Source organism: Nicotiana tomentosiformis, chromosome 2 (assembly GCF_000390325.3).
Source record: "Nicotiana tomentosiformis chromosome 2, ASM39032v3, whole genome shotgun sequence".
NCBI classification, from domain to species: Eukaryota; Viridiplantae; Streptophyta; class Magnoliopsida; order Solanales; family Solanaceae; genus Nicotiana; species Nicotiana tomentosiformis.
In genome coordinates, this window is record NC_090813.1 from 68,100,886 (window position 1) to 68,172,974 (window position 72,089).

The 72,089-nt window shown below is 37.6% G+C and overlaps 3 protein-coding genes and 1 long non-coding RNA gene across 4 annotated transcripts; 3 read left to right on the forward strand and 1 right to left on the reverse strand.

Annotated features, from left to right (window-relative positions):
• Window positions 1-16,714: 16,714 nt before the first annotated feature.
• Window positions 16,715-21,606, forward strand: LOC138906526 (uncharacterized). The gene is made up of 2 exons (XR_011413953.1): window positions 16,715-17,482; window positions 20,808-21,606. It is a non-coding gene; the product is annotated as an uncharacterized lncRNA (long non-coding RNA).
• Window positions 21,607-27,422: 5,816 nt separating this feature from the next.
• On the reverse strand, window positions 27,423-28,709 carry LOC138904982 (uncharacterized). The gene is made up of 3 exons (XM_070193476.1): window positions 28,491-28,709; window positions 28,366-28,394; window positions 27,423-28,272 (listed from the first exon to the last, which is right to left on the reverse strand). Exons 1-3 carry the CDS (start codon window positions 28,707-28,709, stop codon window positions 27,423-27,425), a joined length of 1,098 nt encoding a protein of 365 aa, XP_070049577.1.
• Window positions 28,710-58,257: 29,548 nt separating this feature from the next.
• Window positions 58,258-62,522, forward strand: LOC104102529 (protein LIGHT-DEPENDENT SHORT HYPOCOTYLS 10-like). Its single transcript, XM_009610260.4, has 2 exons — window positions 58,258-58,941; window positions 62,178-62,522. Exon 1 carries the CDS (start codon window positions 58,345-58,347, stop codon window positions 58,906-58,908), a length of 564 nt encoding a protein of 187 aa, XP_009608555.1. The 5' UTR covers window positions 58,258-58,344; the 3' UTR covers window positions 58,909-58,941; window positions 62,178-62,522.
• A 7,388-nt stretch (window positions 62,523-69,910) lies between these two features.
• LOC138904984 (uncharacterized) lies at window positions 69,911-71,092 on the forward strand. Its single transcript, XM_070193477.1, has 2 exons — window positions 69,911-70,315; window positions 70,814-71,092. Exons 1-2 carry the CDS (start codon window positions 69,911-69,913, stop codon window positions 71,090-71,092), a joined length of 684 nt encoding a protein of 227 aa, XP_070049578.1.
• The last annotated feature ends 997 nt before the right edge of the window (window positions 71,093-72,089 follow it).

The following is a 72,089-nucleotide window of genomic DNA, read 5'->3' on the forward strand; positions in this document are numbered from 1 at the left end:
TCAACACAAGATTCACAAGGTCACTAACTAGAGCTATTTATTTTCAAAAACCTTATTTTTAACAATAAGCACATAGTTAAGTGTGTTGGTACCAAGTGAAGCATGTTTGACTCTTCGAGCATGACTTAGTTAGGTCTTTTTATTCATTACTACTACTATTGTTACCTAAATACCAAAAACGGACTCAATCCCTTAAGAAGGTTGTCACGCCATCCATTGTTGGGAAGAGTCACCCGGTTCACACAAAAACTACCTTTGGAAAGAATCATGGCATTAAGAAAACCAAAAGCTTATTAACCACTAAAACATAAAAAGAAGCTATTAAATAAAAAAGAAGCTACTAATTCAAAAAGAAAACAAACATAAAGATAAAGAAGCTATAAAGAAAAAAACTCCAATTGCCTTGGCTGTTATTATTATTCCAATTGCTTTGATTGTTTCCATCACTCCAATTACCTTGGTTGTGAGAATTCCAATTGCCTTGATTATTTTGAGGTATCCATTGTTGTTGGATAGGGCCTTGGTAGTTGTTTCTTTGCCCTTGAAAGTTGTTCACATATTGGGCCTCACCTTCTTGGTCATTGTAAGATTCATCTTGATCAAATCCACTATTATCTTGCATAAAATTGTCCACTCTTTGTTGCACTTATGGACTTCTTGTTCTTCGCTTGTTCACCATCATACCTACTCCCTCAATTGCATTGACTTGCCTCGGGTTTTGCACTTGTTGAAGTTGAGCCTTTGCCAATTGGTTCATGGTGGCAGTCAACTCGGCTATGGCTTGTCGATGATCATGCAACTCTTTGTGAAGGTGAATCATATTGGGGTCACCTTGTGGAACATTAGCCCGAGATTTCCACATCGATGAAGTATCCGCCACCTCATCCAGGATATCACATGCCTTCGCATAAGATGTAGTCATGAAGTTCCCACTGGCAAGTTGATTCACTACACATTGGTTGGTTGTATTGATCCCCCGATAGAAAGTTTGTTGAATCATGTTCTCCGCCATATCATTGTTGGGGCATTCTTTCACCATTGTTCTATACCTTTCCCATATCTCGTGTAGTGGTTCATTGGGCTCTTGCTTGAATTCTAGAATTTCATCCCGAAGAATAGCCATGTGCCCGGGAGAGAAGTACTTAGAAATAAATTTCTCTGCTAATTCATCCGAAGTATGAATGGAATGATTTGGCAAATGTTCTGTCACGACCCAAACTCCCTTCGTATAACGTCGTGACGACACCTAGTCTCTACAACTAGGTAAGCCTAACAAATTACGGAAAATAACAAAATGAAAGTAAAACTTGGCCACTAAGAGAAGTTGATAACTGAATAACTAGTAACAAAGCCTCTCGGCATGTACAATAACTAATATTCTATAAATACACAGTCTTCCCAAAACCCGAAACATTGTAAGTCACAAGCTACAGAAGGAAAATAGCATCTCTATACACCAGAGTCTAATAAAAGGAATACAGGAAGTGTTTGACATAGAGGAGGATAGAGGGGGACTCCTAGGTTTGCGGACGCGAGCAGATGTACCTTGAAGTCTCCGGAATAGCAACAAATGCACAACTAATAGCGAGGCTGGTATGATGAACCTGGATCTGCACACGAAAACATGTGCAGAAGAGTAGCATGAGTACACCACAATGGTACCCAGTAAGTGCCAAGCCTAACCTCGGTCGAGTAGTGACGAGGTCAGGTCAGGCCCACTGGTAAATAATAAATAAGGCAGGAGAATATACAGTATAATAAGAGACTAGAATTTAACAAAAGGAAATGTAGCAAGGCAAAAGTACAACACACATGGGTAAACAACAGGGAATCTCCCGAGATACCGTCTCATAGTCCCAAAATAAATATACAGGGAGAACTCCCGAGGTACCGCCTCGTAGTCTCAAAAGTAAATATACAGGGAGAACTCCCGAGGTACCGCCTCTTAGTCTCAAAAGTAAATGTGCATGGAGAACTCCCGAGGTACCGCCTCGTAGTCTCAAAAGTAAATGTACAGGGAGGACTCCTGAGGAACCGCCTCGTAGTCTCAGGGAGGACTCCTGAGGAACCGCCTCGTAGTCTCAAAAGTAAATGTACATGGAGAACTTTCAAGGAACCGCCTCGTAGTCTCAAAAGTAAACACACAGCTCAAACCGATAAATACAACAGTTAACAGCAAGATTTCTACAGCTATACTGATAAAGAACAAGGAAAAGCAGAAAATCAACTAGGCATGCTTCACAGAGTTCAAATAAGAAGTTAAAGCACGTAGACATGCGATATTAGACTAAACAGGATAACTACACATATTGGAATAGCTCAATTAAGAATGAAAATAGACTAATACTCATTTAAACGGTATAACTAAAATTAAAGGAGAAACAAGTTACTACTCAGTAAAATAAATCGGGTTTTAGAACAAATAGCCCGTGTACGTACTCGTGACCTCACGTACACGGTGCTCACATATCACAACAGTACCAAATCCTAAGAGAATTTCCCCCACATAAGGTTAGGCAAGCCACTTACCTCGAACAAAGCTCAATCAATCGGTAACAATGCCTTTTCCATGAATATCCGACTCTGAATGGCCCAAATCTAGTCAGAATCGATTACATACCATAAATACAACTATAAGAAACTAATCTAATTAATGAAATCAAAGCTAAAGCAAGAAATCAGAAAATCACCCCAAAAAGCCTCCCCAGGCCCACGTCTCGGAATCGGGTAAAAGTTACAAAATATAAACACCCATTCACTCACGAGCCCGGTTATGTAATTTGATTTGGAATCCGACCTCAATTTGAGGTCTAAATCCCCATTTTACAAAAATCCCTAATTCTACCTAAAACCCCCAATCTCCACCATGAAAACACAAGATTTTTGGTTGAAATCTTAGGAAATATAGTGAAAGATTGAAAGAAACTAGTTTAGAATCACTTACCAATGATTTGGGGAAGAAAGGTTCTTTGAAAAATCGCCTCTAGGGTTTCTTGTTTTGAAAATTTGAGAGAATGAACCAAAATCCCATCTAAGTCCCATTTTGATCAATTGCTGATGTCGCATTTGAGAACTGGGAGTTCGCATTTACGAACTGGGGGTTCGCAAATGTGAACTCCGCAAATGCGAAGAATCAATCGCAAACGCGAAGATCTTCACATCTCTGCTTCCATTGCTAATGCGATAAATTGTTCGCAAATGCAAACTGGCCTGATCGCAAATGCGACCCATTGATCGCAAATGCGAAGTAGCTCTCCCCCTCCTAGTCCCCATCGCAAAAGCGAAGACCTGGTCGCAATTGCGCAACTGGGTCTCTTGGCAAATGCAAAGCTTATGTTCGCAAATGCGAAACTGACAGGTTTGCTGCCATATCGCAAATGCGAGGCCTGACCTCGCAAATGTGAGATCAGAGGCTTGCACCAGAACTGGGACACACCAGCAATACTTTCTAAGTCCAATCCACTCCGTAGCCTATCCGAAACTCGCCCGAGCCCTCAGGGCTCTAAACCAATTATGCACACATGTCTAAAAATATCATATGAACTTGCTCGCATGATCAAATCACCAAAATAATACCTAGAAATACGAATTTAGCATCAAATCAAAGGAAATTTTCAAAAAAACTTTGAAACTTCTATTTTCACAACAGGACGTCCGAATCACGTCAAACCAACTTTGCTTCTCGCCAAATTTGACAGACAAGTCATAAATAATTGGACCTATACCGGGCTCCGGAACCAAAATACGAACCCGATATCCAAAAAGTCAAACATTGGTCAAACATTTCAATGTCATTAAGCCTTTAACTTTTAAATTTCAACAAAGTGCGATAACGTAAGCTAGGGACTTTCGAATTTGATTTCGGGAATACGCCAAAGTTTCAAATCACGATACAGACCCACCGGGACCGTCAAAACATGAATCAGAGTCCGTTTGCTCAAAAAGTTGACCAAAGTCATCTCAAATAGATTTTAAGGCAAAAATTTCATATTTTCTCAGTTTTTAACATAAAAGCTTTTTGAAAAAATACCCGGACTGCGCACGCAAATCGAGAAAAGCTAAAATGAGGTATTTAAGGTTTCAAAGAGCAGAATTAGGTTCTAAAATATAATATGACCTATCGGGTCATCACATTCTCCACCTCTAAAACAACCGTTCGTCCTCGAACGAACATAGAAAAGTACCTAGGCTGGTGAAAAAGTGGGGATTTCTACTCCGCATGTCCGACTCAGACTCCCAAGTAGCTGCCTCGATGGGCTGACCTCTCAACTGCACTCAGACTGAAGGATAACTCTTCGACCTTAACTGATGAACCTTCCGGGCTAGAATAGCCACCGGCTCCTCCTCGTAAGTCAAATCCTTGTCCAACTGGACAGAGCTGAAATCTAACACGTGAGACGGATCTCCGTGATACTTCCGGAGCATCGAAACATGGAATACTGGATGAAATCTTGCTAGGCTGGGAGGCAAGGCAAGCTCATAAGCAACCTCCCCAACATGTCGCAACACCTTAAATGGGCCGATAAACCTTGGGCTCAATTTTCCCTTCTTTCCGAACCTCATAACACCCATCATAGGTGACACCCAGAGCTAGATGCATTCCCCAACCATGAATGCAACATTGCGAACCTTCCAATCCGCATAACTCTTCTGTCTGGACTGGCTGTGCGAAGTCGATCCTGAATCACCTTAACCTTTCCAATGCATCCTGAACCAAGTCTATACCCAATAATCTAGCCTTGCCCGGCTCGAACCAACCCACTAGAGACCGACACCGCCTACCATACAGAGCCTCATGCGGTGCCATATGGATGCTTGACTGATAACTGTTGTTGTAGGCAAACTCCGCAAGTGGTAATAACTGATCCCAAGAACCTCCAAAATCTATCACACACGCACGGAGCATATCCTCTAATATCTGAATAGTGCGCTCGGACTGTCCGTCTATCTGACGGTGAAATGTTGTGCTCAGCTCCACTCGAGTACCCAACTCATGTTGTATGGCCTTCCAGAACCATGATGTAAACTGCGTACTCTATTCAGAGATGATAGATACCGGTACGCCATGAAGCCTGACGATCTCGCGGATATAAATTCGAGCCAACTGCTCGGATGGATAGGTAGTCATCACAGGAAGAAAATGAGCTGACTTGGTCAGCCTATCCACAATTATCCAAACTACATCAAACTTCTACTGGGTCCGTGGAAGTCCAACCACGAAATCCATAGTGATTCGTTCCTATTTCCACTCTGGAATCTCTAACTTCTGAAGCAATCCGCCTGGCCGCTGATGCTCATACTTTACCTGTTGGCAATTCAGATACCGAGCTACATATTCCACTATGTCCTTCTTCATTCTTCTCCACCAGTAATGCTGCCTCAAGTTCTGGTACATCTTCACGGCACCCGGATGAATGGAGTACCGCGAGCTGTGAGCCTCATGGAGAATCAACTCACACAACCCATCTATATTGGCCACACGCAGCCTGCCCTACTTCCTCAATGCACCATCATCCCCAATAGTGACCTCCTTAGCATCACTGTACTGAACCGTGTCCCTAAGGACAAGCAAACTGGGGTTATCATACTGACGCTTCCTGATACGATCATAAAGAGAAGACCTTAAGACCACACAAGCCAATACTCGACTCGGCTCAGAAATATCCAATCTCACCAATTGGCTGGCTAAGGCCTGAACATCCAACGCCAATGGCCTCTCGCTGTTGGTACATATGCAAAACTTCCCAAACTCTCTGCCCGGTGACTCAAAGCATCGTCCACCACATTGTCCTTCCCCGGATGGTACAAAATGATAATATTATAGTCCTTAAGTAGCTCTAACCACCTCCGCTGATGCAAGTTAATATCCTTTTGCTTGAACAAATGCTGCAAACTTCGATGATGGGTGTAAATCTCACAAGTGACACCGTACAAATAGTGCCGCCAAATCTTCAAGGCATGAACAATAGCTGCTAACTCCAAGTCATGGACATGATAGTTCTTTTCATGGACCTTCAGTTGTCTGGACGCGTAGGCGATCACCCTACCGTTATGCATTAACACCGCGCCGAGACCAATCCGCGACGCATCATAATATATAGTATAAGATCCTGAACATATAGGCAATACCAATACCGGGGCTGTAGTCAAAGCTGTCTTGAGCTTCTGAAAGCTCTACTCACACTCCTATGTCCATTTGAACGGAGCACCCCTCTGGGTTAGCCTGGTCATAGGTGCTGCAATATTTGAGAATCCCTCTACAAAATGATGGTAATACCCCGCCAAACCAAGAAAACTCCGGATCTCCGTAGCTGATAACGGTCTAGGCCAACTCTGCACTGCTTCCACCTTCTTCGGATCTACCTTGATCCCATCACTCGATACTACATGACCCAAGAATGCTATTGAGTCTAGCCAAAACTCACACTTTGAAAATTTTGCATATAACTTCTTTTCTCTCAAGGTCTGAAGCACAGTCCTTAGGTGCTACTCATGATCCTCCAGAGTCCGGGAGTACACCAGAATGTCGTCAATAAACACAATGACGAAAGAGTCAAGATAAGGCCAGAACACACTGTGCATCAAGTGCATAAAAGTTGATGGGGCATTGGTCAGCCCAAATGACATCACAAGGAACTCGTAGTGACCATACCTAGTCCTAAAAGCAGTCTTAGGGATATCTGCCTCCCGAATCTTCAACTGATGATAGCCAAAACGTAAATAAATCTTGGAAAACACTCTAGCACCCTGTAGCTGATCAAATAAATCATCAATACGAGGCAATGGATACCTGTTATTCACTGTAACATTATTCAGTTGGTGATAATCAATGCACATACATATAGAACCATCCTTTTTCTTGATAAACAAGATAGAAGCACCCCAAGGTGACACACTGGGCCGAATGAACCCTTATCAAGCAACTCATGTAACTGCTCTTTCAATTCCTTCAACTCAGGAGGAGCCATATGATACGGAGGAATAGAGATGGGCTGAGTACTTGGCAACAAATCAATGCCAAAATCAATATCTCTGTCGGGCGGCATGCCCGAAAGATCAGCTGGAAACACATCTGGAAAGTCCTTCACTACTGGGACTGACTCAACTGTAGGGGAATCAATACTGACATCTCTCACATAAGCTAGATATGTGTCACACCCCTTCTCAACCATTCATTGAGCTTTAAGAAATGAAATAACTCTGCTGGGAGTATACTCTAAGGTACATCTCCACTCTAAAAGCGGTAATCCTGGCATAGCCAGTGTCACGGTCTTAGCGTGACAATCAAGAATAGCATAATAGGGCGACAACCGGTCCATGCCCAAGATAACATCAAAGTATACCATACTGAGCAATAATAAACCGGCTCTGGTCTCAAAACCACTAAGAGCAATCAAACACGACCGATACACGCGGTCCACAATAAGAGAATCTCCCACAGGAGTAGATACATAAACATGGGAACTCAAAGAATCACGAGATACGCCCAAAAAAGTGGAGCCTGGATCAAATAAAACCGACACATCTCTATGACAGACCGGAACAATACCTGTAATGACAGAGTCTGAAGTAGCAGCCTATGTACGAGTCAGAAGAGCATAATACCTGGCCTGGCCTCCCCCTCTAGGGAGACCTAGACTCCCTGACCTCCACCTCGAGCTGGCTGAGCAGGTGGGGAGGTAGCTAGTACTGGAATCATAGCCTGAGGACCCGGTGGAGCACGCGGTGGCTGAGAAGTCTTTGGAGGTGCACCCCTCCTAAGTCTGGGGCAATCCCTCACCATATGGCGGGTGTCGCCACACTCAAAACAAGATCTCAGAGAGCGTGGCAGTTGTGACAGGCTCGGGCCAAGTCTGCTGGACTGACCGCTAAAAGCACCCCGTGCAGGAGGCACACTAGACACTGGCGGTACATAATAAGGCTCATGGGGCCTAGAAGGGGCCGAAATACCATTGGCGGCTGGAAGAGCTGAATGAACAACGCGACTCACATAACCCCTACCATGTCGAACTCTAGTTGGGGCACGAGTACCACTGTAAGTGCCAGACTCTCGAGACCTCTTGGCCTGCCCCTTCTCTCTATCCTGCATGCCCTCCAATCTTCTAGCAATACTCACAACCCGCTGGTAAGGAATATCCATCTCTAGCTCACTGACCATACTAATCCTGATACTTGGGTGAAGTCCCTCAATAAACCGACGAACCCTCTCTCGAACTATAGCAACCAAGGCCGGTGTATGTCGGGCTAAATCACTGAAGCGAACTGCATACTCTGACACAGTCATAGCACCCTAATGCAACTGCTCAAACTCCACGCGCCATACGTCTTTGAGACTCTGGGGAACATACTCCCTCAAGAACATGTCCGAGAACTGAGTCCATGTAAGTGAAGCTGCCTCAGCCGGACTACTCAACTCATAAGCACGCCACCACTGATAGGTTGTTCCTCTAAGCTGGAATACAGTAAAAGAAACCCCACTCGACTACGCTACACCCATAGTGCAGAGAATACGGTGACACTCCTCCAGAAAACCCTGGGCATCCTCTGACGCTAATCTACTGAAGGTAGGAGGGTGGTACTTCTTGTACCTCTCAAGTCTGAGCTACTCCGCCTCAGAAACTGCTACCCTAACCTCGGGCTGAGCTGGAGCTACTGGCTGCATTGGTAAAATCTTCGAAACCTGGTCGACCTGAACCCGCTGCTCTGGAGTACCAGCGGCGGGAGTCTGTGCTCCTCCCCCGGCCTGAGATGTGGCATGTGCAAGTGGAATCAATCCAGCCTGAGCTAAGGTGCTGAACATGCTCATGAACTGGGCTAGAGTCTTCTGGAGGGCTAGTGCAGCAACAGGAACTTTAGGTGCCTGCCCTCTAGCTGGAGCTACTGGGGGATCCTCTGTTGCAGCTCATGTGTGTGCTCTGGCTGCACCGCATGGACGTCCTCGGCCTCTACCCCGGCCGCGGCCCCAGCCCCGGCCTCTCGCGACTCTAGCAGGGGGTGCCGGTGCCTGGTCATCAGATCTGCATGTACGTGTCCTCACCATCTGTGAGAGAATAGAATACAAAAGTTTAGAATTTTGAAGTCAACAATTTTCACACAACAAGGAATCAAGGAGCGTAATTTTTCCTAACAGTTCCATAGCCTCCCGAAGATAAGTACAAACATCTCCATACCGATCCGCAAGACTCTAATAAACCGGCTTGTGAATCACGATAGCTATGAACCTAGATCTCTGATGCCAACTTATCACGACCCAAACTCCCTCCGTATAACGTCGTGACGGCACCTAGTCTCTACGACTAGGTAAGCTTAACAAATTGCTGAAAATAACAAAACGAAAGTAAAACTTGGCAACTAACAGGAGTGGATAACTGAATAACTAGTAATAATGCCTCTTGGCATGTACAATAACCAATATTCTATAAATACACAGTCTTCCCAAAACCCGGAATATCGTAAGTCACAAGCTACAGAAGCCAGGACCGTCAAAATACGAATCCGGGTCTGTTTGCTCAAAACGTTGACCGAAGTCAACTCAAATAAATTTTAAGGCAAAAATTTCATATTTTCTCAGTTTTTAACATAGAATCTTTCCGAAAAAATACCCGAACTGTGCACGCAAATCGAGGAAAGCTAAAATGAGGTATTTAAGGTTTCAAAGCACAGAATTAGGTTCTAAAACATAAGATGATCTATCGGGTCATCACACGTTCCAACCAATCTAAAGCTTTCCCCCGTAGAGAGAAGGGGAAAATCCTTAGCCTCAAAGCATCCTCGGAGATTTGTTTGTTTACTCCCCCGACACGTATCTACCAACCCCTTCAAGTGTTTGTATGTATTTTAACCCGGTGCACCCGTGAAGAACCCTCATTGCTCGATAAAAGTGAGCATCATGTTGGTTATTTGAAAGTTGCCTGCCCTAATACGGGGAGGGACCACAGCACTTGCATACCCTTCATTCGGCAATACCCGGTGTGGAGTCGCTCGTGGTAGAGGTGGGGGTGGAACGGGTACATTGTCATGAGGCGGTCGGCCTCGTCTATTGGCTTGAGGTTTAAGAGGGACCTCATCCATTTGATCATCCTCAATGTCAACATCCCCCAAAGGTAAGTTTCCGAGCTCATTGTTTGCCATGATTGCACCTACGATTTCTCAACACGTTAGGAAAAGAAGATATTTCCTAAAACATACCTAAATATATAGCTAACACCGTTTTTAGCTCCCCGACAACGATGCCAAAATTGATCTCGTCCAATTTTACACCTCAATTCAAGGTCATGAAACGGTCGAATGCAATGATAGTACCCAACAAGAGCCGCGGTCGATTTTTACAGGGAGCTATATATGGGAGTTAGGAGTATATATTATAGTATGTGAATTTGACTATATCAATTTACACTTCCACAAATTGGAGTTATTTTTAAGTCTAATTTAAAACTAAGAGTGCAAGTTGAGAAATAAAACTAAGAAATTATTTTTGTTTTTTTTCAAGTTTTGTAAAAAGCCCAGGGCTATGACCATCGCCTAGGTGTTTGCCTAATGGGATATAAACCTTAATGCTTATTTTATTGATCGGGGTGTATTATAGCTATCAACACCCAATTACCACTCAATACCTCTCGATCAGAGAGTGATTTTTGCCCAATTTGGCTTTCTCAAGTCCAAATGGGTATTGCACAAAACGGTTGATAAAAGCTCAAGTCGGGTTATTATTATCTCTAGGCTGAGCCCTTTAATTGGGATTATCAATCTCTCTATTGACCCAATTTCTTGCTAACCAAGTTTTACTAGACTAAGTCTCCCTTTCTCAAGTAGAGACTATGTCAAATAGGCAAACCATAATATCAATCTCTCGATTGAACTAATGTTTGCAATCATTAATTCTACAAATTAAAACATGAAAAAGGCTAAATAATAAATACTCAACCATAAATAAGTATTAAATTAAACACCCATAAGGTTTACACACTAGTGTTGGGTCACAACCCTAGTGAAAATCTAGCTACTCATGCTTGAAATTGAAGAAAAAAAAAACGATAATTAAACTCATATTGCAAGATTAAAATGATAAAATCTATGTTAAAATAGCTCAAAATATGATAAACTACTAAAAGAAGTAAAGAGAAACGGCTACTGTAGCTGCTGATGTCAAAAGTTAACCTAATATTGTTAAGCTCGTCTATTTATACAGGGTTGGAAATTTCGGACAAAAATGCCCTTCGGGAGGTTCTGCGGCTGCACAATTCCATGTGTGGTCCGCACTTTTTCTTCGACTTGTCAGGACTGGAAGTCTACGGCCGCATAATTCTGATCTGCGGCCGCATGGCACTCTTTCTTCAGTCTGCACTTTTACATGTGCGGCCGCACTTGATCTTCTGCGTTCCGCGCTTTTAACATCTGCGACTGCATTCCAAGTCCGCCCTTTTGATGGACTTGGAATGAACATTCTCTGAACTTTGCTCCCTGCCCAGCTATTGCGACCGCACAATTCATGTGCGAACCGCACTTTGCACCAAACTCTGCTAACTTTTCCTTCATAATCTGCGGACGCAGAGGATATTCTGCAGTCTGCACTTCTGAGCTTCTGTGCCTTTTATGTCCTTAAGTTTAGATTACTCCTTTTTGAGTTGGATTTCATCTCGGGAGTTCATATTCCAATATTCCTGTGATTAAGCACATTTTATTATTTTTCGAGAACACAATTAAACGCTTTTGGACTAAAACAAAAGCTAAAAAGCGCTAATAGGTAGTCAAAATCCCCACTTATCAATGAGCGCTATGGAGGATAGCACAACAGGTGGTTCGCAGTCTAGTAGATCGGGGCAGGTGCATAGATTGGTAGATGAGGACTCAAACGGAGAGGGCTCCAACTACGACCCGAATGGGTCCGCTTAGCCAGGGAGTTCCTTCTATCCACCCCACTGCTTTATATTTTTGTTGTAGGTGCATTGGGGACACTGCATTTCTTTTTAAGTGTGGGGGTGAGGAATTTCCTTTGATGAGTAGTAGTATTATGTCGGTACCTAGTTGTAACTTCTTCTTTTTTTAGATTCTAGTTTCTTTTTAAATTCTAGCTTATTGATTTTAATTGCGTAGTTAATAGAAGCAGTAATGTAGTATAGTAGAATTAGTTTGGTAGTTTAATTCAAAAACAAAAATTTGGACTTTTTCCGACGATGGATCTCTTGGACAGCTTTCTTGAGGGATTAAGGTTCAATAAAAAAAATTTAAAAATATTTTTTTAATTTATTTTTAGTTGGTCGTAGGTAGATAATAATCCCCCTTGATTTTTCTTGTGGTATCGGTTCTTTTTCAAGGGATGTAACTTGAACCAGGTTGTTTTGTATTTTTTATTTTTTAGGAAACTGAGGGAAGAAAACTTGAGTGTCCTATAGGACTTTTGACCGGTTTGATGCTAACATAGTTAGGCCGTAGCATTCAAATTACCTTCCTAACATGTCTGTGACGCTTTCTCTCAGTTACTTGACTCATTGTTCATGTAGTGCTTTATATCTTAATACTTTTTGACCTTGTGATTAATTGCCTAAACTTGAGAGTTGGAATAGAACCGTACCGATTGGTGTCATGTGCATTGTGTGATGTGAGATGTGATTATATTCTGTGCTATCATGTGTTTGTATAGTACTTGCCTTGTGTGTTAGACGAAGCGAAATAAGTAAGCTTTGTGAGTCTAAGAGATGATGTAGCCGTTTCTTTGATTGTCCATTGAGCTATTATGCCACCATAAATAAAATTATCCTTAGATAGCCCATTTGAGCCTATAAGCTTTTTCTTTGGCACCCATATTACAAGCCGATTCCCATTTTGTTCTTAATTAAATCTTTCCGGACCTTTACCTCCGAAAACGCTTAAGTCGCTAGAAGAGTAAGGTGAGAGTTGGGGTAGCTTTTGAGTGGAACCATAGAAAAAGCCAAAAGGTACATGTATGTTTTAGAAGATCATTAGCCGGACATACTAATCTTATGGAGAGTGTCACAAAAAAAAAAGTGAAGAAAAAGAAAAGCAAAGAACATACAAAATGACCAAAAAGAGAAAATGCACCTCCTAGTCCTCTCAATCCGGGCTAGTTTTGCTTAAAGAAGAAGGGCCAAGTGTATATGGTTTCGTGGCATTGCTTGAATTGGTCATGAAGAGTGTGTATTTAAAAGTAAAGTATAGTGTATTAAAGTGTTTAGGAGGGTTAATTACTACACCCAAAATATATCCTACCCGTCCCTTAGTCTACATTATAACCCGTAAAGACCTAATTGATCTTAGATTTTGCGAGCTTAGATTACTGGATATATACACTACGGGCAAGCATATGGTACAACCACGGAGTGCACATGAATTTCTTTGTGAGAGTGAGTGGTTCGTTGTTCATATATGTGATGTCCTTAAATTATATTCGAATGCATATTTGAATGTGTGGACAAAATACTCTCTTATTCTTTGGTGCGACACATGATTCCATGACGGATATGTGACGTTATTAAATATCTCTTGTTGGGTGAATGCACAAGTTGAGAGTTCTTATTGGCGACGAGTCGGTCTTTGAGGTTGGGTGGTTATGGCAGGTTGTTTGAGTGTTTTTAATTGGTCACTAATCTTCCGGCATGTAAAAGTTGGGAAAGATATGAATGCGTATGCAAGAGCTCAATTGTTAATATCATCCATGGTCATAGGTGTAGTGTGTTGAATTGTCAATTGTTCCTCCATTGTATGATGTCTTGCGTGCATTGTTTGAATAGCAAGGTTTTAGGTTGCTCGAGGACGAGCAAGAGCTTAAGTGTGGGGTGGTGACGTTAGGCTAAAAATCCATATTTTCGCATGTAATTTTTCTTGCATTATACTTCCATCTTATTAACTTTAGTGTAAATATTTGTGACTTGAGCTTAATAATGGTGTTTATATGTGTAGGAGTCAATCTGAAGTGATTTGGCAAGCTTGCATGCGAAGTGAAGTAAGAAGAATTTGGAGGGGGTATGACTTTGGTGCCCAGGTTGGTGCCAAGCACCAACCAAAATGCCAAAGGCAGAATAGTGAAAGATTTCAGCGTCCTGATTGGCGCCAGGCGCCAAGCGAGACGGCTAAGGACAGATTTCATCCTATTTCGGCTAGGACTTGGTAGTTTCGACCCTACACGCCCCCAACATGTATAAAATGGGTTCTAAACCTATTTCTTAGGGGGGAGACATTATTAGAGAGGAAAAAGGCTACTGGAACACTTAGAAGCAACGAATCACAAGAGTTTCTCTTCCATTTTTCCTTAATCTGTATTTTAATGCTTTCAATTATTATCATGATTGTTAGTATGATTATGAGTAGCTAAACCTTCCCATCTAGGGTTTGATGGAACCTATTGGAGGAAAATTTGTTCACTACGTTTAATATAAATTTGCCGTTGATCTTTCTCTACTTGTTCAGCTATACTTTTGTTGTTATTAATTGAAGAACTCTCAATTAACTGTGCATATTTACTGTGTATTACTCGAGAGAGAGTACTCATTTAGGTAGTCGTTGAACAACACCACTCCTAACGTATTTGAGAGATCAATATGGAGGGTTTAAAGGCGGGACTAGAGATAACGAAACCTTGGTGCGATTGTAGTGAGCGGTGAATTAGTGCCAACTAGCATAGTTCGAGAGAATATGTCTAGTAAATTGTGGTAGTTGCTCTCTCTCTCTCTCTCTCTCTCTCTCTCGAGAGAGAGCTACGACACCCAAAGTACTCACGATCGATAGAGAATACTTAGGCGAATTTATAGGAAACGTAGCGGGGGAGATTTCGACAATAGGGAAAATCATAACCCTAGACTTTTCCAAATCATGTCCACAACGTTTGCTCTACTAGTATAAATTACTGTATTTTAATTACTCTTATCTTAGTTAATAAATACTCAACTCGATATTTAGTATTTTTGAAGGTTGATTACTTGAATTCTTGCGAAACTAGTGGTTGTGATTAATAGGTTAATTCCCTATGCGATTCGACTCCGGACTTGTAAACCTGATTATATTTGCAACGACCGTTAGACCTCTTAGGAGGCATAGTTGGGCGTGATCATGTCCCGTCTTATTTTTCTTTTTATTATTGTGGTGCTTATGATTTCCTGAGCCGGGGGTTTATTGGAAACAGTTTCTCTACCTTCACAAGATAGGGGTAATGTTGCGTACTGACTACTCTTCCCAAATCTCACTATGTGAGATTATACTGGGTATGTTGTTGTTGTTGTTGTTGTTAAGGATAATAAATATACAGTGCTAAGTTCTATTTTTCTTGTTTCTAAAAAAAGCCAGCATCTTTAATGAATTGAGAAAAAATTGAATGTTTATTGTAAAGCAATTAATGAGACCAAAAATTCGACAGCACGAGTCACTATAGTTATCTCTATTGTCTTAAAATAGAGTGCCAAAAACTTCATTTTTAAATTGAATGTTGTCAGTCGACTAATAACAATTATTTTTATCCCGCTACGACGTAATGCACACAGCCATCACTAGTATATTTAAATTGGTTTTGCATATAATAAAAATAGCAGATTTATTTGGCAAAGTTTTGATCACCCAACTGATTCACTTTCTGGGTCAAGCTTTAACAGCTAAAAGCGTATCTAGGCTAGTTAGCAGAAAGCCCAATAAAGAACCTGTTGACGGGCCTTATAGTTTTGTCCTGGAAGGGAGACATTGGGCCATCTTCTTTCACATTTGGGTCCAAGAGGTGCACAAAATATTTCATACGAAGAAGGCCAGGAAATTTTCACAAGAAAAACAGATATTTTATTTGCCACAAGATTGGATATTTCGCGAGAAATTGCCCCCAATCGATAAGATCTGTCAAACTCCTTAAAGAGATTGAAGATTAACTGGCATACATCTCGAAAAAGAGGAGTCCACCCTGAAGAAAGACCCAAAACGGAATTTTGCATCCCCGATCATCACTTCCAATGGAAAGTCACGCCCTTCGGATTAAAAATTGCACCCTCCTTATTTCAAAAAGCCATGATAAAAGTATTCCAACCCATCCTCCATACGTGAAGGACAGAGCAACTAAAGCTCCTGAAAACATGTAAAAGAGGTGAAATATACATGTTTTAGCATGTGAAAGGGATCTTTACACAAATAGGCAGTTGGAATCACAATTTATTACTATTTTGATTGGTATATGTAAGCACGTAATTTTTGACACATCTATTGTTCAAGCTACTCCAGTATTTTATACATATCTATTTGATTTCATATTAATTTTCTAGATTTTAATATACTCCAGTATTTTATACATATCTATTTGATTTCATATTGATTTTCTAGGATTTTAATATATATAGTATTTTATTTTGTTGTATTAGTATTTTAAAAATCAAAAACATAAAAATAGTTTCACTTTTGATAGTTGATTTTATTTTAGTAGTTTACCTAGTTAATTAAGAGTAATTTTGTATTTTATAAAAGTATTTTATATTTATATTATAGTAGAAGGAAAAATTAGTATTTTTTATGGCCAATTTATAAGCAATTTCGATCCCAATATCCCCATCTGCCAGGCCCAAATTGGCAGCCCCACCCTTGAGCCCAATCCCACTAACCCATCAGCCCTTTAAAATAAGGATTTAATCTCAGCCTTTGATCCAATTAAATCCAACGATCCCTATTCCTTCCCTACTCCATATAAAAGTCTAATTATAACACCCCTATCCTAACCCTAATCCCTCTCCAAATGGCGCCCAGCCCTCTACACGCCTCTGCCGCCCTTTCCCCACCCCAACCCCGCCGGAAATCATCCAAAATCCGGCAGTCCACGTAAGCCATGGTCCCACCCCTATCTCCTTCCTTTTCTTCCATGTGGTCTGACACCTAACAAACTCGGAATATTCTCCAAATTTTCCTCACCCTAATGGAACATTCAAGAATACTCTCACATACTCACACTCTTATGGATGGGTTTTGATTAATGGGAGCTGTAAGATTGAGAGAAAAGGACTCAATCTTAGCCTTCCATTTTTCATAGACCAACCTATATAAGAGGAGTTATTTTTTTAGATTGGGAGGATTTTTTTTTCCTGAAATATTTCGGATAGAGAGGAGGAGGCAGAAAAGGTTCTAGGGTTCTTGAGGTTATATTCTGATTTTCATCATCTCTATTTTGTTGGGAAACATGGAAAAATATACAAATCCAAAAAATAGTTTGAGCTTAGTTCGTTATAAGTTTTATTTCCATTTCGAAATCACAAAACAAAAAAAATACAAAACATTTCCAGCTTCTTCGTCTAAATTTTTATTTCTAAGCTATGGAATTCGATGGAGTTTGAAGCTATTTTGAGTTCGTCACAGTTGATTGTTGCCGCTCGAGTTCGAGTTCAAAATTTTCGATCGCGGTTCTGATCTTACGAATTTCAACAGAGGCTCTTTGTATTTGGAATTCACTGTCACGCTTTCCTTCTGCTTGTATTCATTTCGAGAATTAATCAAAGCTTCACATAATCAGGTCCAATCTCCTTCTCTTTTCTTATATCTGTTTGGGTGTCAATTGAAAATGTGATAAGAGTCGCAGTATTCGGGTTGGGATTTATTAGCATCTCTAATAGGGTACGAATATGTAGGTTCTTGACAGTTAGTTTTAAAAGGGATTGTGTTTGAATGTTGTCTCAAATTTTGTTTTACACTCGACCAAGCTTTCGTGTTTTGCTGCTGTCGTTTTCACTATTCAAGTAGGAAATTCGACATTTATATCATAGGTGCCTCTGTTTAACGCTAAAATTCAGATTCAGACCTCTGTTCTGGTTCTGTTTACTTTAAGCTTTTGTGTGGATCGATGCACGTTTGTTGTATTGAGTAAGCGTAGGGTATCCATGCTAGAATGCTAAATGGCTGTTATGTTGAAATTTTCTTAAGCATTCTGCCTCCATTTTGTTGTTACCTGTTGGGGTTTGAGCTAATGCCTTTGGGTCGGTATGTTATCGCAAAGTCGTAGTTCAAGTATATGAAGTTTGAAGTTGTTTGTTCACTCGCCCAGTTCTGTTTGAAAACATACAACATCTTGCGCTTTGTTCCTTTTATTGATTAAAAGATCAACCATGGCTAAGGTTTAAAGCAACTGATTTCTTGCTTTCGGTTTTATGAGCTCGTCTTGCTGGCATAATTGAACCTGAACATGAGTAATTGATAAAATTGGGATGTCTACGGTTATGGCTTAATGTCGAGTTGAATTGCATTCAGGTGGCTAGCATTTAGATCCATTTGTCTATGTTGATTTCTTTTGAGCGGGTGACTTGATGTGCATTTAGTTTCAGTACAGTTATTGTTCATGTTTACAAAGATCATGTTTTAAAATTGAAGAATTGCAAGTTCTGTTGGACTACTCTAGTAGCTAAATCACATTCTCATGTTGTGTTGTTGAGTTCATACCATGTGAGGTGTTGAAAGTTTTTCTTTAATTGATTTTTGAAAAAGGATTTTTATTTAAAGAGTGGTAGTTCTTCGACTTTGGGAGATGTCGTGAATAAGACTGATTGGGCTAGCCGAGTAATATGAGGCTCTTATTATATTTTGAATCCACCATTTTTCTTTATTTGGTTTCTTTATTGTCCTTATTTTATTTTTCGTATGTTTGATTTACTTGTTCGAATGTTTGCTTATTTGGAATATTACGCTGATGGCACCTCAAATACTTGTTGGATCGTGGGAGTGGCCGAGTGGGGAACGACCAAAGTCCTTTAGTAATTAATCGTTCTCATGCTTTAGGATCGGGCTTGGTCGAATGCATGAAATAAGAAGTTTCAAGGAAATAAGCATGAAATTAATTTTTATTTCTTTTAGTTTTATTTATTTTACTTTTATTACATTGTCCGCTATGAGCATGCGTAGGCCGACAATATTTGGGTAGGTAAACCTTTAGGTCGTTCGTGTTTTAGTTTCTTTTGAGGTGAGAGGTCGTCCCCTTAGTTAAATTGATCCAGGGAATGCCCCGAAGAACTTTGTAAATATTTTGGAGGCCTTGACGAGCATCAGAAGTCATAGCATAGGTTAGTTTAGGATTTTTCTTTTCTTTTTCTTTTCTTTTTCTCTTATTAGGTGGGGAAGGCCTCGAGGCTCTTTTGTGTTTATTTTTCTTTTATGTTTTTTTACCTCAATTTGAATATTTTAAAAGCCAACTTGATCATATACGCAATCGTGACCTTCACGGGACTCGGGGAATGCCTAACATCTTCTCCCCGAATCAAATGAACCACATTATCTAGAATCTCTAGTGCAAACTAGTTTAGAGTCAAATAAGTTTTTAAGGAAAAATTACTTTTAAATGGTGACTTGGCACAACGAGGTTATATGCCAAGTGGCGACTCTGAGAAAATCCCTTTTAAACAATCAATTTTGTCACTTTCAAAATGAAAACCCTTTTGAGCTTTTAAACCATTTTTATCTATTTTAAAGAGGGTTAGTGAGGTGAAAAAAGGGATGTGACAGCTCTGGCGACTCTGCTGGGAAGTTGCAGGTTCGAGTTGATACTTTACCTTGTTGGCTTTTTAGAATATTCGATTGAGGTTTTTATGCTTTTTATTTGCTTTATTTGATTTTTATTTTTGTTTATGTCGTTTTATTATTTGCTAGTTGTTTATATGTTTATAGTTTTTTCTTTATGTATTGCTGCTTTATAACTATCATCATATGCATTACCCGATCAATTCTTTCTGCAATAAGTCTCGTAGTACGCGTCGCGTACACGAACTCTTTGTTGATTCACCCTTATTTTAGGAGGGGGGCCGTCGGACGTATGGAGTGGATGGAAAGCTTGAGCAGCCACCATCGACCATACGCCCCCCGAATTGCCTTGTTAGTGAACCCCAAACGTAGGTCAGCCTTTAAGTCATTTTTATGTGCATCATATCATTATGACCTAGCAGGGCCCGGTCCTAGGTATCGTGACCTTTGTAGGAAACCTATCCAAATTGTGTCAAATGGGGCCATCGGCCCAAAAAGACATTCAATCATCCTACGTGCTAAATGTTGCATATTTGAGGGTAGAAAGGTCATTTGGCGGACTGATGTTTGGAAATAAGGGTGAAAAATGAAGCAAGAAAGAATATTGAGGGTTTTGTCACTTTTAGTTTCTTGCCCCGTTTTCTAAAAGAAAAAAATAACAAAAAGATTTTACACTTTCTTATCATTTTCAAAAAGACAAAAAATAGTTTTTTCAAATTAGTTGCATTTTTCAAAGCTTTCTCCCATATCCAATCTTCCCGAACTACGCATACCTGATTCTCGTCTTTCGGGACGGGATACGTAGGCAGCCCACACTGGGTCCCGTCTTCCTAGTGAGTCTCAAATTCTTGGATTCGGGAGTCGTAGCTAAATTTTGCATGTCTAGCCACTTTTGGCCACGTCGGCCATTTTTACAAAATGGGGTTATTTTCGCAAAAGTGATTCAGTGATCCTCATATTAGATCCTTGAAGCCACAATCATGTGTCTCTTCACTTTAAGGTTGGTCTCTATTGAATTTGCATTTCTAGCCACTTCTGGCCACACCGACCATTTTACAAATTGGGTCATTTTCGCAAAAGTAATTTAGTAACCCGTGTCTTAAAATCTTGAGTACACAAATAAGTGTCCCACTACCTTAGGTTCCGTCCTTTTGAGTTTGTATATTTAGCCACTTCTGGCCATATCGTCCGTTTTCGCAAAATGGGTCATTTCTGCAAAGTAATTTTGGACCATGATTTTTGGGAGTTTTGAAGTCGTATAAGTCTTAGTGGGGTATTTCCATGTCTTAGAGGTCACCTTTGTTGAGTTTGCACTAATAGCCACCCTTGGCCAGGTATGGACCCGCTAATTCGATCCAAAGTGTTGATGGTAGTAAAGATTCCTAGGAAGTTGGTCAAGTGGTGGAAAATGTTTTCACTGTTAGAGCAACATGAGCTGATGGAAAAGTTAGGCACCCTCACTTCGCTTCTTGATATCACACCCCGCCCAGACTTAGTGGAGGAAATGTTGACCTACTGGGACCCGCAAAATATGGTTTTCAGATTTGGAGAGTGTGAAATGACTCCTACCTTGTCAGAAATATCCGGTCTCACTCGTCTAAGTTACATAGGCAAAGACATGATACTTTCCCGAGATCACTCTAGGACGAGATTCCTTAGCGACCTGGGTCTGAAAGACAATAAGCATTTAGGATGCCTCAAGCAGTCTTGGATATCTTTGGATTATTTTTTTGCTAGATTTGGACCCCATGATAGTTTTGATGTCTTTTGGGATGAGTTTTGCACAACCAAGGCAAAATGGCAAAGACGCCGCCTTGAAGCCTTCAACCTTGCTTTGCTGGGAATATTGGTATTTCCTTTAGATGAGAGGCACATTTGCACCCGTCTGTAATCAGTAGTAATGGCGCTATTTCATGAGAAGCAACGCAAAGCCGTTACCATTGTACCGATGATCTTGATAGAGTTGTTTTGGATCCCTAAGTGAGGTTAGGGGAGGTGTTAGGTTTTTTGAAGGGAGCAACCTTTTGCTACAATTGTGGATGATGGAGCACTTACACACCGCTTCCTTACTTTGCCCCATCGATCGTGCCTTGCGGGATCGAGTGGTATGCATTGAGCGTAGGATGAAGTATCCTAAGTTTACATACCTAGTAGGCACCATGGCTTGGATTGAGTTCCTAGGTTTGAGGACAAATGGGAATTTTTTGTGGGCCTACCTTTGGCTACCTTTAGATGAGATCTTGGTAGAATCTCGCATGTAGCCTTTCTTGATGTTGATAGGGTGATACGATAGTTGGGCAGGAGGCAGGAAGATCCGCCAATTTTGAATCTTCGGAGGCACATCATGAATTTTAGCAAAAAAGCGGCTGATGAGATCAAGTACTTGCAATACTGGAACAATGCAAAGAGGATGAAGAAGAATACATTAGTAGAGGACATTGGCAGGCCCGAGTGTATTCAAGAGTACTTGATTTGGTTGCAGTCTATTCCACTATGGGTCAACACCCCATTACCAGCACAGCTTAGGGGTCGGGCAGTTCAGACAGATGATTTTGATGAGGCTTTGGATCCAGATCCTTGGGGTAAGCTTGAGTTGATAAGGTCTCAGTTAGCAGGATTGGCAACAAATGTGGAGCAACATGGTCAATATTTGTTAAGGGTCGGCCTTCAGGAGGCGGGGCACATGCCAAGACCTTTTTCCCCAGCATTGATGCATCTCTATGAGACATGTTATAGAGCTTGAGCATGGCGGACGCCCCAGGACCATCCCAGCCGGGAGCACCGCACTCAGGAGCAGCTTGAGAAGGCTTTTTTATTTATATGTTTTGAGTCTGTTTTATTTTGTCATTTACTTTCTAGTCTTGTCCAGTAGTATTGAGTCTGTTAGGCGGTGTCAGAGTTTGTTGTAGTATAGTTGAGTTTGTCGAGTCTTTCGTTATCATATTCCCTGTTTTGTATTTGAAATAATTTGTTTTTTTATAAATGAAAAATCCAAAAAGATTTTTATTTTCCACCACTTTTTCAGAACTACTATTGGACTGATTCCTTTTAAGGATACGTAGGCAACCTACATCGGGTTCGATCGAATCTTTTTAAAAAAGATTAAAGAAAAAAAATGGAATTGTGGGGTGTGAGAAATGAGAGAAAAGGAAAGAGTGATAAGCGAAGAGAAAAAGAGTGGAAAGAAAATGATGTAAGTCAAGAAGTGCTAGAAAAAAAAGAAAGGAGAAGATTGAAATGAGCAAATTGGGATAATGCCATATGACCATGCAACCCTCAAAGTCATTTTAGAACTGTTGATTGTTGCTAGGTGCATTGCACGTAATGTGATATTATTCTGATAAATGCCCTAACGCTAACATGTCCGCTTTGTTTTGTTCTTCTCTGTTATCTTTATTATAATATTATCAGGAAAGTGGTTATTTTGTTGGCATTCTGGCGAGTCATCCATACAACACTAGATCAAAGTGTAAGGCAGTCATGGCTAGCAAAGAATTGGACACAGGAGTTGTTGACCCATCGAGGGAGATTGTGGAGTCGGAATCTGAATTGAAAGAGGAGGTCCAAAGGTTGAAACAACAAATGTCAGAAATGTATCAGGCTTGGATCAGGGGGCATCCTCCTCCCTCACTCCCCACTAACTATACAGAAAACCCTGCTTCCATCCCACCACTGTCACAAGCCCATGTTCCCACTACCGTCGATCTTTCCCCTCAACATGCACCAGGCTTTACCCCTTACCACAACTACCCTGGCACCTCGTTCCAAACTTTCCATGCACCACCAGCCAAAACAACTTCATATCCCGCTCCAACATCCACTCCTATTTTTGTAGCCCTTCCACAAGTTATCCTCCACCGATCTTCTAGTGAACCTGTGTTCAAGGTTCCAGATGCCCAGTACTATGCTCCAGAACCAACTTTCAAGGTCCCGGATCCTTATTATTACACCCCTCACTTTGAGCTTCCTGTTGAAACCGAGAAGCCACCTAAGAACGTGGAGCAAGATGAGATATTCATGAAATTGAAAAGTTTGGAACAATCTTTGAGGAACATGTAAGGGATAGGAAGTCAAGTAAGTGTGGCTTACAAGGACTTGTGCTTATTTCCTGACGTCCAATTTCCCGCCGGGATTAAGATGCCAAAGTTTGATCTATACGACGGACATGGGGATCTCGTAGTCCACTTGAGAGGTAATTGCAGTAAGATGAGAGGCGGCAGTGGGAAAGATGAATTATTGATGGCCTATTTCAGTCAGAGTCTGACTGGGGCAGCTCTAGAATGGTACACCCGCCAAGTTGCTAGCAGGTGGTACACATGGGACGATATGGATAAGGCCTTTGCCCGGCACTTTTAGTACAATATAGACATTGTCCCAGATCACCTATCCCTGACAAAGGTAGAAAAGAAACCCAGTGAAAGCTTTAGGGAATACGGGTTCAGATAGAGAGAGCAAGCTGCACGAGTCAATCCTCCGATGGAAGAAGACGAGATGGTCTTTTACTTTATTCAAGCCCTGGAGCCTACTTACTTTGGCCATTTGATCTCAGTCATAGGTAAACCCTTTAACGATGTTGTAAAGATGGGAGAAATGGTGGAAGATGGAATCAAGTCAAGAAAGATCATGAGCTACTCCACCATAAAAGCAATCACACAAGCAATCCAGAGAGGCACATGAAGTTTGTTAGGAAAAAAGAAGAAGGATGATGTTGCCATGGTTGTTTATGGACCATGGCGTGGCCCAAGGGGTTCATCTCACCAGTACACTCACCCTCGACCCCAACCCCAAGCCTACACCCAAGCTCCATATAATCCACCCCAATATTATTTCCCACCATAAAACCCTCAATACTCAGTTATACCACCCCAATACTATGTTCACCACGCACAGCCATATGTTCAACCCCCTTCTTACTCACAATGGCGTGCTCCAGCTCCACAAAATACTTATCCACCCCCACAACCCTACCGAAACCCTATTGGTCCAAACTTTCGACCAAGGCCGGAGTATAAGAGAGAAAGGAAACAACGGAAAGAAACCTTCACCCCTCTTGGAGAGTCCTATGCTAGTTTGTTTCAAAGGTTGAGGCAATTGGACGTGTTGAGGCCGATTGAGGCGAAGATACCAAATCCACCCCCCAAAACCTTGATTATTCTCTGAGGTGCGCATGTTGTTCTGATGCCCCAGGGCACGACACAAAGAAGTATTGGCATTTGAAGAGGGAAATCCAAGAGCTTATTGATACAAATCAGATTGTAGTCCAGAGCTCGGATGCTCCAAACATCAACCAAAATCCTTTTCCATCCCATGCAGAGACACATATGATTGAAATAGTTTGTAAGGATGTGGAGTTCAGGAATCCTTCCAAGTCCGTCATGATGATTCGTGCCAGTGAAGATAATTCGGTTAAGGCTTTAGACTCTACCAAAGTAATGCCCTTGACAATTGAAGGGGTGACAAAGAAACCAAGCATGCTCGACGTGAAGCCACCTGTGTTGGTCGTGAAAGGGCCATCGAAGGATATGGAGACAAGTCAGGAAAAGTCGAAAGTAGTCGTGCCAAGGATCTCGAACAAGCCTGTCGTAGTCATGGAAGGAGCTCGTATTACCCCTGTTATTATTAAATCTAATTCTGAAATGAATTCCCTCGTTCTCCAGGTGGGCGCCTACTGCTGACTTGAACTTGAAATGAATCTGAAATGAATTCCCTCGTTCTCCAGGTGGGCGCCTGTTATTGACTTGAAAATTAAAATAATTCTGAAATAAATTCCCTCGTTCTCCAGGTGGGCGCCTGTTGCTGACTGTAAATTTGAAATAACTCTGAAATGAATTCCCTCATTTTCCAGGTGGATGCCTGTTACTGACTTGAAAATTGAAATAATTCTGAAATGAATTCCCTCGTTCTCCAGGTGGGCGCTTGCTACTGACTTGAAAATTGAAATAAATCTGAAATGAATTCCCTCGTTCTCCAGGTGGGCGCCTGCTGCTGACTTGAACTTGAAATGAATCTGAAATGAATTCCCTCGTTCTCCAGGTGGGCGCCTGTTATTGACTTGAAACTTGAATTAAATCTAAAATGAATTCCCTCGTTCTCCAGGTGGGTACCTGCAAACATAACAAAACAGACAAAATAAAGAAAGTTTTCTGCCCCAGTTTGTACCAGGAACATTTGTGAGTGTTAGTTGAATCCCATTATCCAGGAGGGTCCTAAAAACTTAAAATTAAATCCCATTATCCAGGAGGATCCTGAAAACTTAAAATTAAATCCCATTATCCAGGAGGGTCCTGAAAAGTCGAGAACGAACTTACCTGAACTATGCTTCCCTTTTGGAGGATCCCTGCAGACTGAACAAAAATTTCTTGCCCTTGAACCATGATTTCCTCATGGAGGATCCATGCGAGTGAGCAAATTTCTCTGCCCCTGTTTCAATCAAAGGAAATTTTGTGAGTTTGAAAATGCGGTGGTTAGTTTGTGGCATCGTTGTTGAAGGTGTCCGCTTCTGCCACTGCCATGTTTCATTCTGATTAGTTGCTTCGGGCTAACAGTGAATTGTTTGACCTCCTGGTCGAACCTTGACCACAAAAACCTCTGAATGACCCGAATTCCTTACACTCACTTGTTGTATGGCTTTTCATTCTGACAATTGTTGAACCTTTGCATTTCCTCAAAATTCAAGATTCACTTGATCACCTGAACTTCAGTCACCACCACATTTCTCCTTCCAAATCATGTCACTTGCGATGTGCTTGGCCTAACTTTGCCTTGTGCAATCAAGAAGTCGGTAGTAGGCTTTGAAGTCATTTTTGACTTGTTTAACAAAGACTAACTTGAAAGAGACTCAGAAAAATAGACCCAAAAGAAAACAAAGCGAGGTGACTTTGAGAATTAGGAATAAAAAGGAAAATTTTGAACAAAAATGACTAATTGAAGAAGAATGGAAAAGAGACTTATCTGAGTAAAGGAGCTGGCTCCAATGATCATGACATGCATTTCAGATTGATCAGCCTAACCCATCCAACCAATCACATTTTCAGTTCATGTCATGTCTCCATACTTCAAAAATCGGGCTTTCAATGATCCACTTTCTTTATAAAGTCACAAACCTCTTTCGACTTGTAGTGCCCCGAAGGGTTTTCACCAACAAGCCTCTCTCATTTGTTCATCTCTCAACTCACCGTCGCCTTACGGTGCCCGCGAGGGTTTTCACCAATAAGACTCTCTCATTTTAAATTTTCTCTTAGCTCACCATTGCCTTACGGTGACCGTGAGGGTTTTCACCAATAAGACTCTCTCATTTATTCATTTTCCTTGTGCCCATGAACAAAGTGTTACCCATGATGTAAATCATACCTCTATCTTGCTTGACTTGGCATCCTCAAAGATTGATCGGAATGTCTTTCTTTGGACCGTAGTGTAGGCTTTTGGACAGGGTTAGAAAGAAAGGGTGGCATGAAGGCTCAAGATAATTTAAGATGAAAGGGTTCAAAATTACAACTTTTGGAATCATATCTTTTGCAAAACTAAAACTTCTTCCCTAGTTTCTTTGAGTTTGGGGAATGTTGAATTTTTATTTTGATGGGACCGAACCTCAGAGTAGGTCTTCCTACGTATCCTTAAAAGGAATCAGGTCGAACGTAGTTCCAACATAAAAGTTGTTATGTTTTTGTTGCCTTTTTTCTTTTCTTCTTCTTCTTCTTCTTCTTCTTCTTCTTCTTCTTCTTCTTCTTCTTTTTTTTATTTTTTTTTCTTTTCTTTTTTTTTTCTATTCCTTTTTCCCCCTATTTTCTAACTCTACTCCTGATTCCAAAAGAGGGGTATGAAAGAAAATAAATAAGGCTCTAAAGGGGTAACAAAGGATAAAAATGTTTGGGGTAGCAGAATAAAATGACTTCGTCATTCCAACTTTGAGCATGCCAAGTACAAAATGCAATTGAAGATAAACAAAGAAATCATATATAATATCTCTTCTTTATGTTCTTTTTAGCAACTTCAACAGCTCCATTTGCCTTGGGACGATACGAAGTGGAATTTCGATGCATAAGTTTGAACTGTTGGCATACCTCTTTCATCAAATGACTGTTGAGATTAGCAGCATTGTCTGTGATGATTACCTTAGGGATTCTGAACCGGCAAATGATATTTGAATGAACAAAATCTACCACCGCCTTCTTGGTCACGGACTTGAAAGTTACAGCTTCGACCCACTTGGTAAAGTAATCAATGGCCACCAGAATAAACCTATGCCCGTTTGATGCTGCAGGCTCAATTGGTCCAGTGACATCTATTCCCCAAGCAACAAAGGGCCAAGGTGCAAACATTGTGTGTAACCTGATGCAATCTCGTTCCATGGTCATCCAATAATAACGTGCTCGAAGTATCTTTTTTGCCAAGACATACCTGTTCATATGTGGCCCACAAACTCCAGAATGCACTTCGGTCATGAGAGTTGAAGCTTCTTTAGCATCTATGCACCTCAGCAGTCCTAAGTCTGGAGTCCTCTTGTACAAGATTCCCCCGCTTAAGAAAAATCCACTAGCCAGACGTCGAATGGTTCTCTTTTGATCACCTGTGGCATGTACCGGATATACCACCGACTTGATGTATTCCTTAATATCATAAAACCAAGGTTCACCATCAAGTTCCTCTTCAACCACATTACAATAGGCATACTGATCACGAACTTGGATATGCAGAGGGTCGACGTAAGTCTTGTCCGGATTGTGTAACATGGAAGCCAGAGTAGCCAAGGCGTCATCAATCTCATTATGAATCCTGGGAATATATCTGAATTCTACCGACCTGAATCATTAACAAAGATCATGCAAACACTGTCGATACAGTATGAGCTTTAAGTCCCGAGTTTCCCATTCTCCCTGAATCTGGTGAACCAACAAATCTGAATCTCCCACAACCAGTATTTCCTGGACTCCCGTGTCTACAGCTAACCTCAAACCCAAAATGCATGCTTCATACTCATCCGTGTTGTTAGTGCAATAAAATCAAAGTTGGGCTATTACAGGGTAGTGTTGTCCTGTTTCAGAAATGAGTACATCCCTTATTTCGACATCTTTCATGTTAGCAGCTCCATCAAAGAAGAGTTTCCAACCTAGCTTCTCATTAAGATCAACCTGATCAACATACATCACTTCTTCATCAGGAAAATAAGTCTTCAATGGCTCATATTCTTCATCCACTAGGTTCTCGGCCAAGTGGTCGGCCAAAGCTTGGGCTTTCATCGCGGTTCGGGTCACATAGATAATATCAAACTCTGTGAGTAAAATCTTCCACTTTGCAAGTATTCCTGTGGGCATAGGTTTCTAAAAGATATACTTTAAAGGATCCATGCGAGAAATGAGGTAAGTAGTGTAGGACGAAAGATAATGCTTCAACGTTTGTGCCACCCAAGTCAAGGCGCAACATGTACTCTCAAGAAGAGTATACTTAACCTCATAAGGAGTGAACTTCTTGCTGAGATAATAAATGGCTTGCTCTTTCTTGCCCGTGATGTCGTGTTGACCCAGTACACAGCCAAAAGAATTATCCAGGACCGTCAAATAGAGAATTAACGGTCTCCCAGGCTCCGGCGGGACCAACACAGGTGGGTTTGACAGGTATCTCTTAATCTTATCGAATGCTTCCTGACACTCGTCAATCCATTGACCGCAGCATTCTTCTTCAGCAACTTAAAGATGGGCTCACAGGTCGTTGTGAGTTGATAAATAAACTTGCTGATGTAATTTAACCTTCTGAGCAAGCTCATCACCTCAGTTTTATTCTTGGGCGGTGGTAACTCTTGGATGGCTTTGATCTTTGACGGATCTAGCTCTATACCGCATCGACTAACCACGAATCCCAACAGTTTCCTGGACGGGACACCAAATGCACATTTTGCTGGATAGAGCTTGAGTTTATACCTGCGGAGCCTTTGGAAAAACTTTCTCAAATACCTGACATGGTTGGACTGCTTCTTTGACTTTATGATCACATCATCTACATAAACCTCAATTTCCCTGTGTATCATGTCATGAAATATGGTAGTCATCGCCCTCATATAAGTCTGCATCTTCCTCATTCATCAGGATCTGGTGATATCCCGCATAGCAATCCACAAAAGACCCAATCTCATGCTTGGCACAATTATCAATCAGAATGTGGATGTTCGGCAATGGAAAATCATCCTTTGGGCTAGCTTTGTTAAGATCACGATAATCAACACATACCCTGGTCTTACTATCCTTCTTTAGTACTGGCACAACATTAGCTAACCAAGTGGGATATCGAGTGACTCGAATGACCTTTGCATCGAGCTGCTTTATGATTTCTTCTTTGATTTTCACACTCATGTCAGTCTTGAACTTTCATAACTTTTGCTTGACAGGAGAGAATGCAGGATCAATTGGCAATTTATGAACTACCAAATCAGTGCTTAAGCCTGGCATATCGTCATACGACCATGCAAAGACATCTTTGTACTCAAATAGTACTTTGATTATTTCTTCCCTAACTTGCGGCTCCAGATGCACACTTATCTTGGTTTCCCTGACATTATCCTGATCGTCTAAATTGATTGCTTCAGTTTAATTCAAATTAGGCTTTGGTTTTTCTTCAAAATGCTTTAGTTCTTTACTTATTTCCTCAAATACTACTTCTTCATCATATTCTACTTCTTGGATCATTATTTCAGGATTAGACTGGCTTTTAAGACTTGGCTGAAAATTCTTCATGCATGTCATGTCATTAGAACCAGCATATAAAGAACTGTACAAAAGAAAAACAAAATGAAACACTATTAGGAATAATAGAAAACGAGAAATTTCATTTCATTGAAAATAAAAGGATAGAAGGGTTTGAATATCAAAACAAGCAAAAATAAAAATCTGGATTACAACCCTCGAATAACCCAGATAACAAAAAGGAAAACAAAGCAAACTACCAAAACTCCTTCGGGTGGGGAGAGGAGTAGCTTCCTAATTGCTAAGCTTCACATTTGGCCCAACAAGCTGCACATCTGCGTTACTAGAACCTTCCCCAACTTCCACCATGTTAACCTCATCAAACATACTTTGGAACCTCTTGATCAGCTCTTCATCAACATTGACCACAGGTTTCGGGACTGATGATATTGATCGTTTTGTTGCGCCTGGCTTGACAAAAGACTTGGAAATGTGTGGAATAGGCTTGGGGAGTGACCATACCTTCTGTCTTAAATTTTTAGCCCTTTTTACGTCCTTCTCTATGGGCGCGAATCCCAAACCAAATGTACCAAGATTTTCACGTGGGCACACAGGATGCACAATACCCTGTAGAGATGAACCTAGACCTTTACCCGGCACAAAATCATTCTTCAACATTTCATTTGCTACCATGACAGACGCGGAGGATAGCTTCGGTCCTGGAATGCATTCTCCCTCGGAAATCTTCTCAACAAACACAATTTCAAAAGTTTGGTAGACCCAAGGCCCTTTATCATCTTCAGCTTCAATAAATGGAACTGACGGGTCATAAGCAGATATGTCCTCATCACCGTGCACAACTATTTCCTACCTATCCCATTCGAATTTTACCATTTGGTGTAGAGAAGACGGGACTGTCTTAGCCGTATGTATCCAAGGCCTTCCCAATAACAGATTGTAGGAGACAGAAACTCCATAGTGAACTCAACTGGCCCTATCGATAATTCGAGCATTATATCACCAACAGAATCTTTACCTCCCCCATCAAAGCCTCGAACACATACACTGTTCATGTGGATTTTTTCAGTGCCGATATTCAACTTTTGCAAAGTGGACAGAGGGAAAATATTTGCACTAGAGCCGTTGTCAACAAGTACCCTTGAGACAACAAAATCTTCGCACTTCACCATGAGATAAAGAGCTCGATTGTGTTCTGTACCCTCCATAGGAAGTTCATCATCTGAGAAAGTGATCATGTTTTCTTCGAAGATCTTGTTGGCAATATTCTCCAAGTGATTCGCCGTGATCTTATCAAGAACATGTTCCTCATTCAAAATCTTCATCAAGGCTCTGCGGTGGTCATCTGAATGTATCAACAAAGATAAAAGAGAGATCTGAGCCAGTGTTTTCCTTAACTGCTCCACAATGGAATAGTCTTGCACTTTCATCTTTTTCAGGAACTCTTCAGCCTTTTCTTCGGTGACCGGCTTCTTTACTGGCATTTGGCTATCCTTGAATATCTTGTCCTTCCTCAATTTTTCTGGGGTAAAACATCTCCCAGAATGAGTCAGTCCTCCAGTTTCATTTACTTCTTCCTCCACTTCTTTCCCTTTGTATGTCACTATCACTCGTTTGTAATTCCACGGAACAGCCTTTGTATCAACCACCGGCAACTGAGTCACTTCAAGTGAGTAGTAGGAACCCACCTGGAGAACGAGGGAATTCATTTCAGAGTTATTTTAAATTTAAAGTCAGCAGCAGGCGCCCACCTGGAGAACGAAGGAATTCATTTCATAATTATTTCAATTTTCAAGTCAGTAGCACGCGTCCACCTGGAGAACGAGGGAATTCATTTCAGATTCATTTTAAGTCAGCAGCAGGCGCCCACCTGGAGAACGAGGAAATTCTTTTCAGAGTCATTTCAAGTTTCAAGCCCCACCTGGAGAATGAGTGAATTCTTTTCAGAGTCATTTCAAATTTAAAGTCAGCAACAGGCGCCCACCTGGAGAGCGAGGGAATTCATTTCAGAGTTATTTCAAATTTAAAGTCAACAGCAGGCTCCCACCTGGAGAACGAGGGAATTCATTCATAGTTATTTCAAGTTTCAAGTCGGTAGTAGGCGCCCACCTGGAGAATGAGGGTATTCACTTTAGAGTTAAATTCAAATCCAAATCAACATCCGGAACTCGCCTGAAGAATATGGTCAATTCAAGTTAGAAGTAGCCTCGCCTCGCCTCTCCTCAAAAATACAAATCAACAATACGAGATGCACAACAAGACTGTAAAAGATTCAAGACAGAACAGTAGATAGGATTTTGTAGCTTTCTTGTAAATTTTTATTTTTTATTTTATTTTATTTTACATTTTTTGATGTAGCGACAGGAACCACAGACCGGAACCTCGACGGCACTTCACTCGACTCTCCACCTCAGTACCCTTCTTTATCTTTCCTACTTCTGAACTACACATGGCCTGATTCTTTTATAGCCAAGGATATGTAGGCAGCTCAAATACCACGGCTTGGTCACAATCTTTTTAATCCATCCTTATTTGCTTTGAATAAGTGTCGGGTCAGAAGCCAATTACGTTGCTTACCTAATTCTTTGCTCAAAAATTCTTCGAGTTTCCAAGCAAAGAGGGGCAGCTGTAAGCACATAATTTTTGACCCGTCTATTGTTCAAGCTACTCCAGTATTTTATACATATCTATTTGATTTCATATTGATTTTCTAGGATTTTAATATATATAGTATTTTATTTTGTTGTATTAGTATTTTAAAAATCAAAAACATAAAAATAGTTTCACTTTTGATAGTTGATTTTATTTTAGTAGTTTACCTAGTTAATTAAGAGTAATATTGCATTTTATAAAAGTATTTTATATTTATATTATACTAGAAGGGAAAATTAGTATTTTTTATGGCCAATTTATAAGTAATTTCGAGCCCAATATCCCCATCTGCCAGGCCCAAATCAGCAGCCCCACCCTTGAGCCCAATCCCACTAACCCATCAGCCCTTTAAAATAAGGATTTAATCTCAGCCTTTGATCCAATTAAATCCAACGATCCCTATTCCTTCCCTACTCCATATAAAAGTCTAATTATAACACCCCTATCCTAACCCCCTAATCCCTCTCCAAATGGCGCCCGCCCCTCTACACGCCTCTACCGCTGTTTCCCCACCCCAAACCCGCCGAAAATCACCCAAAATCCTACAGTCCACGTAAGCCATGGTCCCCTCACCTCTCTCCTCTCTTTTCTCTCTTCTTCCACGTGGTTTGACACCTAACAAACTCGAAATATTCTCCAAATTTTCCTCACCCTAATGGAACATTCAAGCACACTCTCACATGCTCACACTCTTATGTATGGGTTTTGATTAATGGGAGCCGTAAGATTGAGAGAAAAGGGCTCAATCTTAGCCTTCCATTTTTCATAGATCAACCTATATAAGAGGAGTTATATTTTTAGATTGGGAGGATTTTTTTTTTCCTAAAATTTTTCGGATAGAGAGGAGGAGGCAGAAAAGGTTCTAGGGTTCTTGAGGTTATATTCTGATTTTCATCATCTCCATTTTTTTGGGAATCCTGGAAAAATATACAAATCCAAAAAATAGTTTGAGCTTAGTTCGTTATAAGTTTTATTTCCATTTCGAAATCAGAAAACAAAAAAAAATACAAAACATTTCCAGCTTCTTCGTCTAAATTTTTATTTCTAAGCTATGGAATTCGGTGGAGTTTGAAGCTATTTTGAATTCGTCATAGTTGATTGTTGCCGCGCGAGTTCGTGTTCAAAATTTTTGGTCGCGGTTCTGATCTTACAAATTTCAACAATGGCTCTTTGTCTTTGGAATTCACTGTCACACTTTCCTTCTGCTTGTATTCATTTCGAGAATTAATCAAAGCTTCGCATAATCAGGTCCAATCTCCATCTCTTTTCTTATATCTATTTGGGTGTCAATTGAAAATATGATAAGAGCCGCAGTAGTCGGGTTGGGATTTATTAGCATCTCTAATAGGGTACGAATCTGTAGGTTCTTGACAGTTAGTTTTAAAAGGGATTGTGTTTGAATATTGTCTCAATTTTGTTTTACACACGACCAAGCTTTCGTGTTTTTCTCCTGTCGTTTTCGCTGTTCAAGTAGGAAATTCGACATTTATATCATAGCTGCCTCTGTTTAATGCTGAAATTCAGATTCAAACTTCTATTCTGGTTCTGTTTAAGCTTTTGTGTGGATCGATGCACGTCTATTGTCTTGAGTAAGTGTAGGGCATCCATGTTAGAATGCTAAATGGTTGTTATGTTAAAATTTTCTTAAGCATTCTGCCTCTATTTTGTTGTTACCTATTGGGGTTTGAGCTAATGCCTTTGGGTCAGTATGTTATCGCAAAGTCGTAGTTCAAGTATATGAAGTTTGAAGTTGTTTGTTCACTCGACCTGTTCTATTTGAAAACATACAACATCTTGCGCGTTGTTCCTTCTACTGATTAAAAGATCAACCATGGCTAAGGTTTAAAACAACTGATTTCTTGCTTTCGATTTTGTGAGATCGTCTTGCTGGCATAATTGAACTTGAACATGAGTAATTGATAAAATTGGGATGTCTACGGTTGTGGCTTAATGTCGAGTTGAATTGCATTCGGGTGGCTAGTATTTAGATCCATTTGTCTCTGTTGATTTCTTTTGAGCGGGTGACTTGATGTTGATGTTTGGTTATAATTACATATTTTTAGTGCATTACTTACCTTACTTTTTTGGGCTTTAATTCTAAACTATACTATACTTGTGCTTAATTGAGTCTATTTTATGTGTAGATGAATTGGAGATGAAAGTAAAAGAAAAAGGAGACCTACAAGTTGAAAGCGTGCGCAGGAGCAGTGAATAAGAGAAACTGGCGATGCCAAGCTTGAAGTTGGCTTTAGGCTAGCTTTGCAAAGCTAAAGCCAGGCTGAAGCTGGCGTTAGGCTGGCGACGCCAGGCCTGGGGCCAGGTCCAATATGAGTTTTGAAGACTTAATTCATTTCCAAGTTTGACTAGGACTTGTCTTACATGTTTAAATCTTTTTCTACACATATAAATAGACCTAAAAACATACTTGGGGAGAACATACTTGGAGAGGACGTTTTTGAGAGGAAAACACAAGCACAGAGCCGGCGTGGACGCCGAAATTCATTAAGTTCCATCTTTCTCCCACCAAACTTAGTAATTTTTATGTTTGTTTGTATGATTTATTGTTTGGCTACCATTTCTATGTGGAGCTAAACTTCACATTCTAGGGTTGTGGTTCTTTCATGATTATTATTATTCGGATATTGATTTTGCCTTCTTGATTTATCATATTGGTTTATTTATTCAATCTTGTACTTAATTATTTAATTACTTGATCACCAATTGAATACTATCTACGAATCTAGAATTGAACTCGAAAGTGAGAATTCTAGATTGCATATAGGATTGAGTAGAGCAAGTTCTTGAACTCGGGCATCGGGGAATAGATTCGTGGTTAGGATAGATATATACCTAATTACATTGCTTGGTTGATTTACAGGAATTATAAATGCGTTCTTGTTGATTCTAACTCCATGGACATATAGGCGTTAGGTTAGCTTGAATAGGTGAGTAAGAACTCGACAGATTCTTATGAGCAATATTAACCCTATCAACCAATAAGCTAGATAAATTAGTCGGTCAATTCAATTGAAGAATACAATAGGATTGTTAGATAGCCCATAATCCTAGATCATTTTCATTACATTGATATCATAAAAATCTGCTCTTTCTATGTTCAAAGTTCATTATTTATATTTTTTTATTTAATTAGTTTAGAATCAAATATTTTTAGGTTTAATTCTTGTTTAGATAATTAGGATAGTCTAATTTAGTTAATAGTTAATCACAAGTCCTTGTGGGTTCGACATCCGACTTTTAGTCACTTTATTACTTGACGACCGCGTATACTTGCATATGCGTTTGGCCGCAATAAGTTTTTGGCGCCGTTGCCGGGGACTTAGAATTAGCTATCTTTCTAGATTAGACTTTTACTTTTAACTTTATATTTTTTTTCTTTTTGTAAATATTTTTAATTTTATAACTATTTAACTTTTCTCTTAGTGTGTTTCTAGTTCTCTCAACATGACATCTAGGGATGAAGTATACAGAGGTAAGGTTATTGATGAAGACGCTTGGTTGACGGAAGACCGTTATGGCCCATCTTTTTGGTCTTGTCATGCCCTGAACTCTGGGAGGTCTGAATTTGAATATGGAAGTAAGGGTTGGTATTGGGACATATATTCTCAATTAAGCGAATATACGGAACGACGTTGTCTCTTAACAACATTGGTGAATGATTGGTCTAAGGAGAGAGTTGATCTTGCACAAAAAATTGATAGTTTTGGCTTGGTTGTGCATAACTTAGATGCAAATTTGAATGTAAAGGTTGATGCGTGTAATGGCTAACAATTTAATGATGAGTTGTGTGAAGCTGAAAAAAATCTTCTAGATCAAATTGAGGAGCTAAAACGAGAATACCAATCATTAGGCCATATGTTTTTTGAGGATATTAATGTTGAGAAGAGTGATCTAGAGACATATGAGGGAGTAGATAACATTACTTTGGGAGACTTGAACGTGTGTATATATGGGGATGTAAATAGTAGTACAATTCATGAGTCAGGGCGCATTAGACCTCATTCCAATCATTTTTCCACATTGTATTTAGATAGTAAGATAGTATCGAGCCATCTGAGCCTATGGGGGAGTCAAAGGGTGAGGATGAGAATTTTTATATTCTTGAATTTGTTGTGCCAAAAAGTAAAAATTACATTCCACGTCTAAAGGCCGAAAAGTACAGAGGAAAAAATTTATTACTTGGTCTTGTTATCTTTGTAGCCCCACCAAAAGAGCATAGCAGAAAACTTGAAACCAAATTAGGGGTACAATTCATAAGTTCAAGGTGGAGGCAAAAAGTGGTTCAAATCGTGCCGCGACTTTAAATCAAGTGCTTGTTGGGAGGCAACCCAGCTTTACTACTTTCTTTTATTTTTGTTTTTATTATATTATTTCGTAGTGTTTTTATTTGATTTTGTAGGATGATAAGCATGGTAAACAAAGTCATTGGAAGAGTGACAAAGCGAGTTAGATGGCGAGAACTAAGTGTGGGGTGCCCACACAAAGGACCATACTTGGGAGAAGTCTGAGTATATCGTGAGCTGCTAATTCTTTGGCCTTTGGCCTACCAGGGAGTCTCTTTTTCCCTTCTTGTTATTTATAGTGTGCATTGAGGACATTGCACAATTTTAAGTGTGGGGTGAGGAGATTGTCTAGGTGTTTTTCTGTGCTATCTTAGCTTAGTTGTAGTACTCGTTCTTAGTGTATAAAAAAAGATTTTCTTTTGTTAGGTAGTGTAATAATTCTTCCTTGGTTTTTCTTTGTGTCGCGGTTCTTTTTCAAGAGTTTTATTTGAACCGGGTATAGGTAATTTTATGTTTTTTTTATTTGAACCGGGTGTAGGTAGTTTTATGTTTTTTAGGAGTAGGAGCCACTGTGAGATGACTTGAATTGGAGTAATATCTCTTAACTTTGTTATGCCTTGAGAATAGTGAGTACTTTGGTTATGACACTTAAGCTCAGTTTTTGACTCTTGTATAAGTAGCTTAAATCGTATGATCTTAACTTTACTTAACTGCTTTGACTAGAATGTCTTAATGAGTCCAATCCTAAGTGAGTTATGTGCCATGTGTGTGTGAGGTTTGTGTGTAATTCTGTGCATTGCATTTAATGTCTAGAACTTGCCCCGTGTGTTTGCAAAGCGAAATAGTAGTTTTGTTCAGTCTTGGAAGTGATATAGGCGTTTCTTTATTGAACCATTTATATAATTTACCCTCCTTATTGTTATGTATCGTAGTTAACCCCTTTGAGCATGTAATCTTATTTCTTTGGCAACCACATTACAAACCTTACCTATTTGTTTGAATTAACTATCTATTTGAGCCTTTTCACCTCTCATGAGCACTTGAATTGTTATGAATTTTATAAAAGTTAAAGTGTGGGGTGGTTGGTTTGAATTTTGAGTGGAACTACTGAAATAAGGAGAAATATGCACTATTTTGAAGAGAAAAAAATAAGAAAATCTACTTGAATTGAAAAAGAAAGAAAAGAAAGGAAAAAATAGTTGTATTGCTATGAAAAATATTCCTTGATAGTGGTGACTCTTGATATAATTGTGCTTAAAGTTGTATGGAGTTAATATACATTGATGTGAAGGTGGAGTTATGGTTTGACATAAGTGTGAGGTTAAATATTAAAGTACATGTATTAAAGTGCTTAGGGAGGTGTAGTCACTCTTATATCCAAATATATCATACCCGACCCGTAGCTTATATTACAACCAATTAAAGTCCTACTTGATCCTAGACTGAATGAGCTTAATTAGTAGAGTAGTACACTACGGGCAAGCCTATGGCGCATTTTTTGTGGCATATGAATGTTATTTCTGAGAGTGAGTGAATTCTTTCTATCTTGAATTCCTAATTGTTCTTAAATTTTTATTGTGTGTGGAACTACTCTCTTTTGTTGTGTGAGGGCACTTGATTCATGAAGGAAAGGTAATGTCATTGACCTTTATGTTAGAGTAAGTGAGTGAGTTGTGAATAATGCGTGGTACTTGAGAGTCAAATTTTGAGGTGAAGATGTTATACTTTTGTGCTTAGTCTATTTTAAAGATTCTTGGTGTGATGAGTTAGGAGAATTGTTTAAAAAGGTCCTGTCTATATAAAGTGTAGTTTGATTGCTCGAGGACGAGCAAGAGTTTAAGTGTGGGGTAGTGATGTTTGATTATAATTACATATTTTTAGTGCATTACTTACCTTATATTTGGGGTTTTTAATGCTAAACTATACTACATTTGTGCTTAATTGAGTCTATTTTATGTGAAGGTGAATTGAAGATGAAAGTAGAAGAAAAAGGAGACCTACAAGTCGAAAGCGTGCGCATGAGCAGTGAATGAGAGAACCTGGAAACGCCAGGCTTGAAGTTGGCTTTAGGCTGGCTTTGCAAGGCTAAAGCCAGGCTGAAGCTGGCATTAGGTTGGCGACGCCAGGCCTGGGGCCAGGTCCAATCCGAGTTTTGAAGAGTTAATTCATTTCCGGGTTTGACTAGGACTTGTCCTACACATTTAGGTCTTTTCCTACACATATAAATAGACCTAAAAACATACTTGGGGAGAACATACAAGGGGAGAGCATACTTGGAGAGGACGTTTTTGAGAGGAAAACACAAGCACAGAGCCGCCGTAGAGGGCGGAATTTATTAAGTTCCATCTTTCTCCCACCAAATTTAGTAATTTTTATGTTTTTTTGTATGATTTGTTGTTTGGCTACCATGTCTATGTGGAGCTAAACTTCATATTCTAGGGTTGTGGTTCTTTCATGACTATTATTATTCGGATATTGATTTTGCCTTCTTGATTTATCATATTGGTTTATTTATTAAATCTTGTGCTTAATTATTTAATTGCTTGATCACCAATTGAATACTATCTATGAATCTAGAATTGAACTCGAAAGTGGAAATTCTAGATTGCATATAGGATTGAGTAGAGCAAGTTCTTGAAGTCGGGCATCGGGGAACGGATTCGTGGTTAGGATAGACATATACCTAATTGTCTTGCTTGGTTGATTTACAGGAATTATAAATGCGTTCTTGTTGATTCTAACTCCATAGACATATAGGCGTTAGGTTAGCTTGAATAGGCGAGTAAGAACTCGGCAGATTCTTATGAGCAATATTAACCCTATCAACCAATAAGCTAGATAAATTAGTCGGTCAATTCAATTGAAGAATACAATAGGATTGTTAGATATCCCATAACCCTATATCGTTTTCATTACATTGATATCATAAAAATCTGCCCTTTCTATGTTCAAAGTTCATTATTTATATTTTTTTATTTAATTAGTTTAGAATCAAATATTTTTAAGTTTAATTCTTGTTTAGATAATTAGGATAGTCTAATTTAGTTAATAGTTAATCACAAGTTATCGTGGGTTCGACATCCGACTTTTAGTCAATTTATTACTTGACGACCGCATATACTTGCGTGTGCATTTGGCTACAACAGATGTGCATTTAGTTTCAGTGCAGTTATTGTTCATGTTTACAAAGATCATGTTTTAAAATTGAAGAATTGCAAGTTCTGTTGGACTACTCTAGAAGCTAAATCACATTCTCATGTTCTGTTGTTGAGTTCATACCATGTGAGGTGTTGAAAGTTTTTCTTTAATTGATCTTTGGAAAAGGATTTCATTTAAAGAGTGGTAGTTCTTCGACTTTGGGAGATGTCGTAAATAAGACTGATTGGGCTAGCTGAGTAATAGGAGGTTCTTATCATATTTTGAATCCACCCTTTTTCTTTATTTGGTTTCTTTATTGTCCTTCTTTTATTTCTCGTTTGTTTGATTTACTTGTTCGGATGTTTGCTTATTTGGAATATTACGCTGATGGCACCTCAAATGCTTGTTGGGTCATGGTAGTGGGGAATGACCAAAGTCCATTAGTAATTAATCGTTCTCATACTTTAGGATCGGGCTTGTCGAATGCATGAAATAAAAAGTTTCAAGGAAATGAGCATGAACTTAATTTTTATTTCTTTTAGTTTTATTTATTTTACTTTTATTACATTGTCCGCTAGAAGCATGCTTAGGCTGACCACATTTGGGTAGGCAAACCTTTAGGCCGTTTGTGTTTTAGTTTCTTTTGAGGTGAGAGGTCGTCCCCTTAGTTAAATTTATCCGGGGAATGCCCCGAAGAACTTTGTAAATATTTTGGAGGCCTTGACGAGCATCATGGAGAAGTCATAGCATAGGTTAGTTTAGGATTTTTCTTTTCTTTTTCTTTTTCTTTTTATTTTCTCTTATTAGGTGGGGACGGCCTCGAGGCTCTTTTGTGTTTATTTTCCTTTTATGTTTTTTTACCTCAATTTGAATATTTTAAAAGCTAACTTGATCATGTATGCAATCGTGAACTTCACGGGACTCGGAGAATGCCTAACACCTTCTCCCCGATTCAAATGAACCCCCTTATCTAGAATCTCTGATGTAAACTGGTTTAGAGTCAAATATGTTTTTAAGGAAAAATTGCTTTTAAATGGTGACTTGGCACACCAAGGTTATATGCCAAGTGGCGAATCTGAGAAAATCCCTTTTAAACAATCAATTTTGTCACTTTCAAATTGAAAACCCTTTTGAGCCTTTAAACCACTTTTATCTATTTTAAAGAGGGTTAGTGAGGTGCAAAAAAAGGAGTGTGACAGTATACATAGACTATACATATATTACACATCTATTGGCTATTTTTTAGTTTAAGAGATTAGGTGTACGACTATTTAATTTAATTGTTCTACATTTTTACTTATCTATACTACATATAAAACTTATTTACCCACCCTAATCAAGTTTTAACTTAATTACATATTCATATACAACTTATCAATTATATACAAATTAGTTTTAAATGAGTATCCCTTAATCATAGGCAATTAAATGGGTAATAACTGATACCACATCAATTTTTCCTTCTCTCTTCGTTGCTTTCTCTCTCTCTCTCTCTCTCTCTCTCTCTCTCTCTCTCTCTCTCTCTCTGCGTCTCTCTTTCTGTGTGTTCTTTCATCCGCCCTAATTTTCTGCTTTCAATCTTCTCTAATTCTCTTATCTTTTCTCATCTTTATCTTCTGCCTTATTCAAGGAATTGAATAATGCATTTCATTCGTTTAGTTATGGAGTTTAAAATTGGCAATTTTTTTTTTTGTTGCACAGTTATTCGAATTGAAATTACCAATTCATAAAATTTGAGGGTGTTTGTCTCTCCACCATTGACACTCATTAAAAAGCTTAGAAGCTTTGATTCAAATTTGAGTTTTTAAAAATATTATTTGTTTGGATTGGGTGTTGTTGCAAAAGATTGGGAATATCCTTTGGAGTTTATATTTCAATTTTGAGGATGTTTGGTGAAGATTAGAGTTGATTTTGACTGAATTTTCAGATTAGAACTCGAAAAAAAAAGAAGAATACAAGACATGCAAAATACATATAAAATTGTATTAAAGTTGTATGATATTTGTATGAGTATTGTATTTAAATTGTATTCTGTTGAAGTTATATATTTTTTGTATGAATATTATATGAAAGTTATAAATAAATTATATATTGTATGAATAATTGTATGAAATTTAACATGATATGATTGATAAAGGGCAACACCTGATTATTGGAGTTACAATAAAATCTTAACTTTTCATGTGATCATAATAACGTTAACTTGGCCCTTAGGATGATCTCAACATTAGAACGAAACAATCAGGAAACTAGGTAGGCCTACATATAATATCTTGCTTAAAATGCTTATTAGGGTGGGTAGGTTTGGTAGAGTTGAGAATGTTTGGGAGAGTATGAAAGATAGGATCAGAGATTTTATCTTCAGTCTCAAACTTGATGATTCTGAGAAAGCATGAAAATTGAAGAATAAGAAGAAGAAGAAGAAGAAGAAGAGCACACCACATACAAAATATATACAAATCAATACAAATACATTTTATATATAATTTGTATGAAAATTGTATGATATTATATAAAGCATATCAAACAAACGGTAACGTAAAATACATTTGAAGATATATCAAAATTGTATTTAAGTTGTATATTATTATAGTTATATCATATTTGTATGAATATCGTATGAAAGTTATAATCAAGTTTGACTGTCACAGTTAGACTCCCAGACCAAACCGATTGAAATTGAAGAGAAGTCAGTTTTGGATAGAGGCATGCATGAGTAAGTTGAGGCAATCGAAGAGAAGTTTTGGCATGGTGGACGCAGCCATCGATGATGAGGTCACCAGAATCGTAAATGGAGGCTAAGAAAATGGGAATTACCTACGAGAGAAAGTTGAGTATAAGTTTGGGGTGAATTCAGAGGAATTGAATTGGTGAGTTAAGTAGATTATCACCAAGTGCGATAAAAGTATGTATAATCTCTTTTGGATGAAAATCTATTTTGGGGGCGATAATTAATGAAGGATTTTTACCTAGAAAAGAAAACAAATTCCTTCGGAGGTGGGAGTGAATTCGAAGGAATCAACGCTACTTTGTGCACTTTTGTATGGGATTATAGCTGCAACAACGATGTTGGTTTTGGGGCTGGGAAGAAGCGTGGTAATTAAGGTAGTATTCAACAATTAGGAGTCTTTTAAGGGAATGTATATGAATTGTAAACAATATATATTTATAGCAGGTAAATAACAAACTTTAGAGTACTTTGGTAAATAAGTTTGTATTGCATAGGAATGAAAAAATACCTTTTTTTTTTCCCTTTTACTGCTTTTGGATTGTTTGTGGTACTTGACGTGCTGGAAATCAGCTGGCAATAAGCATTAGAGAGGTCAGATTTGAAGTGTAAAAAAAGGATTTATTGAAGCCGTTGACTCATAGACAGTACCATTTTCGTGATTAGTTGACTATATTAGTTAATAACCCGTTTCTCGTATTTATTGTGCTACTTTCTTCGGATTGGGCAACTTTATCCAACTAACAAATCGTGTAAACATGGTTTTTTTTTTTTATAACTGCCAGCAATGCAAATACACACAATAGTATTAATTTGAATATCAACTCTTGACACTTTTGCCAAATCCTCAAGCTTGGTTCAAGCATTAATAACAAAGTTTTAACAAGTATTGTAGTAGTAAATCGTGGTTTTAACGGAAGAAACGAAATCAAAGTGCTAATAACATAGTCTAAGTCAAAAATTAATTACTTCTAGTTGTTTGTGTTGACCCATTGAAGAGGTGGCTGAATTAACACATCTACTATTTTCTTGTGGCATTGAGCATGGATGTATTATTATTTTTTTTTAGAAAAATATCAACTACCTAAATATAGTTTAAGCCAAATTATGTTAATTTATTACAATAAGGTGATGAACTAAAGGAAGAATACATATTAATTAACCATTATCAAGTGATAAAAATTATGTGCAAATATATTATACACTTATTGATTTGATGCAAGCACCGAATGTAAGTGATGTTGAACATTTCAGCACCTGTGCATGTAATGACGGTATTGGGCCTATAAAACTAGCTGCATGCAAAGATAGATGCAACAAACATTACAAGTACTTGAGCTTTTCCCCCACGATCCGAAAGCTGGTGAAATTAAGAAATAACCAAATTTATAAGTGGTAATTGAAAAATAGCCACAATTTCAAAAGTAATCAAAATTTAGTCACTTTTCATGTAAAGATAAATCTGAACGAAAACACTGTTCAAAATCCGAAAAATATTCCATCATAATATACTGGAGTTCCAGCGTAATATACTGGTCTAGCATAATATGCTGGAAGTTCATACACGTGCTAAAATCTCCAGTATATTATGCTGGAACTTTCCGTGTGTTGGAGTTCCAGCATAATATGCTAGAAGTTCATACACAGGTGTACCAATCTCCAGTATATTATGCTGAAACTTTCCGTGTTGCGGTAAAATAGTGGCTATTTTTTAATAATTTTGCAAGCGCTGGCTATTTTTTAATTACCTGTCCGATAACTGACTACGCCGTGCTATTTTCACTCCGAAAATGTGTTGGTTCCTTAGGAAAAAAGAACTTTGGTCAAGGTGGACAACTCCTCCTCTCATGTTGGTTATGTTACATCAAGATCTCAAAGTAGACACATCTTTCTAATTTTAGCAGGCTTTATATCTCACTCATTATATCTACTTTTGGTCAAGCTTTCTTTTCTTTCTTAAGTATATTTTTCATTGTAGAGAAACTTATACTCAGCTCCACTTGGATAAAAGTCTCAAATTTATCAATATTATTAACAATCCAAATAGACAGAGAAACAAATAGAGTACAAGGAAGCTCATTGACAAGTTAATTATCGAATTTGAATTTTGTCTCAAGCATGCTTTCCTTTTATTCTCAATTATTATAAAGACCAAATATTTTTTTAAAAGTAAACAAGTAGTAATTAATAGTGCAGTAAATGTTTTTTAGGGAGAATCCAACTATCAATAATTGACCTCAAGCATAGTGAATTCACAATGAATATTAGTGGGCCTTCACCACAGTGTGCACTAAGAGACAATTGGAGAAGAGCGTAGGCCCTTTCACGTGGATTGGCAAGGCCCCATATTTTTATGGGTTTTAGAAAATTAAAGCTTTATTTTAGTGTTATTAAAGGTGTGTGTCATTTCATATCTTCTAAATATATCCACTAGTATTTTTCTCTATTCAATCCACTAATATTCCTCTATTAAGTGATTGGCACTTGATTTGATGATCCTAATAGGATAACAACATTTAAAGGTGGGTAATGAAAGCTTGTAAGTCATTGAGAGGAAATACATATTACTAATATTCGATTATTGCTTGATAATATGTCTAAATTGTTATAAGAAAAATTAAATTATGGTGGATGTCTACTCTTACTCCATGTTCTTCTTAAATGGTTAATGATATATTCAATGACATATTGTTTTTCACTTTTCGTACCTATATAAATGCCTTGTAATAGATAGAAAAATACACACAATTGAAGAAGAAATAAGAATCTCTCATCTCTTTCTCTCTATATCTCTTAGCTTGTTTTTTCTTGTTCTATATAGTTACTTTGAGCTATATTTTATAACACGTTATCAGCACGAAGTCTCTAACCTCAAGGTTGAATTCCACTTCTGGTAAAGTATATCTCGATGATCTATTGTCAAAATTATCCAGATTTTATTCAGAAAGGTATGTAGTGTTACAGATACGTCTTTCTGCTACAACAACAAGTCCGAACTTTAAACCATATAAGTTTGTACCACTATTTACAATGGTCTGGTTATTAAAAAATTAGTATTTATGTGGCTGCTAAGGATGTCACCTTGTTAAATTTTCATGAACTTAATAATAGGTGGCATACAGTATACTAAATAATCTACAAAATTAAAATTATACTTTATTATGTATGCTTATGGTTTTACCTTATAATACGATTTTAGTATGCCTAGTATAATGATTATACATTAGTTTACTGTCAAATATAATAATAATAATAATAATAATAATAATAATAATAATAATAATAATAATAATAATAATAATAATAATAATAATAATAATAATAATAATAATAATAATATTCGTAACTATTTTATTTTGATAAGATAATATATTAGTACAAGAAGTATGTACTACACCAAATTTTTCATTGATGATAATGCTTATCAAATTAACATGTTGAATCATTTCTATATGGAAAGCATGTAGTAGTAGATAGTAGACAGAGATTTGTCCACTATTTTTTTGATTCCATGATTGACTTAAAGGTTCTGCTATATCTTTTTTATTTTTCTAGAGAGCATAATACTTAGTTCCCACAAAAGTGCATGGTAACTAGTAGTACTATTATTCTGTTTGATACATAATTTTTTCTTAATGTTCTGGTCATATCACTTTCATCTTGAAGTAAGCTTATTGCAGCAAAGACCACATGTGAATTTTCAATATTATTTTATATTTTTATATATTTGTTTGACACTAATTACTTAGCTGATTTGAGTAAACGAAAGTCTATTGTTGAGAATTATATCCAAATGACATTATGAAGAGTTTAACTCAAGAGGTATGCATTTCCTTCATATTTGAAATTATTTTTGTCCTTTGCTATTAATGATATCAACTTCTAATGAGTTCAAGTCGCAATGCACCATGAGGGTAAGACATCACGATCAAGTCTTGATGCTCCATGATGATAAGAGTTGGGTTTGAGTCTCAATTCATTATGGCCTAACATGCCTTTATATTGGTAAGACATTGGGTTTGAGTCTCACTATACCATATTGATGATATAATGATAACTAAAGAAAAATAATATATTTTTCATGAAAAGGCATGAATATTGTCCCACTTGATTTGCTCCATTCTTGAAGTGAATGTGGTAGCAGCGCATAATAAGTCTAAATGAAGACAAGTGGTTGAACAATGAACGTGGGCGTTCCAAAGATCAAAATAATAATAGTCATCACTATGATTATAAAAGGAGAACAATAATCCTTCAAAATGTGAAGGTAATGTTTACCATCAAATTGATACGAAAAATAATAAAGCAAGCCGTTGATTATGATCCATTCCTTGAAGATAATGTGACTTATGATAAGCATTGAGAATGCAGACTCATTCCTAAAGGTGAATGTGGCAATATGTGATAAAAGTAATGAATAAAGACATGCAACGCATGATTAGATGAATACCACACAACTCACCTCTAAGGGAGTTTTGAGTGAAATAAAGAGAATAAATATTATTGTGTGGTTACATGAATATGTCATTGGTCACGTACATATGATACGCCAAAAAATATATATATTTTGTTGTGCTTTATAAAAGGTTATTAAAGGAAAAATTAAAGCAAGAAATGATTTTGCTTATGATGATTTTGACCATGATAATATATTATGATATAATTTCCTCTGTGAAGGAGATATTTACCATATGAATAGTTTGACAAAAGATCTTATAGTACAAAGGTTGTTAAGAGCTCCAAAAAAATTAATTTATTACTACCCGGATGAATACAATTATTCACGACATTAATATTGTAAAGTCTCAAAAGAAACTTTTTGAGTTTCAAATGTATAAGTCAAAGTGGTTGGCATATTGAGACTATAAATGAAAGAAATATTGAATATCTTCATATTTCTATAATCATAACGGGTAAATATGAAAGGTTACCCGATTTTCTTTCCATTTATACTACACAAATATAAGCATGATGATGGAATCATATGTCACAAGTAAACTAGAGGTTTACTGAAATAAATATTAGTTGGCATGACTGGTTAACCACCCCGGTTCAATTATGATGCGAAAAATTAATTGAGAATTACATTGGTATATATTGAAGAAATAGAAGATTTTTCAAGAATTCTCGTGTGCTGCTTATTCTCATGATATACCAGTTAAGGTTGGAATTGAATCCCTTGATTTCTGGAAAAAATAAAAGGTGATAAATATATGGGCTCAGTCACCTGCCATGTGGACCGTTTACTATTATATAATTTTTATAGATGCATCTATTCTATAGTCATATGTGCATTTGTTATCAACTTGCAGTTTGACTTTTGCAAGATTGATTGCTTAAATTATTAGAGCACAGTTCCAGAATATAAATTATAATGATTTATCTTGATAATACTGGTTTAAATCCAAGTTGGTTTAGCAGAAATTATATGCCTCCAATTATATCTAAACCATTGGTTATGAGAACAAAACTGTCAAAATAAAATTTGGTATGTGATGTATTATTTGATATACAACAGCACTTGTACGCATCTAACCAAGTTATGATAAGTTCTCCATATCACAATCGGTTCAGGGTCAGGAACCAAATAATTTTTATCTATAAATATTATATGATTTAATTATTCCACTACAATGCACAAAGATGGATTCCCAAATAAGGCTAGGGATATGTGTTGGTGATCCCAACAATAAGGGGAGAAAATGGGCAGCTGAAAAAGTAATACATGTAATGAATTATTATGAGTACATCTAGATCCTCGTACGAGAAAATATGAACTTGAAGTTCAAGTGATAATTCATTTGCAAAATATTGCCAGGCGTATTTGCTGACCCAAAACTAAATGTCATATTCAGCTGCTAATGCTCCAAATAAAATAAAGTTCATAATGAATAGAGTATATGGCATGCATGAAGCATAATAGACTAATCGGTTCCAAAGATAAAACTCCTTGAAGAAGGAGATGAGCAAATGTTCAAGATGGTCATAATAAGAGGCAAGTGCTCTAGAAGAGCACCACGACATAACACTTCATAAGACCTCATGGGAGAGGCTCAGGTACCTGAAAATAATAAGATAAAGAGATCTCAATAAGTTATGTCTTTATTGGATAATAGTAGAACCAATATAAAATGACCGTCGATGATATTGTTAAAATAATGTAGCCCAATATTATTAATATTGGCGAGGATCTTGAGCTCAAATTTGTCATAAAATTTGGACAGATAAATGATTGGCCAAATGAAAAATACGCAATGAAAATTGATTTCACCTGAAAAATATGAAGTTGGACAGATAGTCCCAACACCTGAAAGTATAAAGTCAGTGGAGGTATAAATATGTTCTTGTGCGAAAAAAGGTCAAGTCGATAGACATAAAGACGACTTGTGTCACAAGAAGATTTATAAATATCCTGTCATTGATTATATAGAGACATGTTCTTCTGTGGTGGATGTCGTCATTTCAGGTTTTAATCTGGCAATACAAGAAAAACGTTATATGCGTATAATGGAAATCATTGAATGATTTAAATTGTTCTGAAGCATATTAAGGTTTTCAAGAAATTTATTAAATAAAGCTTCAAAAATTCTTATACGGATTGAAACAATTAGGGCGCATGTGGTATAATCGCATGAGTCAGTACCTGTTGAAAGAAGGGTACAAGAATGATTCAATTTGTCCTTGTATCTTTATAAAAAGATATGGATCTAAATTTATTATAATCGCCGTATATGTTGATGATTTAAATATCATTGGAACTCCTAGGATGCTTCCTAAAGCAGTAGACTATTTAAAGAAAGAATTTGAAATGAGAGATCTTGGAAAGATAAAATTTTGTCTTGGTCTACAAATTGAGTATATGAAAGATGAAATTTTTGTCCATCAATCAGCATACACTAAGAAGATTTTAAAGCGATTCTATATGGATAAAGCACATCCATTGAGTACCTCGATGGTTGTGAGATCACTCGATATAAATAAAGATCTATTCCGACTTCATGAAAATAATGAAGAGCTTCTTTATCCCGAAATACTATATCTTAGTGCAATTGGTGCACTAATGTATCTTTCTAACATTACAAGGTCTGGCATAACTTTTTCAGTTAATATCTTAACAAGATATAGCTCTGCTCCTACATGGAGACATTGGAATGGAATCAAACACATATTGTGATATATAAAAGGGACTACCGATATGGGATTATTTTATGGCAATGATTGCAGTCTCGATCTTGTTGGTTATCCCGATACTGGATATTTATCTGACCCACACAAGGCTCGATCTCAAACATGTTATGTGTTTACATATGGAGGCACTGCCATATCTTGGCAATCGACTAAGCAATCAATCGTGGATACTTCATCTAATCATGCTGAGATAATTGCTATTCATGAAGCAAGTCGAGAATGTGTATGGTTGACGTCTATAATACACCTTATTCGAGACAAATGCGGTTTGAAGTATGACAAACTACCCACAATTTTGTATTAAGACAATGCAGCATGCATAGCCCAACTGAAGGGGAGATTCATAAAAGGGGATATGACAAAGCACATTTCACCAAAGTTATTTTTCACACATGATCTTCACAAGAATGATGATATCAATGTGCAACAGATCCGTTCAAGTGATAATATGGCTGATTTGTTCACCAAATCTCTACCGACGTCAACCTTCAAGAAACTAGTGTACAAGATTGGGATGCGAAGGTTTAAGGATGTGAATTGATACTCTCATCAGGGGGAGTTAATACATGTTGTACTCTTTTTTCCTTATAAGGTTTTGTCCCACTAAGTTTTCCTTGCAAGGTTTTTAATGAGGCAACCAAAAGACGTATTTCTAAACATGTGTACTCTTTTTTCTTCACTAGGATTTTTTTCCCATAGGGTTTTTTTCTAATAAGGTTTTAACGAGGTACATTATCTATGGACATCCCATGGGGAGTGTTATAAGAAAAATTAAATTATGGTGGATGTCTACTCTTACTCCATGATCTTCTCAAATGCTTAATGAAATATTCAATGACATATTTCTATACTTAATAACATATTCAATGATATTTTTTTCCCACTTTTCATACCTATATAAATGCCTTGTAATAGATAGAAAAATACACACAATTGAAGAAGAAATAAGAATCTCCCATCTTTTTCTCTCTATATCTTTTAACTTGTTTTTTCTTGTTCTATATTGTTACTTTGAGCTATATTTTATAACATAAATCTCGTTTATCTGATTTATCCGAATCTATTTAGATCACCTAAAACTCTAAATTTAGATAATAATTAGATAAGACAACATTAATCATGTTTTGTAATTTTTTTTTGTTTTTTTGCAACGATATTTCTTAAATTATCCTTGGAAAATGAAAAGAGTTGGAAACAACATGTTAAATTTTAGTTAAAAAAAATTCGCTTGTCACAAGTGCATCATTTAATTAGATGTAATGTAAAGTTTAAGAACACGATCGTAGTTCTATCCACACAAGTAAAACAAGTGAATGGTCTTCGACGGTAATGTTTTTCTTTGATGTAAGTGCATGACTTTAGTACTTTGCTTCAATTCTAGTCGTGAAAGGAAAAAGATACGATCTTTAGCGGTAAATTTAGCTTGAGGGTGAATTTATGATGTTATTCTCACAATTTTACGCACAATATTACGATACAAAATAAAATACCACGCGTGAAGTTTCAACTATCAGACAACTAAACAAAAAAAACATGATTTCTAATGGTAATTTTTGTCCGACAAATAAATTTTTGATACGTTTTACCGAAAGGTCAGTACTTGGTGCTCCAATATTTAAAAGTTATTCCATCATTGCCAAATTAAATAAGCGAAGTTTTAAATTTATAGTTCCTTGTGTGCCTTTTTAATATAGACATAATCAACAAAAAATCACACAATATAGTACGGATTTGTTTTCTATTTAGACAAGAATAAATGTGGTGGGCCTATCTGAAACCACTTAAAAGTCTTGATGCCAAGTGAAAAAATTATCTTGCTGAAGAGGGGACAGTGGACCTAATTAATTAGCTAACTTTAGGAAAAAAAGCTAGCTGTACTAATGTACTAGAGGGGAAGATAAATTAGAAAAATGAAAGAGACCACGCAACTAAAAGCCTAATGTTACTCATTCACTAATGTTATCTTATTAATTGCACGTTAGTAAAAATTTTCCTTTGGAACCCCAGTTAATTACCATTTGAACTTTAAAATATAATTAAAGGATTTTAATCTATTTTTTGCAAAATGTTCTCTCTCTCTCAATCTCTTGTTATTATCTCAGTGAATGTACATTTTGTAACACGATTAGCAGTAGGGTTCGACCATTTCAAGAAATTATTTTCTTGTTTGACAGGAATTTTAAGTATTTGTATTATTTGTGAAACACACAAAATTTTCTTTCCAAATCAGTTTCAGCATTTCTCAAATTATATATACATATGCAAGTAAAGTAGCCTCTTGAATTAGAGACTTAATTCTGCAGTAACTTCTACAACAGTTGAAGAATCTGTTATAACTGATAAGAAAAGCAATACAAAACTGTTAAGCATACAACTGTTATACATGTAGACATTTTCTTTCGATTTTTTTTTCTTTAATTTGTTAGGGGTAAGATTAGTAGAAGAGAAAATAATATTAGATGAGAAAAATATTTAGTAGGTGATTCAAACCTGGAGCAATAGTTACTGTGCAAGTGCAACCCCTATCTCTATAATTTATATACAGGCATCGGCGGATTTTGAAGGGTTCTGGCAGCTACAACTTATGATTTTCGACTCAACATATAAGCTTATATTGTACTATATGAAAAATAAGAAAATAGAGTTACAGAACCTCCTTATCTAAATTAAAGTTTTTCTATTTGTTCAAAGTGGCCAGTAGTTATAATGTATGATCAAGAGAAAGAACAATGACACACAATCTTGGTATATATGATATAAAAGTATATGTGATACGCTTGGCTACCTTAAATAAAAGCAAGAAATAAGTAAAAGAAGAGAGGTTGGACAAGACTTGATATATGGACTATGGTAGAAAAAGGAAACCAAAGGAGAAAAACAAGGAAGGGAGGATTCTCTTCTTTTTATTGTAAAAACATTAGGTCCCACGACCCACGTGTGTTGATTGAAAACACCATCAAGCTTCAAGGACAATACCCCACGCTACGAAAATAATTTACATGTCTATTGGATTATTGGAGTGATATCAATATTCGATACGGATAAATTTTTGTTGTTGAAAATATATAGCTAAAGTAATTCTTTATCTACCTCTAAAGTCTAAATTAAAGGACTTGATAAGAAAAACGAGTTGCTATTTTTTTACAACAATACTGCTCATGACATATTGCTGGTTTTATTTATGTCTAGTCTTTTGAGTTATCTAATCTTGGGAAGCTGGAATATGAGAGGGCATCAAGAATGAATATAAGAATGAGAAGGGCAAGAGTGTGGTAGAAACATGAAAATAGCAAGACAGAATAAGTAGACAAACGTACAGAATCATCTCTCTCACAAATAAATATAGTTGGATCGCACCTGTGATCAGACATTGTGACGTTTCAATATAAGTACTATTAATAATATCAATGATTCGACTATTGAGGATTAGAGGTTCGTCTTGTAAATTTCTTCATCCATTTTAAGAATGAGAAATATCTCTGTGAGGTATGTAGGTATAAATATCCATCCCTGGTCAAACAACAAATATGATCAAATCATTCAAGATTCCTCTGATAAAAATGACCATTCCCCTCTCCAGTTACTGAATTCTTTCTATGATCTTTGGCTATATATGTAAATTCGACCAATACCATTGAAAATAGATTATGTTCCAGTTTTTCACTTTTTCTTTTCTTTTTTAAATTTTCCCACCCAATTTCAAGTGATTATCAAGACAAATAGTATCGAATTCCCCCATTCAAATTCCTATTTTCCCAAATCTGTAACGATTAGTTTTACCAACAATGAATTTAATTAAGTTAATGTCTGTAGATATTTCTTAAAATGCTAAAAAAATTAAAACGTCAGGGTGCTTAAATCAGTATTTAATGCAAAGATGGAGCCAAGTGAGATGTTATTTGAAAAAAAAATACTGTTGTACTCTTACTAACTTTAAATTAGATGAACAGACCAATTAGCAAAATATATATGAGCTAGGAAGCAGGTAGGATATAGGAATTAGCATATATTATTAATAATATAACAAACTAGTGGAAACACAAAGTCAGGAGACAGTATCTCATGACTGGATTTTTTTGGCACCAATAACAAGCCCTTTTTCATCTAACAATATTTAATAATGAAGCTACCTACTTCAACGGAAGGGTGGGTATCAGCTAGAAGTGTTTATTTGGGAGGAAATTTTTGAGCTAAGGTCATGAGATGGCTTGTGTTTCAACTTTCAACTAGAGATATTTTTGCTGCCAGATGTAAACTAAGAAAACGGTAAAGTTTTGTTCTATTTTGTTCTTTTCTGGTCATCCAAATTTGGTATCAATGCACTAACTCATTAATTCATTAGCCTAAGTGTGAGTTTTCTGAAATTCGTTAGTGTAAAAAAAAAGTTCAGTCGGATGTACAAAGTATTTCACGTTCACACAGAATTCAGAAAAAATTCTCACTTCAAGAGGTGTGACGTAGAAGTCTACTGTAATGTTTGCTTTCACGGTTCGAACCCTACAGAAACAACTTTAATATACCCTTACTCTAATGCCCCCTTCCTGAAATTCGTTAGTGTATTTTGGAAAATATATGAAGGATGTACCTATTTATAGTAGCTAGCCTTCCAAATGATTTTTTTGCATAGAGTTCATTTAAGAGGAACATTAATTTCTATCAAGAATTTGTTTCATTCTCAAAGTTCGAAATCGAAATTTTTGATTAAGGGTGGATGAATCCATCTATTACACCACATTCCTTGTTTATTATATTCTCACATGATTAATTGCTCTTGAAAAGAAAGCAAAGGCAAAGGATCTTTTTATGAATTGGCATAAGAAATAGCCATTAGCTATGTTCTTGAAAGATTTCCCCTTTTAGGATGATAGTGAAACTCTGCTATCCATAAAGATGCTGCCCGGTACAGAGAAGCACTATAATGTTGAACCAGAAAACACTACGTACCTCATGGTTGGACCCATCTCTCTTGGAAAGATTTTCTCGACAAATTTGAGAAATTGCTTCAAACCAATTGACGTTATTACTTGAAAAGAAAAAGAGAAGGAATGTTAGTGTTCAGAGGAAAGTTCCTTAAATTGGCTAATATGAAACAGTATCGACTATTTAATTAGATGTTCGTATTTGTTTGTTTGGACACCTGACATAAAAATAAGCTGACTAATATTTTTCTAAAACCCTACAGAAGATACACACCCAAGCACGCAAACCATAGCGAATGCAATTTTGTTATTATTCCACCGAAATCTCTCTACAACAATAACTAGCATCAGTGGTATACTAGTTGGGATCGATTATATAAATTCTGGTTTCATTTTCACTATTTGAACCCAGTATTAAAATACTCAATAAATTTGTCTTAAGTTGGAATAAGGGATTGTGCAATGCTAGAGATTATCCCGACATTGTAAAAAAGCTAAAAGAGCTCCTACCAAACTCCAAACTTTAAGTAAGTGTCCCAACAGCTAAGGTTTTAATCCCAACTAGTTTGTATTGTTTTTCGGTATATGGATCTTTCTTGTCGTGTGTAATATGTTTTTAGTTAAATATGGGCAGATTTTTGACAGATCGTATTTCAAGACGACTTATTTGCACGTGATTTTGGTTCTACGTTGCTCTTTTTAAACACTTTCAATCGACATGGTTTTACGTCTAAGGATCAGTATATTTAGAGGTCTCCGTCGAATATGACTAAATCACATCTTAAACGATCTTAATTATCTCATTTTATACTTTGTGTACGTGCATCTCATGTACTTTTTGTCGTATATGATCATCTTCTAGCATGTTTAGTCTTGTATCAATACTGACATACCGTATATTGTCTTAATATATATTGGTCTTAGCGATTAAACTCTATTAAGAGGCCGTCTATATAACCCTATACATACCTATTCCAAGAAAGTCTCCTAAGGTAATTAATTGCTTTCTCTATCCTATTTTTTGTGATAGTGTTTGATTGAATATAGAGTTTAAGAAAATAGAAAGATTTTTAAAAATTTCTGGACTAAACGTGACACTATAAGTTATTTTACTAAAGATTAAGAAAAAAAATTAAAGTTAAAAATTATTTGTAAGTAAAATAATATTATTTTTTAGATAAATTGAAAAGAAAATACCCTACGTTTATGCACACTCCAAGAATATAAATTTGGTCCTTCCATTCTCTAAACAACCCTTCGTTTTTTTACCGTATTATAATCATGGCCCTAGTTTTTTTTAATGAAATCTAATTAATTAGCTTAGTATAGCTTACATTAAAAGCAGCCTCAAGAGTACAATGACAAAACGCGTTTACTCAGAATAGATTATACCTAATCAACAATCAAATGATCTCTGGGACCCTCCATTTCAGCCACAAATTAATTGCTAGTAGGTAAAATAATACTCCATCCGTTTCAATTTAGATGATTTACTTGACTTAACATAAAATTTAAGAAAAAAAAAGAATACTTTTGAAACATGTGGTCCTAAAAGCTTAAAGGACAAAAGCTTTGTGGAACCATTATATTTGTATCGCTATAAAAATTTCTCATTAACGATAAAGTGGGTAAAATAAAAAGTTTAAAGTTATATTGTTTTCAAATATAGAAATGTATCATTATATTTGGAATGAACTAATAAGGAAAATGTGTTATTTAAATTGAAATAGAGAGGATAATAACGTTTCATGTAGAACCTTCTACAATTACTCGGATCACGTGTCCTATTTGTATCATAAGAGATATCAACCGTGACAATGAATATTTTTAACTTTTATTGTGAAAGACTTTTTTCAAGACGAACTTCTGTTAAAACACAAGTGGGAATAACATCAAATTTCATCATTTTATAGTGACGAATTTTCGTGTATTTGGAAACTACTACCGCTCCTTATAATGTACCTACATTTATTTCATTATACTTTTGGTGCAAAGGGCATATGCATGAATGCATGTCATGTCTGCAAATACAATCATGTGTGTTTGTCATGGCATGCATAATATCGGCAGAAAAGACTTGCCTCTTTGGGCTTAAATTCCCAAAAACAATTCAGAAACAAGTATTTTGTGATATATCGTAATTTTAAACCTATTTAGGTCAATTCGTGACAAAAGAATGTAATGAGCAATGACATTAATTAACAACCAAATTACTAGCTAGAGTCATCACTGGACATATTGACTATACTTTTACAAAATAGCGATGATTATGGGTTGTGTAAACTTTACAAGTATTTTGTGAACTCATTCTTTTATTGGAGAGCTTTATTAAGTGACTAAATCTTCTAACTTACTTCAATACTATTAATTAAAGTAGCCTGAAATCCAAATTCACAGTTATTTTTGTCCCTATTTACACGTGAAAAGAAGAAGAAATTTTTGAAAGAAAAAGGGGCTATAAGGACTTGTGACAACCTCACTTTCGACATACTAATAATATCCAAAACACTTCCAAATTAAGCCCTATAAGCCCTTTCATAATATTTGAATTTTAAATTTTAAATTGAACTTTGACTAGAAGTTTCGATTTTCAAACAATAACTAAAATGAGATAGTCACAACTTCAATATAGTATTAGAGAATACTCAGTTTTGCGTTTACCGTCACCCACTATTAAAAAGAATTTTCACATACTTAACTCATGAAAAAAGAAGCAGAATTGCATCTGAGGAGAGCGTGTTAATGATATAATTGAGTAAATAAAAATATATTGTCTATAATAACTTAGCTGTTAAATGAGATAATTACACAAATCCAATAAGTATATCAAAATCTCATCGGGAGAAATTTTACTGCAATTTTTATTCAAAATAAAGGAAAATTTTTCTTATGGACGAAATGTGTTTTTTCAGTACAAGGCAAATTGGACCGACTAACAAGTCACGGGTACCAACACTTGTGGTATGGTATTAATTAAAAACTAGAACAATTTGAAAGGATGATGTTACCCTTAATATGTTATATGTTTAGTGAAGATAATATTGTGATTAAAAAAGGAAGAATGAAAATGAAAGAAAGTGAGAGATCAATAAAAATAAAAAAATAAAAAATAAAAGAAAGAACAAAAGCACCTCTAATAAGGGCCCCATGCAATGTCTCCTTAGTGGACTGAAGGATGTGATTTTCATCTTTTTTTCTACACTGCACCCTTCCATTTTTTCTTTCCTTCTAAATTTTCTTACCCAAAAAAACAAATGAATCCTTCAGCTATAGTCATGGCAAAGGAGCTGCCCGAAGGATCGTCACGATCTGGCGGTGAACAGTTGCAAAATCCAGCACCGTTGAGCCGATATGAGTCACAAAAGAGGAGAGACTGGAATACTTTTGGACAGTACTTAAAGAATCAGAGACCACCAGTTCCATTATCACAGTGTAATTGCAACCATGTTCTTGAATTCCTCCGATATCTCGACCAGTTCGGAAAGACTAAGGTTCATTTACATGGTTGTGTGTTTTTCGGACAACCTGATCCGCCTGCTCCTTGTACTTGCCCTCTAAGGCAAGCTTGGGGCAGTCTTGATGCTTTGATAGGTAGACTTAGAGCTGCTTATGAAGAAAATGGAGGCTCACCTGAGAATAATCCATTTGGGAATGGTGCGATTCGCCTTTATTTGAGAGAAGTAAAGGAGTGTCAAGCTAAGGCAAGAGGGATTCCTTATAAGAAGAAGAAGAAAAGGAAGCTTAATAATCCTATTAAGGCTACCATTGGTGCACCTGCTGCTACTGATCAACATAAGAATTTGATGCAAGCAAGCTAAAAGCATCTTGGATATCTCTTCTGATAAATATGGGTAAGTATTTTTCTTTTAACCATCTCATCTTTGCTCCGGAGTCTGGTAAATTATACGATCATTTGGTTAAACCATAAGGACTTACTTCAATTTCATTTGACTCAATCTCTTGATAGAATCTGTATAAAAATATGCTCCTAACCTAACCAATTGAAGAATTTAAGAAATTTGCTTGAGTTTCTACTTGTGTATCAATATATGTTCTTGAAAAAGTTCAAGAAAGCAATACAGTGAAGAAACGAAAAGTAAAATTTTATAGGAATTTTACAAGATTTATAAGTAAAAATGAAATGTTATGATTGCCATGGCTAGGGTAACTATCTTCCATTAGACCTCGGTGTCAAGTTGATTTTCTAACACCAAAATCCCTAAACCATTCCAAAAACCCTGATCTTTGTGGTCATAGCGAAGCAATTGAATTTGAGGACTAGTAGGTATAAGAAAATGTCATCTATTTTATAATATTTGGAGTACTATATAGGGTAAGAATAGTGCATATTCTAGTAAGCTTATAAGAAATCTCTCTCTTATATATTTTCCAAAAAAAAAAACAAAGAATCTCTCTCCTATATATTTCTCCCTTTCTCTCTCTGATATCAGGCAAAAACAGTTTATTAATTTCACTGTTGAATTTGCTTCTCTTAAAATATACTACTATCTGTTTTCAATAGTTCTTGGCCCTTAAAAGATTTGGAAAGATTTTGTGTGCTCATGAACAAACCATGTGATGTTACTATAGTTGGAGTAATTTTGAAGTGGAAAAAAAACTAGGAATGCCTATATAGTCTTCAACCATTAATTTAAATTATATAATTAATAGAATCGCCTGTACATCTCCAACAAGCATATATGTAATGATTACTACAAAAAGTTCCAGACGAATATTATGCTTGCCTTTTGTACGTAGGTTTTAGCAGTCAAGGCCTTTTTTCGTATTATTTGTAGTAAATAGTCACATATGAAGAATATATTTTTGCAAGTACGTGGTCCTTTTGTAGCTTGTTATGTTCCTTCTTAGGAATGTCTCTAGACTTCTTCTTTGGGATTTTAATGATCCTCTCCTGTGAAGAGTATCTGAGATGTTCAAGATATATATGATCTTTTGTAGACTTTGATTCTTTTTGTGTCTGATTTCTAAGTAAACGCCCTAATCACTCCACTTAGCTTGCACTTTCTATTGACTGTTAATCAACGGACACGTGATTAAGCCATAACTTATTGTAGTCTATTTACTTCTCAATGAAGTATTATAAAATTTCGACTGCTATCCGATAGAAAATTTAACCTTAATGCGTACTTTGAAATCCTCAGTCTGCTTGTGCAATAAGATTTATTACGAGTAAGGTTAAACCAAAGGAAAATTGTTCACATGCATAGTTCGTTTGAAGTGCATATCAGCAGATGGCTCAATGATTTAGTTCATGACAAAACTCGAGATGGCTTAAATTTAAGAATTAATCAATAATGCTGGTCAATCAACTTAACATGAAGTAATAATCTTATACACGATTTGATTGTTATCATATCTTTCTGTTGGAACCACAAAAGTCCCCGTTGGTCTACTTCCTGCTAATTGCATCAATATCCCCACACTCATTTGTCAATGTTGACAAGTACTGTATCACCTTCATTATACTTTTGATCATCTAACCATTTTTTTTAAAGGAATTGAGAATGTTCAATTCTTCCAGATTATAATCAAGAGGTAAATGTATTGTTCACTTTTGAATTTTTCTTTTTTTGTTGCTAAGAACAAGCATTTTTTTTTATTGAATTCGCTTTTGAATTCTAATATACAGATAAGGGTCTCTGCCTAAATCCCGCACAAAAGCGGCCTGTTTATGAGAAAAGTACTTGACATGTAGGTGCTCATTGACAAGAATAAACAATTAAGTATTTTTTCCATATTGGTTAGCTTAATATATTGATATCTTGCCTTATGTGTGAGGTGAAAGCTGTGAGTAGATTGAGTAACATTCTATCATGAGGTGAAAATATATTTTCTCTTTTACTTTCTTTTGGTTGTTTCTTATATTACTACTGTTTTTTCTTGATGGGAACCCGATGTTATTGGTATCAAGGAATTGACTTTAGTGCTATATGGCTAAACTTTCTCTCAAAGAGTCATGAAGTATGACTTTCAAGGTCATGTCGATTCTAAGCCATTTGGTGTCTTTTTTTTCCTACTGAGCTATCTTAAGTGTCTATCGAGCAAGGTAGTCTGTTGTTAGAGGGTTTGATTGAGAATGATGGTTATCTTAATTAAGTTATATAGAGTGGCAATATTATAATACACAGTCATCACATTTTAATGTGCTATCGTGATATTTATCATTTTTATCATGTTATCAATTAATGCTTATTACAGAAATTTATTTATAATTATAAGTGACCTGATTGTGCAGATATCTTTTACGCTATCAATATATATAAGTTAAATCTTTTCAAAATTGAGTGAAAATGGGAAGAATGATAATCGTCCGCCTATAACATAGCCTTAATTCTTAAGTCTCATCATTCATTTAGCCCACATATTATCTATTTAGCAACGTATCAAGTTAATATCAGATTTTCTTCATGGAATTTCTGCACCATTATCATTTTAACTTTAGGAAACTTATATATTCTGTTTTCCCTATCATTTTGATGTATCACACAAATAGAGGATTTTGGCAAAACTACTGCATTTTACCGAACGCGTAGCTAGGCCTCTAGCTCATTATAACTTGTTAAATTTAATCGATAGTGTAAAAATATATTCATTAGATTGATGTAAACCACAGGTGCGAGTAAGATTTTATGGTCTTTTGAAACATGTACGGTCCATAAAAAAAAGTTCGATCGAGGGTCATGCAGATTACTGCAAAGACCCAGAGAAACCTTAGAGTAGTATAGCAAACTTATCTCATTATTGAAGCATGCATGCATGTAAGTTAATACTAATTAAACTGGCATGTAGTATGTCATTTCATTTCTTTGATCTCTTATATAGACATATAGATCAGATATTCTTTGCGACCTACGTACCTAGCTAGATTCCATTACATGACTAATTTATATATACAGGCAACCCTAGAGAGCTAGGCTAGAATGACTATCAAACATTGATGCATGTACCATTACTTTTTCACGGATATTTCTACAATCATTCAATTAATGTCAAATTGTTTAAGGTTTTTCTTTTCTTTTCTATTTCCAAGATAATTCTAATTTTTTGCTTACCAAATTCATTGCAGATATAGGGTGGTCGATCACAATCGGATGCATCTTAGATAAGAAGATGTTGCTGCCTGCCAACAAATGTCTACCTGAATACTAGCTAGCTCTAGCTAGCTAGCTAGGTTTTCTTATTAGTAGATTATTAAGTTATATACTGATAAAGTCTTAGTCTTAAATAATTTAGTTAGATAATCAGTTTCTGTCAATGAAAAAAAAGCAGGAATAATTCTCTTTTGGAAAATTGTGAAGGGAGTTTTCCACTGCTTAATTATTGCTGTAAATTGAATTACTTCCCTGCTGCTACACTTGACATCAATTACTGCAGAAGTCATTAATAGTTGGAGTATTTCAGTTTTCTTTCAGCACTTGGTTGTTTTTAATAAGACACTATTTACTCCTTGTTATACATCTAATCTCTAATATGTTTTTTGCGTAAAGGGTTATTTCTTCCTTCTTTTTTCTTTTCTTTAAATCCTTCTGTGTCTATGTGGTATGTATGAGCAGAGTGATTTGTCATAAATGGTCAACAAAGGCTTTGTAGTTCAAGTTTCTGATGGACTGCTTTTCTTAAACTTGGTTTAGATACATGGTATAGACAATTATGATTGTATTATATGACACTGGATATTCAGACGAAAAAATCCAAAATGCAGCTGATCTCTCGTATACCTCTTAGCCTGATTAACAGAATCTGGTATGCTAATGCATCTATTGTTGTTTGTCTTTCGGAGAAAACCACATTAAAAGTTACTTAAAAAAAGCTTGCTTAATATAAATACAATAAGTTATAACTTCATCTAACTACTTTGAGATCTTGGTGTAGCCACATTTGCAGAGCTTCGTTGCACCTATCTTTGCATTCAGCTAGTTGCATAGGTCCAATGCCTTCAATATAATCACTAGCGAAATGTTCAGCTCCTTCAACCTTTGTAATAGTCCACATTTGATCCTCACCTGCATGGTGACAAACTTAGTGGTGCACAACCCTTGCTCCACCCAACCAAGCCTTGAAGATTCGGAAACGCCACACATGACTAGCTATCCTCGTAAACACCCAACGATATTATATATCCACACCTCCTCGGAATCTTGAATTCGCTTTTTCCATTGTTATCCCTGTCGAAAAGTTGATAAGTGATCTCCCGTGCCCACCATTCAACATTATTTGGTTTATAATTAGTTTACATTCTAACTCTAAGGTTACCATCCATATCAACTCTAAACAAATTGTACGTACTGTTGTATTTGGGCCTATAAATATGGATGGAAGTGCCAAAGCTAGGAGAGTTGGTCATGTTGAACCCAAATTCTAGCTCAAAGACATGGTTTGCACCATATTCTGACTCACAATAGAAAACGAAGTTGGCCGAAGAGCACTTTCCATTCCCATAGTCGTTTGATTTAAAGTATGGTAAAGGCTTTGTGAATTCACACTAGCTGATTTGCGCCACTATTGATTTTTTGACCCTATTTGCATCGTCAAGTTTAACTAGTGTTTCCCCTCTCTTGCTTCACTTTTGACCTAAAGATTTGCCTATGGGGAAAGTATGGGTCAAAAAATCAAGACCATTAATTTTTAAGGTCATTGATTGTAATTTCCTGATTCACACTCACATGAGAGAACATGGCCCAATGTCTTCCTACAAGGACAATGCTATAAGGCCCATCAACAGGTTCTCTGTTGGATTTTCTGTTAATTAGCCTAGATGGGCCTTTAGCACTTAGAGATTGACCCACCAAAAGTGTATCGGTTGGGTGATCAAAACTTCGCCAAAGAAATCTGGCATTACGTAAAAGAGTATTAGTTTGCCAAGCTACCGTGTCACCAAATTCCCGTCTCTGCCATAGGTTAAAGTAGCATTCTCGCGCACAGGATTGCCACGATTAGCCTCCCAAACCCATCGTATGACGGATTCAGATGTGCGATGACCCATTCATAGCCCAAGGATGAAGGCATTTGGGGTAGATAAATTAACAAAGCGTGAAGGGAAAGGTGCCAATGTTTAAGACACGATAATATGCATTGTATTCAACAAAGTATTCACTGAGTGAGCCTTCATTGATGTACTTAAAGGTTCTTGGAGGAGGAACATTAACTAAAAGCTGCTGTGAGTAGGGTACGAAGTGTGATGACAAGCAAAGATGAATAGGAAGACATCGTTTGTTTCGGTGAATGAGCACAATTTTGAATTGCTAAGTGATAAGTAGGGATTTTAGCTTATTATTTGCTCTCTTTTACTTAGGTTTTGTGCCAAAAATGCATGAAGGTATTCCTGAAAACTAACTTAATGTGCTTGCTTGCAGGGTTGTGTTCGAAATGAGCCAAAGAAGCCATAACCAACTCACAAAGGAGTCAAACTTAACAAAAACCAAGGCTGGACCAATACTGTGGAACGCGGACCGCGATAGAAAAAGGCGGCCGCGAAAATATCATCGCTGAGGTGGCCATTATTCCGCGGACCGTGAAACATAGATTCGGAGAGGCTGTTTTGAGCACTAAAATTAAGTGCTGAGAGCGGCAGAAAGACGCGACCGCAAGGTGACTGGCGCGGCCGCGGTTGGAATTTAGCGGACAACGTTTGTCGAGGTTCAGAGACTTTGCAAGATGGGCATAAATGAAGAAGGCGGTCCGCATCCAAATTAGGCGGCCGCAAAGGAATCTCACGCGGACGCAGTGAACATTACGCGGTCCGCTCGAAGATCTACCCAGGCCCAGATATGAAGAAACGCGGACCGCGCTCACTATTACGCGGCTGCGAAAGTCCAAGCGCGGACGCGGTCAGAATTACGCGTTCGCGAAACTTCCGCAGGGGCATTTTTGTCCGAAATTTTCAGCCTAGTATAAATAGATCCTTTTATCAATTTTAGGTTAAGTTTTGTTTAGCAGAGCACGTGAACAGGTGGTTTTTCCTTTTTGGGCAATTTTAGAGTAGATTTACCTTCAAACTTTAGATTTTCATCTTGTACTTTAATATTATGGCTCATATTTCATCTTTATCTTTGATTTCTGATGTTATTATTAGCTAGGGTTATTACCCAACCCTAGTGTGGGTATTTAATGGGTCTTAAATTTTAGGGCTTAATTGTTTATGGCTTAGTGATATTTAGCCTAATTCATGCTAAAATTTTAGAATTAGTGATTGCAAACACTGACTCATACCTTTATAACTTAGGCTCTTCTTGAGAACGAGGGACTAAGTCTAGGAAAATTAGGCTAACAAGGAATTAGGGTGAACTCAAGAGATTTATAGCCCCAATTAAAGGGTTAAACCTAGAGATAGTAATACCCGACTTGAGCCAATTTCACTTGTATTGTATGAACACCCATTTGGGCTTGAGAAAGCCAAATCGGGCAAAGTCACTCAAACTACCGAGAGGTATAGAGTGAGAACTTATGTGTGATAGTTATATCACGACCCCAATCATAACAAGATTGTCCTAGATTCTTGATACCCATTAGATACTCACCTAGGTGGAAGTCACTTCCTTAGTGCCTTTTAACACTTGAAAACTTTCACCAAAAATATTGTACTTAGCTTACACTTAGCATACAATAGTATAAAATTAGAATAGAATCAATCACAACAATATTTAAAAGTGCAATTAGGAACAACACGTATATCTAGATTAGTTAGATATCCAACTTCAAGCCAAATTAACTCACTGTGGAAATCAATCCCGACCTCGTTGAGAAAAACTGCATCGACCATCCTCGCTACTCTATAGTGATATAGGTTTGGCCTCTATCACTTTTTGGCGCCGTTGCCAGAGAGTTAGACGGTGTTGGCTATCTATCTAACTATTTGTGTGTCTTATTTTTCTTTCCTTCTGTTTTTCTAACTTTTGTGTATCAATCGCTTTAGGTACCAAATGGCTCATAATGATGCTCTCGGACATGTTTTTCCGGGGGAGGAGGTAGATGACAATGGTGAGGATGAGGTTAATCTAGAACCTCAAGTCCAAAGAAGAGACCGCCAGGCTAATGATAACATTCCAAACCCTCCCCCACCTCTTCCACGGGCAACACACCGGGTGCTACCCAATGAAGGTTACGCAAGTGCAATTGTCCCGTCCCGGATTCGGGCGGGCAATTTTTAAATTACAAATGTCATGCTGACCCTATTGGAGCAAAGAGGCTTTTTCACTGGAGCTCCTCATCAGAACGCATACAAGCATCTAAAGGATTTTGTAGACACATGCTGGGGGAGCAAGCAGACGAACGTGTCGGAGGACGCTCTGAGATTGAGACTTTTCCCATTTTCACTTAGAGGGAAAGCTTTGGACTAGCTCGAGAGGCTACCCAACCACTCCATACACACGTGGGATAAGTTGGCAAAAAAGTTTATAGCCAAGTTTTTCTCACCGGGTTATATGACAGCATTGAAGGATCAGATCTTAGCCTTTAAACAAGAACCTAATGAACCCCTACATGAAATCTGGGAGCGATTGATAGTAGGATATATTCATGCAATTTAGACACTACTTACACTCTAATTTAACCACACTTTATTGATATTTGAATACTAAAAGATAACAAAATGCTCTAATTAAGAATTTGATGCTTTGCAGGAGCTACTCCGAGCTAGGAGGGAGCTAACAAGTGTTTTGGAGTCAACATGGAATGTGAAAGGGCAATCGAAGGTTAGCCCTGTCGAAAAGGAGCGAGAAAAGCAAGCGAAATGACCATCCAGGTGCGCGGCCGCAGAGTGGGCCGCGAACTGGTCCGCGAACTCAAGGCAGTGAGGCAGTCCAAATCTGCAGCCGGATCCGCGGCCGCGGACGGGCGGACGAAAGCCAAACATGCAGGGTTAATTATGTAATTTTCTAGGCGACTAACCTAAACCTATATGAAACCTAAACTCACCCAGAAGTGGGATATAGCTGTTTTTAGAAGAATTTAGAGGCAAGAACGAGGGAGAGAAGATGGATACATTCCTAAGAGTTTTCATCTTCTTTTTCATACTTCTATTTGTTGATTATGAATAATTTTAGTGGTTTGTTTTCCATTAGTATGAGTAGCTAAATATATTATCTAGGGTTGATGGAACCAATTGTTGGATGAAGTCTTGACTTTATTTTGTTATAATTGAGCCGTGTTTGTTCTATGATTGATCAATTACGTATTGTATTGTGGTTAATTGAAAAGGCCCTCGATTAATCGTGTTTGTTCACCTTGTGTTGCTTGAGAAAGAACACTTGGTTAGATTATTGTTGAACAACACCACTTTTGGGGAAGTTAAGAGATTAATTACTTGAATTTAAAAGTGGGGTTAGAAATGACGAAACTTTGGTGGGATAATTCTGAGTTGCATAAATTATTAACTAGAGTAGTTCGAGAGAATGCTTCTTGTAAATTATCATAATTGATCGAAAGGTAATTATGGTAGCCCGGAACTCATAATCCTCATAGAGTATTACAACGAGATTATTGCTAAAGAGTTGAGAATTAATCCGGCAATTGGGAAAATCAATAGCCCTAGATCCTTTTACCCTTGAATTCAATTTTAGTCTTGATTATTTCTAATTTTATTGTCATTTTCCTTGGCTAAATAAATTTCACTGATTATTCATAAAACTTTTGCATCCGGAAGTTGTCTGAGCTCATCATTAGCATTATTTAAAGTTGTAGTAAATAGGTTAATTCCCTGTGGGATTCGACTCCGGACTTGAACCAGGTTATATTTGCAGCGACCGCATAGTCCTTTTTACAAGGCATAGTTGGGCGTGATCAAATTTTGGCGCCGTTGCCGGGGAACTAACGGTGTTATTTGTTACAACTTAGAAGAATTGCTAGGATTCTCAGTTTAAATCAATTTCTTACGGTATTTAAATTTTTCCATTGAAATTATCACATTTGACTTCTCCTGTGATTCAGATGTATGCCTAGAAGCTCTTCGAGGACTGATGAACTTTTTGAAGGACTCTCAGACCCCGAGAAAGCATCTAGGGCATTAAATCGAGCTAACAAGAAGAACAAACAGTTACAATAAAAAAAACACTCGAAATTGAAATGGACAACGTGGACGATGTCAACGAAAATAATCGGAATAATCGGGTTGACCCAAATAATGGAGTGGTGGCACCTCTTGTGCCAGAAGCTGCTCTATATGATTGGGCACAACCAACTGCTGATAACTTAGCCACCGTCACTGTTGTACCTCAGATACAAGAGGAGACATTCCAGATCACCAACAACATGCTGCATTTGTTGCAAAATAAGGGACTGTTCTCCGGGTCATACATTGAAGACCCACAATAACATCTGAAGAATTTCCTATCAATATGTGTGACCCAAAGACAACCGAATGTGACTCCTGAAGCCATCAAGCTATTATTGTTTCCATTCTCTATGACTGGAGAGGCTCAAACTTGGTTGAATTCACTCTCAATAAACTCCATTGCCACTTAGGAAGAATTAGTCAAACAGTTCTTAAACAAGTTTTATCCTCCCAACAAGACTGCAAGGCAGATTGATGAGATATTGTAGTTCAGGCTGAAACCAACTGAGTCCTTGCAAGAAACCTGGGAGAGGTTAAAGGGTATGCTAGTGAAGTGTCCACACCATGGCATTCCAGATCAAATGTTGGGACAGAGATTCTACATGGGTTTAGCAGATAGTTTGAAGGCCAATGTAGATGCTTCAGCTGGGGGTGCATTTTTGAGCAAGATATTCACAGAGTGCAAGATTCGTCTTGACAAGATGGCTCAAAATTCAGGCTAGATGGCTAGAGGTACGACACTTACACCAATAGTGCATTCTATTGCTCTTGACCCAAACAATTCCCATGCAGAGAACATAGCCACTCTCATGACTCAGATGAGCATACTGACAAAGAAAATATATGAGATGGGTACAAAGCAAGTGCACATTGTTGATACAACGAATGGAGGATTGTGCACTCCTTGCATAAACCAGTTATATGTGTGCTCATGGAGTGGTGAGAATGACAATTAGGGCGTCAGAGAAGGCATGCATTATGTCAATAATTTTGGAGGTCAGAGGCAAGGTGGGCAACAATGGGGACCAGCACCAAACCAGCAGTACAGACCCAACCTACCACAACACAACCCCAATTCTGGAGGCGCACGACCACAAGGTCAAGTTGTGCCTTATCAAAGGCAGCAGGGCTATAATCAGCAGCACCAGCAACAATTGGCCTACCAACCACCTCAACAACAACAGGACAACAATGTGGTAGAAATCAGGGGTATGCTGCAAAAACTCATTGGAACAAATGGTAAGATGCAAGAAAAGTTAGCAGCACATGATTCAGCAATCAAAGGCATTGAAACTCAACTGGGACAGCTGTCTATGGCCTTGAACAATCTCCCCCAAGGAACATTGCCTATAGATATAAATATTAACCCAAAGGAACAGTACCCAAATCAGCTAATGGCAGTGAGTCTCAGGAATGGAAGAGATTTAGACAGAGAGCAAGAAGTTGCTCAATTTAGGAGAGAGACTACGCCAATTACTCCAGTTATATTAGAGGAAGATGAGTCAGTAGAGCTCACCGAGGTTGTAATTGAACAAGCACAGGTTGACAAGGGTAAGGAGAAGGACGGTGAACAAGTCTCAGAATAGGTGGCACCTCTTGTTCCAGAAGCTTCCAACAAAGAAAAGACATCAAGTAATGGACAGAGATTGACTCCTGCACCATTCCCTCAGAGATTGGCAAAACAAAAGAAAGATGATCAATAAAGGAAATTCATGGAAATGCTTCGACAGATTCAATAGAATATTCCACTGATGGATGCTTTGAAAGAAATGCCAGAGTATGCAAAAATGATGAAGGATCTGATGTCGCAGAAATTTGACTTCCAGGACCTGTCCACTGTAACTCTGACACAGACCTGTAGCGCGGTAGTGACAAGACCTATTGCCCAAAATGTGTCTGATCCAGGTAGCTTCAATATCCCATGCACTATTGGGAGTTATGCTTTTGCTAAAGCATTGTGTGACTTGGGAGCCAGTATAAACTTGATGCCCTTGGCAATCTATACGAAACTGGGCATTGATAGAGCTAGACCGACCTCAATATTGCTGCAACTAGCTGATCGCACAGTCAAAAGACCGACTGGAATTCTTGATGATGTGCTTGTGCAAGTGGGGCAATTTGTATTTCCTGCAGACTTTATTATTCTTGATTGTCAGGTGGATGAAGAGATACCCATCATTCTGGGAAGGCCATTCTTAGCCACTGGGAGAGCATTAATTGATTGTGAGATTGGAGAGTTGAAAATGAGGTTGAACAATGAAGAAATAATATTCAACGTTCAACAATCCATGAGGAGACCCAGTGAATTTGCAAACTGCTCACTAGTGGAGGCCATAGATGTGATACTGCAAGAAGAGGATGAGACCCTTAATGTCAAGGATCCACTAGAAGCCTACTTGATGAATTTGGAAGAGATGGACGGTGAAGGGTTGGCAGAGTGGGTCATGGCTCTCGAAGGTTAAGGATTCTGGAAAAGGGAACCTCAGTTCGAGCCCCTACGCTTAGAAGAGAGAGCAACACCACCTGCAAAACCATCAATAGAGGAGCCACCACAACTGGACTTGAAACCGCTTCCAGCCCACCTCAGGTACGCTTTCTTGGGGCCTAATTCTACTTTGCCTGTTATTATATCATCTGGTTTGCTAGTTGTGCAGGTAAAGAAACTATTGAAAGTATTGAAAGAATGTAAGACTGCCATTGGTTGGACCATGGCAGACATAAATGGTATCAACCCAGCCTTTTGCATGCACAAGATTCTTCTGGAAGAGGGGCACAAAACTTCCAGGGAACATCAACGACGTCTGAACCCAAATATGAAGGAAGTAGTAAAGAAGGAAGTGATCAAGTGGCTGGATGCGGGTATCATCTTCCCCATCTATGATAGCAACTGGGTCAGTCCTGTCCAACTGAGGCATGACGGTCGTACAAAATGAGAATAATGAGTTGATCTCGACTCGTACAGTCATGGGGTGGCGGATTTGCATGGACTATCGGAAACTGAACATAGCCACTCGAAAGGACCATTTCCCATTGCCTTTCATTGACCAAATGTTGGACAGGTTAGCTGGGCGGTCCCACTTCTGTTTCTTGGATGGATAGTCGGGGTATAACCAAATCTCAATAGTCCCAGAAGACAGAGAGAAAACATCATTCACTTGTCCATATGGCATCTTTGCCTTTCGGAGAATGCCCTTTGGACTTTGCAATGCACCGGCTACATTCTAGCGGTGCGTGTTAGCCATTTTCACTGACATGGTGAAGGATATTATGGAGGTATTTATGGATGATTTCTCCGTGGTGGGGGATTCATTCGAAGATTGTCTTCACAATTTAAGAAGAGTGCTCAAAAGATGTGTGGAGACAAATTTGGTGCTGAATTGGGAAAAGTGCCATTTTATGGTACAAGAAGGAATAGTTTTAGGGCATCGAGTGTCCAGTAAGGGAATTGAGGTCGACCATGCTAAAGTTCATGTGATTGAGAAATTTTCACCGCCCACTTCGATCAAGGCAGTGAGAAGTTTCCTTGGGCACGCCGGGTTCTACAGGCGATTCATAAAAGATTTTTCCAAGATTGCTAACCCTTTACGTAAACTTCTTGAAAAGGATCACCCCTTTGTATTTTCTAATAATTGCAGGTTGGCATTTGAGGAGCTGAAGAAGAGACTGATAACTGCACCCATCATTGTTGCACCCAACTGGGAGCAACCATTCGAGCCCATGTGCGACGCCAGTGATTATGCTATAGGAGCAGTCTTGGGACAGTGAAAAGACAGGATGATGCACCAGATTTACTATGAAAGCAGGACGCTCAGCGGTGCACAGCTTAATTACACTGTAACAGAAAAGGAAATGCTAGTTGTAGTGTTTGCCTTCGACAAATTCAGGTCGTACTTAATTGGTTCAAAAGTTATTATTTATACTGACCATGCA

What these genes read in the sequence shown, in the direction of transcription:
- LOC138904984 (XM_070193477.1), top strand. Translation starts at nt 69,911, where the DNA reads ATGGATGCTTTGAAAGAAATGCCAGAGTATGCAAAAATGATGAAGGAT. An exon ending in TTATTATTCTTGATTGTCAG is followed by an intron (nt 70,316 to 70,813) that starts GTGGATGAAGAG and finishes CTAGTTGTGCAG; the next exon opens with GTAAAGAAACTATTGAAAGT.
- LOC138904982 (XM_070193476.1), bottom strand. Translation starts at nt 28,709, where the DNA reads ATGAAAGCCCAAGCTTTGGCCGACCACTTGGCCGAGAACCTAGTGGAT. An exon ending in AAACAGGACAACACTACCCT is followed by an intron (nt 28,395 to 28,490) that starts GTAATAGCCCAA and finishes ACGGGAGTCCAG; the next exon opens with GAAATACTGGTTGTGGGAGA. An exon ending in GTTGTGGGAGATTCAGATTT is followed by an intron (nt 28,273 to 28,365) that starts GTTGGTTCACCA and finishes TTAATGATTCAG; the next exon opens with GTCGGTAGAATTCAGATATA.
- LOC104102529 (XM_009610260.4), top strand. Translation starts at nt 58,345, where the DNA reads ATGAATCCTTCAGCTATAGTCATGGCAAAGGAGCTGCCCGAAGGATCG.